The sequence below is a fragment of the Oncorhynchus keta genome, chromosome 15, assembly GCF_023373465.1.
Source record: "Oncorhynchus keta strain PuntledgeMale-10-30-2019 chromosome 15, Oket_V2, whole genome shotgun sequence".
NCBI classification, from domain to species: domain Eukaryota; kingdom Metazoa; phylum Chordata; class Actinopteri; order Salmoniformes; family Salmonidae; genus Oncorhynchus; species Oncorhynchus keta.
In genome coordinates this window covers 29711926-29784014 of record NC_068435.1, presented here as the reverse complement: position 1 = coordinate 29784014, position 72089 = coordinate 29711926, and the positions used below count along the sequence as shown (strand labels likewise).

Sequence of the window (72089 nt, the reverse complement as noted above, 5' to 3'; positions counted from 1 at the left end):
AGCTATTTGGGTTTGCCCTTGCCTTGGGCCTCCAGTGTTCCTCCCTTAGGCGGTGTATGGGGGAAATGGTCTGTGATGGTAGGGTAAACCTTGACCTGCCTGCCAGGAGGCTGCAGCACACCGAATGAAATGAGCACAAACAAAGCAGAAAGGGAGGGACGAATAGAGAGAGGGAGGGGTAGAGAGAAAGCAAGCTGGTAGGGTCATCCACCTAACTACCAGGTGTGAAACAGGGAAGAGACTCAGGGGGTATGTTCATTTGGTATAGAACAGAACAAACCCGCTCTATAAAATTAATGAAAACAGGAGCATTTTATATCTGGTTGTAAATAAAAAAAAGAAATGTATCTCAACAGTGAAAAATGTCCTCATATGTGCTACCTACATCCCCCCCAATAGAATCCCCATACTTTAACGATGACAGCTTCTCCATCCTAGAGGGGGAGATCAACCACTTCTAGGCCCAGGGACATGTACAATTGTGTGGTGACCTAAATGCCAGAACTGGACAAGAAACTGACACTCTCAGCTCACAGGAGGACAAACACCTACCTGGAGGTGACAGCATTCCCTCCCCAATATGCTCACATAGACACAATTACGACAAAAGAAGAAAAAAATGGGTCACAACTCCTGCAGCTCTGTCGCACGTCGGGTCTGTACAAAGTCAATGGTAGGCTTAAAGGGGACTCATACAGTAGGTACACCTACAGCACATTACTTAGCAGTAGTACTGTAGATTACTTTATCACTGACGTCAACCCAGGCCCTCAGAGAGTAACAGTCAGCCCACTGACAACCCTATCAGATCACAGAAAAATCACACTTGAACAGAGCAACACTGCATCAAGAAAAATCAAAGCCAAACCAACTGCAGACTATTAAGACATGCTATAGATGGAAGGAAAGTAGTGTAGAAACCTACCAGAAAACTATTGGGCAACAAATTCTATCCCTTTTATACAACTTCCTGGACAAAACATTTCGCTGCAATAGTGAAGGTGTGAACTTGGCCTAAACAGTCTATTTGACCATTCAGCTTCCCTATCAAATCAAAACATTTCGCTGCAATAGTGAAGGTGTGAACTTGGCCTAAACAGTCTATTTGACCATTCAGCTTCCCTATCAAATCAAAACATTTCGCTGCAATAGTGAAGGTGTGAACTTGGCCTAAACAGTCTATTTGACCATTCAGCTTCCCAATCAAATCAAAACATTTGAAGCAGGCAACCGAAGAAAATCAACAACAATGACAAATGTTTTGATGAAGATTGCAAAAACCGAAGAAATAAATTGAGAAAACTATTCAACCAAAAACACAGAGACCAAGAAAACCGGAGCCTACAGCTTTACTATTGTAAAACACTAAAACAGTACAGTTATACACTAAGGAAAAAGAAGGAACAACACATCAGAAACCAACTCAATGTAATTGAAGAATCCATAGAATATAACCACTTCGGGGAAAATTGGAACACACTAAACAAACAATACCATAAGGAGCTATCTATCCAAAATGGAGATGGATAAACCACTTCTCCAACCTTTTTGGCCCTATAACAAAGAACAAACAGCAAAAACATTTACATGATCAATTACACATCTTAAAACCAGCTATTAAAGACTACCAGAACCCCCTGGATTCTCCAATTACATTGAATTAACTACAGGACAAAATGCAAACCCTCCAACCCAAAAATGCCTGTGGTGTTGATGGTATTCTACATGAAATTATAAAATATACAGACCACAAATTCAAATTGGTTATACTTAAAGTCTTTAACATCATCCTCAGCTCTGGAATCTTCCCCAATATTTGGAACCAAGAACTGATCGCCCCAATTGACGCAAGTTGAGATAAATTCGGGCCCCAATAACAATGCTTCAACAGCAACTTCTGGAAAATCCTCTGCATTATCACTAACAGCAGACTCCTGCACTTCCTCAGTGAAAACAATGTCCTGAACAAATGTCAAATTGTCTTTTTCCCAAATTACCACACCATGGATCACGTATGCACCCTGTACATCCTAAATGGCAAACTAACAAAACAAAAGCAAAGTCTTCTCATACCTTGTTGATTTAAAAAATAGACACTTTTGACTCTATTAGGCATGATGGTCTGCTATATAAACTGATGGAAAGCAGTGTTGGGGGAAAAATTCAATATTTTAAAATACATGTACACAAACAACAAGTATATGGTTAATATATATGTATTTTTTAAACACACATTTCTTTCCTCAGGGTCGAGGGGTCAGACAGGGATGCAACTTGAACCCCACCTTCAACATACAGTACCAATGAAAAGTTTGGACAGGCCTACTCATTCAAGGGTTTTTCTTTATTTTTACTATTTTATAAATTGTCGAATAATAGTGAAGACATCAAAACTATGAAATAACACATATGGAATCATGTAGTAATCCCCCAAAAATATCCTAAATAAAGTGGTGATCCTAACTGACTTAAGACAGGGAATTTTTTACTAGGATTAAATGTCAGGAATTGTGAAAAACTGAGTTTAAATGTATTTGGCTAACTTCCGACTTCAACTGTATGAGTGACATTTTGACACCCGCTCTTTTGAAGATGGAATGTTGTAGCCATTTCCCACATGTTCTGCCAAGCCTTATTTGTAATACAGATGGAAATCCCATTATGTCACATGTTGGAATTGGTTGACTTCCACTGGCTCAGGGCCTGTATTCATTCGTTTCTATATGCTCTACTCAAAATGAACTTAGCATATGAGTTTGAACCGCAATGAGCAGAAAAGTGGTTTGATCTTAAAAAAGGGTTCCAATAAATATTTGCAAGAACATCACATAATTTGCAAGAACAGTGAGGGTTGTCTTGCATCATTCACTTACACAAACGTAGTCTCGTGCTGCCAGACCTAACACTGCGATTCTCGTTTCGGCAGAAACCATCTGCGAAGATAGTTTGTTTCTAGCTTCTTCATTGCTAGTTTATAGGAGCCAGATATAGTAACAGCAAACAGATGGATATAAAAAAAACTCATGAAGGCCTTTAGTGAAATAGTGATATGTACTTCCTGTTCCCTCAACACAATGTGGATAGGGAACTAGGCATATTCATTAGGCACCAAATGGAAGAAAACTGACAGAAACAGGGAGGAACTACCCAAACAATGCTTTGTTACGTTTTACTACAGTGTACCTTTGTGAATACAACCCTGAATGGAGTAAGATGCATCCAATAAGGCAGATTCCTATTGGTCAGTGTCAGGGCCAAGGCAGACATAGAATCTCCCTGAGATGTGTCTCTCTCTCTCTATGCTCTCCCACACCGCTTTACCTGTGAGAGGCCCAGTGAAATCCATTACGCACTTTAGAGTCGACTCACGAATGGAATAATTAGCACAGTGTGGTCTCCGCTCAGTTGGAAGTCAGTCCCGATAATGAACAAAGGGAAGGAAATTAGCTTTTGTCTCATAAAGTCACAACTTCAAAGATCCCCGGCATTGCATTAATACAGCCATAGCCCCCAGCAGCACGAGAGAGAATAAAGTAACCACTCTCCTCTCACTGAGACCCCATTCCACACAAGGTCTTTCTGCAGGACAAATACGAGTGCTAGCATTACACACAAACGCATGCACATACACAGGTTACACACTAACACAGCACAGGTCAATCCAACAATAACTAAATAACTGCATGCGTGGACAGGCCTACCATACTTTTCTCTGTGTTGTGTTTTGTGCACCTCATCTTAAAGAGAGAGTATGGGTTGCATTACCTGAGCCCCCTGTCAAGGTATTACTCTTCCCTACATTATCCATCCATTCAGCTGCATGTGTAGCTACTCAATCATGACAGGTCGACAGACCGCAAGGCCTGGGGTCCTGAGGAGCCCCAGCTGTGGCCTACTGTACCCTACCCTGGGCTGGGCTGGTTGACCCACCAGGGCTGAGGGTCATCCATCTCCCCCCTAACTGCTGTTCTACTTTGCTGCTTTAAATCCCTACTGATGCGTATTAAAGCAGTGAAGCAGTGTAATGCAGGTATACGACTTATGAATTATGTAGTACAATATAGAAATCATGCACAAAGTAGCCTACACAATCACAAAGCACGTAGCCGAATATCATCTGCAGGCAGAAAGAGTTTGCAGCTCTGAGCTGGTTCTGGCATGGAGAACCTCACAGAAGAATGACATCGTTTCAATTTATGACATCTACCAGCAAATGCTAACTAAGGCACCAATGGGTATGCAAACCTGGTATTGAATAAGCTTTGTCCGAAGTGTTGGTTATTAGGCTCTTTGTGACACGCAACTGTCTTCATGCTCTGTTTCCATCAAGGGCATGGGCCTGGGTGGACAGAGGCCCACCCACTCAGACTGATGTGGTGTAAGTATTGTTGTGGACATAGACCATCACATAAAATAAAATAAATGTCATTAAGAAAAGGGTGATTTTAAGAGAGAACATCTGAAAAATCTATAGGAAAACACATTTTTCACACAGGGTGCCTTTCCTTCATTGGGTGGGCAGTTTGGAAACTCTTCTGCAAAATGAGTGTATGCCCACATATCCAGGCACCGCTACACTACTGCATAGGACCGATGGAAAGACAGCAGTCACACACAGCATTATGTTATAGGATAAGCAGTCCATAAACTCGGACATAATAAGCCAGTAGGTCCCAATCCTACTTGATTCCAACCTCTCTTTTAACAAGGAGGTAAATAAAAGGTAACTCAAATCACCAAATTCAAGTTAGCTAATAAAAATGTACTTCAAATCTGATATTCCCCCACTTAACATACTGTTTGACTAGTCGAGTACAAGCTTGCTGTACAACATTAAAACCCATTCAGTCTGTCTACCAATAGGCTCTCAAAGTGCTTGATAGGAAGCCCAATAGCCATCATCACTGTTACATCCTCAGAAAGTATGAGCTCTTGAGTTGGAAAAATCTTGTGTAATACACCGACACATTTAAAAAATAAAATTATTTCACCTTTATTTAACCTGGTAGGCTAGTTGAGAACAAGTTCTCATTTGCAACTGCAACCTGGCCAAGATGAAGCATAGAAATTCGACACATACAACAACACAGAGTTACACATGGAATAAACAAAACATACAGTAGAACAAAAGAAAACAAAAAGTCTATATACAGTGAGTGCAAATGAGGTAAGTTAAGGCAATAAATAGGCCATGGTGGCGAAGTAATTACAATATAACAATTAAATACTGGAATGGTAGATGTGCAGAAGATGAATGTGCAAGTAGAGATACTGGGGTGCAAAGGACCAAGATAAATAAATACAGTATGGGGATGAGATAGGTAGATAGGTGGGCTGTTTACAGATGGGCTATGTACAGGTGCAGTGATCTATGAGCTGCTCTGACAGCTGGTGCTTAAAGCTAGTGAGGGAGATACGAGTCTCCAGCTTCAGAGATTTTTGCAGTTCGTTCCAGTCATTGGCAGCAGAGAACTGGAAGGAAAGACGACCAAAGGAGGAATTGGCTTTGGGGGTGACCAGTGAGATATACCTGCTGGAGCGCATTCTACGAGTGGGTGCTGCTATGTTGACCAGTGAGCTAAGATAAGACAGGGTTTTACCTAGCAGAGACTTGTAGATAACCTGTAGCCAGTGGGTTTGGCAACGAGTATGAAGCGAGGGCCAGCCAACGAGAGCATACAGGTCGCAGTGGTGGGTAGTGTATGGGGCTTTGGTGACAAAACAGATGGCAGTGTGATAGACTGCATCCAATTTGTTGAGTAGAGTGTTGGAGGCTATTTTATAGATGACATCAACGAAGTTGAGGATCGGTAGAATGGTCAGTTTTACGATGGTATGTTTGGCAGCATGAGTGAAGGATGCATTGTTGCGATACAGGAAGCCGATTCTAGATTTAATTTTGGATTGGAGATGCTTAATGTAAGTCTGGAAGGAGAGTTGACAGTCTAACCAGACACCTAGGTATTTGTAGTTGTCCACGTATTCTAAGTCAGAGCTGTCCAGAGTAGTGATGCTGGACGGGCGAGCAGGTGCAGTCAGTGATCGATTGAATAGCATGCATTTAGTTTTACTTGCGTTTAAGTGCAGTTGGAGGCCACGGAAGGAGAGTTGTATGGCATTGAAGCTCGTCTGGATGTTAGTTAACGCAGTGTCCAAAGAGAGGCCAGAAGTATACAGGATGGTGTCGTCTGCGTAGAGGAGGATCAGAGAATCACCAGCAGCAAGAGCAACATCATTGATGTATACAGAGAAGTGAGTCGGCTCGAGAATTGAACCCTGTGGCACCCCCATGGAGACTGCAAGTAGTCCGGACAACAGGCCCTCCGATTTGACACACTGAACTCTATCAGAGAAGTAGTTGGTAAACCAGGCGAGGCAATCATTTGAGAAACCAAGGCTGTCGAGTCTGCCAATAAGAATGTGGTAATTGACAGAGTCGAAAGCCTTGGCCAGGTCGATGAATATGACTGCACAGTAATGTCTCTTATCGATGGTAGTTATCATGTCGTTTAGGACCTTGAGCGTGGCTGAGGTGCACCCATGACCAGCTCTGAAACCAGATTGCATAGCGGAGAAGGTACGGTGGGATTCAAAATGGTCGATAATCTGTTTGTTAACCTGGCTTTCGAAGACCTTAGAAAGACAGGGTAGGATAGATATAGGTCTGTAGCAGTTTGGGTCTAGAGTGTCACCCCCTTTGAAGCGGGGGATGACCACGGCATCTTTCCAATCTTTGGGAATCTCAAACGATACGAAAGAGAGGTTGAACAGATTAGAAATAGGGGTTGCAACAATTTCGGCAGATAATTTTAGAAAGAGAGGGTCCAGATTGTCCTAACTGCCTGTGTATATTTGTTCCTAACTTCCCTGAAAAGTTGCATATCACGGGGATTATTCGATGCTAACGCAGAACGCCACAGGATGTTTTTGTTGGTCAAGGGCAGACAGGTCTGGAGTGAACCAAGGACTATATCTATTCCTAGTTGTACATTTTTTGAATGGGGCATGCTTATTTAAGATGGTGAGGAAGGCACTTTTAAAGAATAGCCAGGCATCATCTACTGATGGGATGAGGTCAATGTCATTCCAGGATACCCCAGCCAGGTCGATTAAAAAGGCCTGCTCGCAGAAGTGTTTTAGGGAGCGTTTGACAGTGATGAGGGTTGGTCGTTTGGTCGCAGACCCATTACGGATGCAGGCAATGAGGCTGTGATCGCTGAGATCTTGATTGAAAACAGCAGAGGTGTATTTGGAGGGTGAGTTAGTTAGGATGATATCCATGAGGGTGCCCGTGTTTACGGATTTGGGGTTGTACCTGGTAGGTTCATTGATAATTTGTGTGAGATTAAGGGCATCAAACTTAGATTGTAGGATGGCCGGGGTGTTAAGGCATATTGAGCAGGGCTAGAGGCTCTACAGTGAAATAAGACAGTAATCACTAAGCAGGACAGTAATGGACGAGACATATTGATATTGGAGAGAGGCATGCATAGCCAAGTGAACATATGGTTCCAGTGAGTGGCTGGGCTGACTGGAGACATGGCGATTCAGACAGTTAGCAGGCCGATGCTAACAAGCTAACAGTTAGTAGGCCGGGGCTAAACAAGCTAGCAGTTAGCAGACCGGGGATAGCAAGCTAGCAGTTAGCAGACTGGGTTAGCAAGCAAGCAGTTAGCAGACCGGGACAAGCAAGCTAGCAGTTAAAAGACCGGGACAACAAGCTAGCAGTTAGCAGACCGGGGCTAGCAAGTTAGCAGAAGGGCCTTTGGGGGACGTCGCGATGGGGGCAACTCTGCTTTTGCCTCTTCGTGCGATGACATCGATAGACCAGTCGTGGATTAGTAGTTAGGGTTCCAAGTAGCTGTAGTAAGTTCCAAGTAGCTCTAATACATGTCTTGTATTCAAGATCCTAAATGGCATGCCACCCCCCTCCCCACATGGCAGCAGATCCACAAGGTCTGCCGTAAGAGGTGACTGTATAGTTCCCGAAGGAAAAGCACCTTTAGTCAAAATGCTTTTTCTGTGAGAGCTTCCCATGCCTAGAACACACTGCTATCTGACACATACAACTGCACCACCTATCACACCTTCACAAAAAACATGAACACATGGCTAAAGGCCAATCAGACTTGTGAACATAATCCCTAGCTGTGTATTGCCCCTTTACATGTTGTCTGTAGCTTGTGAGGTGTGGAAACACTTCATTGCTTTTATGTATTTGGTTGTGTTGCTTTTTGTGCTATTGCTCTGTCTGCATGCTATGTGTTGCTTGTCCTATGTTGCTCTGCATCTGCTCACTGCTCATTGTTTGTCTGTATTGTTGTTGGAATTTGTTTTTAATAACCTGCCCAGGGACTGTGGTTGAATATTAGCCGGCTGGCTAAAACCAGCACTTTTACTGAAACGTTGATTAATGTGCACTGTCCCTGTAAAAATAAAAAAATAACTCAAACTCAAATCATTAAGCATTTCCCAATCAAAATGTACAACTATTACTTCCCATTGAAGAAAAAACTTTGATGTTTAGCACACAAAGTAACCAGTGACCTAAAGTTTAAAGTGGAACTGACAGCGTTTTAACTACTTTGCAGATATGAAACAAACAGACAATCATAATATCAGTAAAAAATATATACAATTCCCAGTTTATGCTGCAAAACCAATTTTATAATCGGTTTTAAAAATAGTTTTTTTTTAACTTAACATTCCATAACGTACACTAAGGCATTAATTCACCAATACATTTCTTGGTAGTCCAAAATATATTGCTATCTGGTTGTAAATCACAGCTGGCCTGGTACATCGTTTGCTGCCTCCATTCAGGATGCACTGTTTCAGTTTCAATGACTCAATATTCAGGACAAAAACGCACAAATGTAACTAAGGCTTGGAAAGTCAATACAATCAAACTAGCAAGGGCAATGATCACAAGTCAGTCATAACGTGGCTAATAGGCTAGTGTATCCATTTATGTAGCAAGCTAAAAACACAGAGCCTAACGTTAGCTAGATAGCTAGCTAGCTGCAAGGAGGATGTCATTAGAGGAGTGAGTGAGTAATGACTTTTTCCCCTCATATCGTTTTTCGGTGGCTATACACAGCTAGAGATGCAGGTGTCATTTGGTTAGCTAGCAAGAACTTGAAGGACAGTTAGCATATATCTTGCATGAGCAAATTCACTCTGGCTAACTACTCTGATTTCAGAGCACTCTCGTCTGAGCATGCCAGAGTGCAGAACAACTGATGAATTGACAAACGTGCAGCGCCTACTGGTGTTGACCGGTGTCAGTAAACGTAGGCAAAAAAAAGTAATAGTAAGTAAAGAACTAGATTAACAGCCTAACCAGCTCTGCTACGGCGAGTAAAATGGTCAGAGTGAGATGTTCTTTCATTTGTGTCTGGAAGTAGCTAGCTAGCAATCTTGCCAACTTTAGCCAGTTAGCTTGGGTGCTTGGTTGGGACAAGCATGTTCTGCAGCTGGCGTGCCAATGCGACAAGGAAGCTACAATTCCCCATTGTTTATCAGTCCTATTTGGACGGCCAACCAACTGAAAACGTTAGAGAGGGTTTATCTAATCTTCCTTCGTTAGATTTTAGCTCATCATGCTCTGGCTAGCATTAGCTGATCCTGTGGTGTTTTTTTTCTTCATATTTGAAGAATCCATTCAGGTGTATTTTGTGGCTTATGGCGAATGAGTTCTAATGACCTAAAATTGAGCTGTTGCAAGTGCCTATAAACACACAGTCCAGTTGAAAGTGAATGATGATAGGCCCGTGTGGCAAATGGCTTGTTTGCATAAAGGTCTACTGTAGCTCTGATTGGCTATAGCACACCGGTCTCTGTAGACTCCGGTCCTGAATAAGACAGATGGTTTTATTCGGTTTTATTTATGGCCGTGTCTATTAATTGTCCAAATGCACTGCCACTTTCTCCACTCTATATTGCTATAGAATTTTCACAAATGCCTCAGTATAAGTCATTCCCAAACATTCTAAGAGTTGATGAAAACGTTAAAATGACCATATCTAAATGGTCTCTTGTCATATATACTTTTTAAGTGTCATATTCTTCCTGGGTGTGTACATTAACTGATTTGAATAAGACTTCATGTTTCTAAAATGCTGTCAGTTCCACTTTAAACACAACAATGTTTCACACACATAAATTATTTTCAAAGAGATGGCAAACAACAGCAAGCGTGCTGTAAAAACTTAACTTCTTGTTGAAAGTTATTTTTGAAAAGGGAGAAGCAAACAAATTAGCAACAACATCCTCTTTGATAACACCTGCTGTGGCCGCGGCAAACTAGCCAACAACACATGTTTGCTAGCTAGCTAGACCGTGGGAAAAACTACTAGTGACCTGTTGGCATTCAAGAAGGCAGACGTTTCCATACTGTACATTTTTGGAAAAACAGTCCCACTCATTAAGTCAAAATGTGACTTAATACAGTTGAATGGCACATGCCTTTATCTAGCTTCTGAAGGCCTAGCCAATGGCTGACTAGCTAAATTGATCTCCCCAGAGACCAGCAAAGAAAAATCCTGATAATATATTTTATTGTTCATCCTTTCACTCCAACAAAAACTGAAGAGATGAAATGAGAACATCATTAAAAAGAATAATATAATTATCATGATTATTTTATTATAATCATTATTTTATAAATCCTTAACCCTTCTCTGAAGGCGTAGAGGGCCCATTGTTCCCTACTGTGTTTGGGTTAGTAATAATTCGTAGAGTGGCTCTATTTTCTCTCAGCCTGCATTTATTCACTCTTCTGAATGTCTAAAGAATCCATGTGTTTTTCTGAAATATGAACACAGAAATATTGGACATTTTGAACTCATATTATGGTGGTGATTTGATAAAATTACAATCATGGTCTTGAATTGGACTTGCATTTCTTGGTCTTGATCTTAACTCAGTGTCTGACCCCTTGTCCCTCTCCCGGTCTCAAGCTTGACTTTGCCTCGCCCCCCTAACCACATAATAACCACACAATAGCACAATTGGTTAGGAGACCGTAAAACGGCCGCCATCTCCTCCGGCGCCATCTTGACTGTGGACTGGAGGCTGTGCATGAAAGGGATAACGAATCCAGTTGTTTGTCTCATCCGTTTTGGGAAAGTACCTGCGTAATTGCACACCCAGCTCACTCAGGTGCTTCGCTATATCACATTTGACATTGTCCGTAAGTTTGCACACAAAAAAAAATCATACAATGATGGAAAGACGTGTGTTTTCCTTGTTAATGCAGACAGAGAAGAGCTCCAACTTCTTAATCATAGCCTCAGTTTTTTCCCCGCATATTGAATATAGTTGCGGAGAGTCCCTGTAATCCTAGATTCAGATCATTCATGTGAGAAAAAACATTACCCAGAAAGGCCAGTCGAGTGCGTTCATCCACCTCTGGCCTGCTCGCCTCCCTACCACTGAGGAAGTACAGTTCCCTCTCAGCCCAGTCAAAACTGTTCGCTGCTCTGGCTCCCCAATGGTGGAACACACTCCCTCACGACGCCAGGACAGCGGAGTCAATCACCACCTTCCGGAGACACCTGAAACCCCACCTCTTTAAGGAATACCTAGGATAGGATAAGTAATCCTTCTCACCCCCCTTAAAAGGTTTAGATGCACTATTGTAAAGTGGCTGTTCTACTGGATGTCATAAGGTGAATGCACCAATTTGTAAGTCGCTCTGAATAAGAGCTTCTGCTAAATGACTTAAATGTAAATGAGTGAGAAACTCGTCATCATGCAAAGCGGTCAGACAAGTGAAAATTATGGTCAGTAAAGAAAACTTTAAGGTTGTCTCTCAATTTAAAAAAACATGTCAATACTTTGCCCCTTGATAACCAGCGCACTTCTTTCTGTATGTTGTAAAAGCGCTACATGGTCGCTGCCTATGTCCTTGCATGCTGCAGAAAATACATGAGAGTTCAGGGGCCTTGCTTTAACAAAGTTAACCATTTTCACTGTAGTGTCCAAAACGTCTTTCAAGCTGTCAGGCATTACCTTGGTAGCAAGAGCCTCTCGGAGGATGCTGCAGTGTACCCAAGTGGCATCTGGAGCAACTGCTTGCACGAGCGTTACCTCTCCACTATGTCTCCCTGTCACAGCTTTTGCGCCATCAGTACAGATACCAACACATCTTGACCTCCAAAGTCCATTTGATGTCACAAAGCTATCCAGTACTTAAAAAATATAATCTCCTATTGTCCTGGTTTCTAGTGGTTTGCAGAAGAGGATGTCTTCCTTAATTGATCCCCCATAAACATAACGGACTTAAACCAGGAGCTGTTGACTCATCCAGCTGTAACGCATATAAATCATTGGCTTGTATGAGAAGCAGTAATTGTTTCAAAACATCTCTTGCCATGTCACTGATGCTTCTTAAAACAGTGTTGTTTAATGAAGGTATTGTCTGTATAGTTTTTTGGGGCCGTTTCCCCCCAGCATTGTCCCAGCCATATCCGTGGCAGCAGGAAGAATGAACTCCTACAAAATAGAATGGATCTTGCCTGTCCTAGCCACTCGGTAGCTCATCATATACGACGCTTCTAGCCCCTTCTTATTAATGGTATCTGTTGCTTTTAAACATGTCTAACTACCCAAAAGTCATCTTAATTCTCGCTCAAAAACTCCCGTTGCTTATTTTTCAAATGAGCTTGTTTCATTTCTAAATGTCTGCGCAAGAGTGAAGGTTTCATCGAGTTGTGAGATAGTACTTTTGCACATATAACACTCTGTGGCTGAGGAAAGGCACTACTTCCAATATAAGTGAACCCCAAATCAATGTAGTTCTCATCATATTTGCGCCTCTTCGATGGTTCAACGTCCTTGTCTGTTGTTCTGTGCTTTCCCGGTTAACGGGGCAGTAGCTTTTCGGCTGCATCAGATTCACAACTGTCAATGTCTATGCTAGCTGGGCTAGCAACAAATGTAGAATTACTGATGCGGGCATTGAATGTGCTCGTGGAAGCAGAACAACGTGTGTCATCGACAGGTGCAGGTGTAGTACTGCTGGTATCTGTCTCTATGGACGTGGGCCTTCATTTTTTAAACAATTTTTAAACAATGTATCAATATTCAAGCAAACGGAATGAGCAGCAGCTACATTTGGCTACATACGGGAGGACCGTTAGTGGAATTCCCACGAGAGAGTAACATTTAATGTGATTGGATGTTAATTAGTTGACTAGGCTACCTGTATTTGACATTGTGTTGTTATTTCGCTGAACACTAGATGGTTTGATTTTATTTTTGGCAGTGAAACGAGGCTACTCAGGAAAGAGAAAAACACCCACATTTATAGCCCCGTTGGAAAATCTAAATGGACTGTTTGAAAATGTGAATCACATTTTTTTGGGCATAACCGCCCACAGCATTGTGTGTACCCTGGGGGTACGCGTACCCCAGTTTGGGAATAGCTGTGTGAGAAGATACTTCAGAGCATATTTGAAAGACAAAGTTGCAATACTTGCTATTTACATGTGTATCATTATTATTACTAGCATCAGTAGTGTTATTACCAGGGGCAGTCATAGCACCGTTGAAGACACACAGAAGGCAGAGAAGGTTGCCTTTTGGCTGAGTTATCACTTCCTCTCCTCCTATCTCCTTCTTTATCAACCAGGATCAGTTCTTAGCCCTGCTAAGTTTCTCCTCCTGCCTGCCCGTGTCCTCTGGAGAGAGGTGGCTCTCAGCTGGGGAGAGGCGCCAGGGGCTACGCACTTTTCTCCATTGTGTGGAGAGACACATAGGACATGGGAGACTAGATCTGTGCTGGTGGAGAGAGAGAGAGAGAGAGAGAGAGAGCATCTCGGTGTTATTCTTTATTTTATTTACTTTTTTTGTTATCTCATTTGATAGGTGAAAGCATCACGATGAAAATCTAATTTGAACCCTATCCAAATCTGTTATATCACTGAAATCAAGTGGAACAATACTGAACTAAAATGTAAAGTGTTGGTCCCATGTTTCATGAGCCGAAATAAAAGATCCCAGAAATGTTCCATATGCACAAAAAGCTTATTTCTATTATTTTGTGCACAAATCTGTATACATCCCTGTTAGTGAGCATTTCTCCTTTTCCAAGATAATCCATCCAGCTGACAGGTGTGACATATCAAGAAGCTGATTAAACAGCATGATGATTACACCGGTGCACCTTGTTTTGTCACACAATATAATGCCACAGATGTCTCAAGCATTTGGCATGCTGACTGCACGAATGTCCGCCAGAGAATGTACCTCCAACGTTGTTTTAGAGAATTTGGTAGTACGTCCAACTGCCCTCACAACTGCAGACCACGTGTAGTCACGCCAGCCCAGAACCTCCACATCCGTCTTCTTCACCTGCGGAATCGTCTGAGACCAGCCACCGGGACGGGACAGCTGATGAAACTGAGGTGTATTCCTGCAATAAAGCCTTTTTATGGGGGAAAACTACTTCTGATTACCCACCCATGGCTGCGCCCCTGTCCCTGTCATGTGTTATCCATAGATTAGGGCCTAATGAATTTAAAAAAATTCAAACTGATTTCCTTATATGAACTGTAACTCAGTAAAATCATTGAAATTGTCGCATGTTGCGTTTATGTTTTTGTTCAGTATATATGTAAGTGGACATGAATAAGTAGACAAAAAACGTATCAAAAAGTCTTTCTTACCTACTACTAAAAGTAGATACTGTGTACTAATAGTACTGCATACTATTTAGAAGGCACTTTTGAGTAAAATCGAATGCAGTAAGCAACAACTATCTACATACACGGCTTGTCCATACTGACAATGTATCATCAAATGCAGAATTGCTTTTATTCCAGCCCAGCCATTCATAATTTTGGAACAGTAGGTCGGTCACCTTATGTCATTATTAACTGCTGTCAAACACGTGGGTCTCGAAAGACGATTCTCTTTCTCAACAGCGTGCAACGAATTGCACTAGCTGGAAAGCCACAATGAGTACGAAATCCTGGAATTTAAAGCATACTGTCAGGTATACTCCCTCTCTGGCCTCTAGGTCATCAGGCTGCTGATTATCCCGCACATCTGTCACCATTGTCAAGCTCACCAGCACCTCCTGACACTCATCTGGACTCCATCACCTCCTTGATTATCTTCCCTATATCTGTCACTCCCCTTGTTTCTCTCTTCAGGTGTTATTGACTCTGTTTCATGTCAGTGTGTGTTTTGCGTTTCTTGTTACGGTGCTTTATTGACACACCCTCCCTGTACTTGCTTCCCCACTCGTTATAACATTGCTAAATGTCACATACTATAAAATGTTCTATTTTCGCATACCCAAAATGTCTATTATTTAGAACCCAAGTATGGGTATTCAGACACGGTCAGTGTTGTTCAAAATTATTATGGACACTGAATGAACAAGATCATACAATTAGCATTTTTTTTTTTTACATTAATACGGATACTGAAGGCAATCAGATTCCTGTGATAACATTGCTGAAGACAGGAGAAATGCTCATTCTACTTGTGAGGCCATATTTGTATCTTTCTGCTTCATTGGCAGGATACATCTTCCCACACCCTCACAGGTGTGAGTTGAGGGCTTGTGACTGAGGCAAGCTAATGAGTCTCAGTGACACTGCCTATTCATCTCACAGAGTGTCAGAGAGAGGGAGAGAAAGGTGAAAAAGAGATACCATAGGTGAGATTGTTCATTGAAATCCATTCTAGGGGTATTGTCACAATCTATTCAATAGTTCAAGCTGATATCTTTGGCTTTGAATCGTCTATAGAAGGTCCCAGTTGTAATTGGAGAATTCACTCAGTCAGATAATGAATGGATGCTGATGTTTTCATCACAGCACAGCAGTATAACCCTGATTTGAATTATACACCTCACTCAGCAGATTCTTTCCCTCCATTCGGCTAATTTAGATTGAGATCCTTCCAGGCTTCCCCCCCATCTTTCATTCCCTCCCTCCCTCCTTTCCTCCCTACCCTCTCCTCTCTGCCTCCCATCAGCCCTCTCTCTTTGTGAGAAAAAAAGGAGGAAGCCGAAGAAGAAGAAGAAGAAGAAAAAACTAATGTCTGTGACTTTCTTGCCCTCCAGCACATGAAGCCCTCTTTTATTTTGATCATCGCAGCACAATGGATTCATGCCATTCTGGCAACTTTATTCAGTATCAGCCTAAATTTACATACTGCTTAACAAGTTGCTGTGGATGCCTCTGATCAAAGTGCTTTTGGAAATCTTTCTCTCATCACATTTTCTTTTCTGATTGCATACTGAAGACAGGCATGTTTGACTTCGGGGGGCATAAAGGTAACCTCAGCGCTGCACAAGCCCAAATGTCATCCAGGAAGGAGGGTGCATGTCCAGAGGACAAGTATAATGTAATCTAAGCAGTATACAGCATGTGTTGGGGGGGTCATGTGTCATTTTTGGTGCTGAAGGGCTAAGATCTGCCTTCAGGCTTGTCCTCCCTGTCAGAGGTACTCAGCTATCTGCACACGCGCACACACACACACACACAATAACACACACACTCTGACAAACATAATATTACACACGTTTCCATATGATACCGTAATGATAGACCTCCCAAAAAGAACATGACAGTTAAAAACACAACATGTACTTATTTCAACTGTCCAATTCAATTAATTGTTATTAAAGGCCTCAAGTGACTCACATCATGACTGGGAGGGAAAGAATATGTCCGACAAGTAATAGAATGATAGGCATTTTGTGTGGTGAAGACAATATGAGAGTGAGACTAAGGGAGAGCATGAACAGAAAGCAGCAGGTCCTGAATCAAGCCATCCAACAGTCAGGTCAGGGGAGCCTTTAAACCAATAGCCCTGAACATTTCCATGGGGAATGGCGACAGGCGGTAGAGGATACTGCAGTCAATTCTCATGGAAATACACTAGCCACACATTTACCATGTTATATTCATGAGTATGCTTGGCTACTAGAGTGCACAGTACAATTGAAAACATTAAATAATGGAGCAGAGAGAGAGAGATAAAATTGATTTAAAAATACAATGAAAAGAGGGTGTGTGGGTGGAAAGAGAGGATTCGTGGGAATGTGAGATTGCAACCCCCTCAGGCCATCGAATTATCCTATGGGTCGATGGTTCCTCCTTATGCGTTGGCTGACATTTTGCTGTAACCTCATTCCGTGTAATTCTATGTGATGTGTGTGACTGACTTCTGCCACGGCCCTGAGAGGCCAAGCACCCCCGGGCTACTGCTTCCTGCCCCACGGCATCATGGGAATTGTTTACTTAGCCCTGTCTGCTCCTTTTTGCCAATCTCTCCTTCCTTTATTTTTTTTACCCCCTCTCTCTAGTTTTCCATGCCTTCTCTCTCCCTGTGTATCTGATGGTATCATCTTTCAATTAGAAGAGGATGTACTCATATTCTTCACCAGTGAGACAAAACCATTGTATGTTGACTCTTGAGGGGTAACAGTAAACCAGCCCTTTAGTCTGTTAACACTGAACTGTTAGTGTTCTAAAACCCATTCAACACACACACACAGGCCAAGGCTATCAATGCAGCTTGTTGTATCATTTACGTCACTGTGTATGTTCACAACTGTGGTGACATTGACAGAGGGTGTGTTCACGAGGCGAAGATAGCAACTTTGCAGACCTATGAATGAAATATGTGGAAATGACTCTAGTCAATATCCCCGGAACTATAGTAGGGGATCACACATGTGATTACACATCTGTCTTAGGACTACACACTTACTTCCAATTTGTCCACCCTTTATTTCGTGGTGTAACCATAAACCCTGTAGGGGATGAGTGAAGGCTAGCGGTTCAGATCGCTAGCCTTCACGGATAATGGTGTATATATCTGTCAACAAGTGACAAGCAGAAAAGGGACAGTGTTGAGAGTGTAGCCTTTCATGACCCAACACACTATGACAGCTTGGCCATGGCTGCAGGACATTAGCCTTGTTGTTTTTTTCTTCTGACAGTTTTAAGCAAACACAACTCTCCCTCTCTCTCTTTACATATATATATATATATATCCCTCTCTCTTTCTCTCTCTCTCTCTCTCTATGGATTCAATTGTTCTTAGAGCCTTTGAGGCTCTATGTTAAAGCGCAGAGCGACAAAAACATGTCAGAGGCCAGTATATTCAGCTAGATGTTAGCTAGACTCATACTGTAAGCTTTAATGACAAAAGTGAGATGAAAGTGTAACTGATAGGAACGTGCTGCTTTTATGCAACACTGCACCCGGCTGGTGACGAGTGGTACTGGCTCCATTTGATTTCAGCGGAACGGAAGCACTCTGTAAGAGAGGAGGACTGATATAACCTTAGCTCCCAGGGGTTGTGTGTCTGTGTGTGTGTCTCTCTGTCTGTGTGTGTGTGTTTTGCCCTTGAAGCAGTTATCTTATTTGGACCTGGGGACATTCCACACTGATAATTTCAAACATCCCAAGAGGGGCCTGCTTTGAAATACAGCTAAGGGGGTAACACATTAGAATGACAAAATGTAGATCCCCAACCTGCGCTGCCTGCAATATGCACTGTATAGGAATTGAAATCAACATGACAGGAAGCTACATTGATTTGGTTAATATTAGGCAAATGCAGCAGACTCATACTACAGGCAGTTTCCATCTATTTTGTATGCATTCAAGTAACATAAAAGTCTATTAATTCAAACGCATAAATACACTGTGTTGAGAGTATGTGTGGTGAGCTCTGTGGCCTGTGTGTGTGTTGATGTACATTTCTATTTAGTTTGCAATGTCTTCTAAGTGTAGTCCGCAATATAAGAATGCTATTGGTTTGTGAGGTGTGTGTACATCTCATACGGTTTAGGCTACTGTGTTGTCAGTAGTCTAAAAAACACTATGTTTGCACAATTGGTTTGTGAGGTACATTAAGAGAGAGAGAGAGAGTGTGTGTGTGTGTGTGTGTGTGTGTGTGTGTGTGTGTGTGTGTGTGTGTGTGTGTGTGTGTGTGTGTACAATGTAATGCACTCAGTCTACAGCCTTGGGCACTGTGCATTCTTGCTTTGAGAGCACATGTCCCCGGGCCTTGTTCCTCCGTCAATGACCTCTGGTGGAGCCATTATTTTCTGCATTAATGACGAACAGCAGTCAGCCAGTGATGGGCTTTGTCCCCAGGCAAAGTAGCTCGTTCTGATTATGGGCAACAACAACGGTAGGCAGTGAAAAACAAAGAGAAAGAAGAAGTTGAAACAGAACTAGGAGCAGCAGCCAGCTTTGGCATTAGAAACATAAGCTGTTCTCGGTCTATTGACAAGATGGATCTAGATAACCTCTGTGTCTGAAGGGATTACCCTTAGTGAACTTGGAGAAAGTTAAGGAAGTAGCTTATTTTGTTGCTCCTTTGTAATTTGTCTTCCCTTTCAATCACTACCACAAGAATCAGAAAAGCAGTGTTTGTCTGTTTCTGTCAGAATAAGAATTTTGCAAGCGCTTCTGACATACTGAGAGCTGATCTTCAACATACCACTGATTGAAATACAAAATGTGTGTGGTGTTTGGATTTTTTTTAAATGGAAAGCTCATTCTTGATTAGCACACATCTGCACTACCATTGTCCTTAAAACATTGAAGAACTGAGTTTGATAAATAATTGAACAACCTATACATTTATAGTAGGGTTATAAAGGGTTCTCCTGAAATTAACGGATTCATACCCACACATCTATAACCCACACAAACAAGACAAATTGCAGACAAATAGCAGTTTCTCTTGCCATGGCAGTCATGGCACCCACTCAGGAAATCCTGTCTGGGGGAGATGACTCTAAATGAAGGACTTTACCATTCACCATTATGTCTTTGGTAAGAGTCACAGGGACCCCCCGGGGCTCCTCAGCAACGCTCGGCAGCACAACTTTTCAAAGGACTCCAGATTAAAGTCACTGAAGTTTCCCACTGGGGTCTGAGGCCAGGATCCCATTAAGCAGGCCTACTACACCGGCGGCCATAATTGTGTCTTTGAGAATTCAGAGCAGCGGTTACTTGATAAGCAAATTTAGGGTGAAATAAAAGAAGGGGGTGAGGCAAGAAAGGAGGGAAGAGGCATACGGACACTTCCCTTGGTCCATCACTAATTTGTTGTAAAGCCCTCATGCAGTCGTTTGTAATTTTATTTTAAAATCATCACTATATGTCTAATACACCAATGTGTGTGTTTATTTAATGAAAATAACTACAAAATAAAAACATGTATTTATTTCCCTGGGCCTCCTTTGACCCTTGAAATGCTGTCTTGATCTTGTGGGCGTTAGGAAACAAATGTGAATATATTTACGTACACAGCCCTGATTGGCTGATAGGATGGTCTAGAGTCCACCCCCTTGCCCAGATGAAAAGTAATCTGTCTATTATAATTAGATCACATTGTGACGTCATGATGTGGGCTAAAAGTTCCATCCCACCTGAACAGGCTGAAATTCCAGGAATGTCTATCAAACAGCTTTTACACAAAAAAAAAATCATAATTTTCACAATTTCAGAGTGTTATACTCCAAGTCTATATTTACGTCATAAAAAGGAATTCTCCTCAACCACACCCACAAATTGGGAAAAACAAAAAATGAATTATTTCCCATTGACAATGGGAAGCTGTAGATTTTTTGTTACAGAAATAAAAAAAAGCAGAAAAGCTGCTGTGTTGTTCAATGTACATGCTCCCATGTAGGGAAATAAAGGCCGCGAAAACAGCCCTGTGGCTTCAGGCTATTTGGAGTGGGAAATGTGGCAACCCGGGGTCCAAGTAGGCTACGTCTAGCTAGCTATATTTGTGGAAAATATTTATCACAGGTAAGACATTTAACTTGTTACTTTAGACCATTTTTAACTCCACTCACTACTTGTAGCTGTATAGCCTGTTAACTACACTCACTACTTGTAGCTGTATAGTCTGTTAGTAACTCCACTCACTACTTGTAGCTGTATAGTCTGTTGGTAACTCCACTCACTACTTGTAGCTGTATAGCTTGTTAACTCCACTCACTACTTGTAGCTGTATAGTCTGTTGGTAACTCCACTCACTCACTACTTGTAGTTGTATAGTCTGTTAGTAACTCCACTCACTACTTGTAGCTGTATAGTCTGTTAGTAACTCCACTCACTACTTGTAGCTGTATAGTCTGTTAGTAACTCCACTCACTACTTGTAGCTGTATAGTCTGTTAGTAACTCCACTCACTACTTGTAGTTGTATAGTCTGTTAGTAACTCCACTCACTACTTGTATAGTCTGTTAGTAACTCCACTCACTACTTGTAGCTGTATAGTCTGTTAGTAACTCCACTCACTACTTGTAGCTGTATAGTCTTGTTAACTCCACTCACTACTTGTAGTTGTATAGTCTGTTGGTAACTCCACTCACTACTTGTAGTTGTATAGTCTGTTAGTAACTCCACTCACTACTTGTATAGTCTGTTAGTAACTCCACTCACTACTTGTATAGTCTGTTAGTAACTCCACTCACTACTTGTAGCTGTAGTCTGTTAGTAACTCCACTCACTACTTGTAGCTGTAGTCTGTTAGTAACTCCACTCACTACTTGTAGCTGTATAGCCTGTTTGTTTGTGCTGTTGGTCTTCTTCTAGGCACAACGTTCCAATACAGACAGACTATTTTAACGTCATAGCAGGAAAATCACATGTACAGTTGAAGTCGAAAGTTTACATACACCTTAGCCAAATACATTTAAACTCAGTTTTTCACAATTGAAATTTAATCCGAGTAATACTTCCCTGTCTTAGGTCAGTTAGGATAACCACTTTATTTTAAGAATGTGAAATGTCAGAATAATAGTAGAGAGAATGATATATTTAGGCCTCATTCCTCCTGACAGAGCTGGTGTAACTGAGTCAGGTTTGTAGGCCTCCTTGCTCGAACATGTTTTTTCAATTCTGCCCACAAATGTTCCATGGGATTGAGGTCAGGGCTTTGTGATGGACATTCCAATACCTTGACTTTGTTGTCCTTAAGCCATTTTGTCACAACTTTGGCTGTATGCTTGCGGTCATTATCCATTTGGAAGACCCATTTCTGACCAAGAATGATGTCTTGAGATGTTGCTTTTATATATCCACATAACTTTCCCCTCCTCATGATGCCATCTATTTGGTGAAGTGCACCAGTCTCTCCTGCAGCAAAGCACCCCCACAACATGATGCTGCCACCCCTGTGCTTCACGGTTGGTGAAGGAAAAAGCCTCCCCCTTTTTCCTCCAAACATAACGATGGTCATTATGGCCAAAAAGTTATAATTTTGTTTCATCAGACCAGAGGACATTTCTCCAAAAGGTACAATCTTTGTCCCCATGTGCAGTTGCAAACTGTAGTCTCTTTTTTTTAATGGCGCTTTTGGAGCATTGGCTTCTTCCTTGCTGAGCGACCTTTCAGGTCATGTCGATATAGGGGACTCGTTTTACTGTGGAAATAGATACTTTTGTACCGGTTTCCTCCAGCATCTTCACAAGGTCCTTTGCTGTTGTTGCGGGATTGATTTGCACTTTCCACACCAAAGTAGGTTAATCACTAGAAGACAGAACGCATCTCCTTCCTGAATAGTATGATGGTTGCGGGGTCCCTTGGTGTTTATACTTACGTACTATTGTTTGTACAGATGAACATGGTTGTATGAACCAGACTTGTGGAGGTCTACAATTTTTGAGATCTTGGTTAATTTCTTTGGATCTTCCCATGTCAAGCAAAGAAGCACTGAGTTTGAAGGTAGGCCTTGAAATACATTCATAGGTACACCACCAATTGACTCAAATGATGTCAATTAGCCTATCAGAAGCTTCTAAAGCCATGACATCATTTTCTGGAATTTTCCAAGCTGTTTAATGGCAGTCAACTTAGTGTATGTAAACTTTTGACCCACTGGAATTGTGATACAATGAATTATAAGTGAAATAATCTGTCTAAACAATTTTTAGAAAAAAATTACTTGCGTCATGCACAAAGTAGATGTCCTAACCGACTGATATTTACTGTTTCGTTGTTGATTCTTGACATAGTTGGTATAATGCTGTGCTGATTCCATTTTACTACAGTATTTTTAAAAATTATTAGCTGGGATTGGGTGCTCGACTTCACTACAGACATATTTTAGCATCAACACACACAACAAAGATAACATGAACGAAAATAAACTCTCCCTATAACCAGATGAATGAATAAAAACTAAGGTACATAAACAAGTTGACTTTATTAAGCATGTCGGTCTATTAACATTCACTTCAAATAAAAATATCATACTGTTCTTAAAAGAGGGCAGATCTCCAAGTTCAGAATCCTAACTTGAGATCCACACAGCTCAACTTCCACATAAACCATGCATTGATGGCAATGCCGGTGGGATATTTGTGAAAATTCAACATACGAACCTTAGTGTGTGACATGAAAGCTATATTTGGGCCTATAAACCTTAAAACTTTTCTATATTTACCGACCAAATACACTGCCTTTACCCAAGGGCTAAATGAAAGCCAGTGGTTGAGTAACGACTTCAAGTAGATTTCTTCTGTTTTTTCTTCTCTGCCTCATCTTCTTTCTCTTTCTCGATCTCAGCCACCAGGGTCTCAATTTCTTTGGACTCCAATAACTACATGGAGCAACAACAAAAGAAATAAGCATTTAACTCATAGACAAGGACATGTGTAAAGCAACAAATACTGGGATCAGACCACAACTCTTTGCTGAGGTTACCTTCAGTGGCTGGTTTCTTCTGATCACAGCGAGATCAATGTTCTTCCCACCAGACTGAACCACCTGTAAATATAGTTCAAAAGGTCAAATGTACACAATGGATTTAATATGCTAACAGCCACATTTTTGGCCATATTGAATACCCAAATATAACTGTCTCAGACCTACGGAAGTGCCTAGGGGAGTAGGAAGTAGGCGTCGGTTTGTAGTTTAGCATAAAAATGACAGTGGTTGACCTCACCTCAAGCAAGGCTTTGATTGCCAGCTTAATCGCCTCGTTGTCAGTGGCGATGGCTTCATCTGTGTAATTCTTCTCCAGGAATTCCCTCACTGTCTTAGCACTGCGGCCAATTGCATTTGCCTGAATAAAGAGATGGGTAACAAATCAGTAACTGAGTATTTTTAAAACATTAAAATACCAATAGTGTGGTTTAAATCCAGCTCAATACCTAATGTTTATTTTCAAAAACAGACCGCACAATTAAGACAAGAAAATCAAACTTTTGCAATGATACACTTCAGATAATCATTATGGCTATGAAAAACATGGCTGACCTTCCATGCATGGTATGTTCCTGAGGGGTCAGTCTGATAAAGCCTGGGGGTCCCATCGTAGTCAAAACCCACGATCAACGCCGAGATGCCAAACGGTCTTCGTCCATTACTCTGAGTGTAACGCTATAGAAAAAGATAAAAAGCTGGCTTCATATGAAAATAAACAAACAGTCAAGTATCATATGGACTCTAGTTTACTCTACCAAACTGGGTACAAGGTAGCCTTTCATGCAGGCTTGGGGAGTAACGGATTACAAGACAACTAACCGTAGTCCATGACCAGCAAAAATGTTGTAATCAGATTCGATATACTTTTGAAAAACTGGATGATTACTTCTAGGGTTACTTTAAAAAAAAATGTTTGGGGGGGGGGGTACATTTATTTTCCTAATGACATTCAAAATCAGCATTGAAAAAAGGCGCAAGTTTAAGTTTGTCATGTCTGAAAGACCACAAATCAGAGACTAATATGATGACACACCAAATGTGTCTGATGGATAGAGTGGCGCAGCGGTCTAAGGCACTGCATCTCAGTGCTAGAGGCATCACAACAGACCCTGGTTAAATTCCAGGCTGTATCACAACCGGCTGTGATTGGGAGTCCCATAGGGCGGAGCACAATTGGGTCAGCATTGTCCGGGTTTGGCCAGGGTAGACTGTCATTGTAAATAAGAATTTGTTCTTAACTGACTACTAGCCTAGTTAAATAACAAAAAATGGAATGTAATCAGATTACGTTATTTCGTTTGGGTAATCCAAAAGTTACATTTGTGATTACAATTTCGGACAGGTAACTACACTGAAGAGAAATATAATAAGCCATGTTTCATGAGCTGAAATTAAATATCCCACATTTTACACACGCACAAAAAGCTCCCCTTAAATTTTGTGCACAAATTTGTTTACATCCCTGTTAGTGAGTATTTCTCCTTTGCCAAGATAATCCATCCACCTGACAGGTGTGGCATATCAAGAAGCTGATGAAACAGCATGATCTTTACACAGGTGCAACTCATGCTGGGGACAAAAAGCCACTAAAATGTGCAGTTTTGTCACAACACCACAGATGTCTCAAGTTGAGGGAGGGGGCAATTAGCATGCTGACTGTAGGGATGTCCACCAGAGTTGTTGCTATGGAATTTAATGATAATTTCACGACCATAACCCACCTCCAACGTCGTTTTAGAGAATTTGGCAGTACATCCAACCGGCCTCACAACCGCAAACCACGAGTATGGTGTCGTGTGGACGAGCGGTGTGCAACTTTGTAAACAGAGTGCCCCATGGTATCAGTGGGGTTATGGTTCTGTCAGGCATTAGCTAAATTGTTGCATTTACATTTTTGTTCAGTATAGTGGTTAGATTCTGGGTTAAAATCAGAACAGTATTATACTAGAGACATGACACATTAGAAGTAATAATATAGTATCTGAGGAGCGAGAGACTGATTTTTACACCATAAGTTAATTGTTATCTGTAGGAGTCAGATTAAACTATAAAATGAAAGAGAAACACTGTGTCTTTTCTATTTTACCATTGCTTAATGAGATACTATTATTTTCTTACGGAGTTATCAAGAGTTGTAATTCTAAGTTGATTGGTTATTTGCATTTTTGATTTGACATATTTTTGAATCACAATGTGAATCATGTGTTAGAAGGGAAAATACAGGAGTATGAACTCATTTTGAAAATGGTTTCATCAGTAACAGTATGTTATTATGCTCTTTCCTCTCTTGAGGTTACCATGGAACATGAAATCGGATCGTGTCCTAAGACATGGTAGGAATAATTTGACCAAACAGTGTGTGTGAACCACAAAACGCTCCCTAACCGGCTGAAGAAAGAGCGACTAAGGCGTTCAGTGACTTTTAACACTTCTGAGTCCGAGCCAAACCTGGGTATCAGCGGCAGGAGTGCTGTGGAGAGAGATAACGGCTCAGGTGAGAGACTCGTGTTCGTGGTAGAAACGGATGTATCCATTTGGATATTGAAAATCGGGACATGATCAAGGGCCATCAAATGTGACAGGCACGAGTTACATGTGCCATTGGGAAGATGAACTGTAACGCTATCTGAAGAAGACACGCTAGAATGATAAGTGCCGGGAGAGGGGGGTGTCTACACTGTGAACAATTTCGACTAAGTATGCATTGAGATATCGTTCTTTCATTACCAGGCGACAGGAAAACAGGGACAAATGGGGGCTGTAATGAGAAGAGCTTTTACCGGCAATAAAAAGGTTCAGTTAACAAACATACATTCTAACAGGGATGATGTGTGCTAGGTTGAGAGACTTGAATTCGAGTCGTAGACTAAGGACTGTCATTCTGAATTTGAGTTGGATAATTTATTAAATGTTTTAGTTATGATTCAGAGAGAGGGGGGCTCTAAAACAGTGAGGGCACTGCAAAAATGTATTAGGCCTAGGGAGGTTCTAGAAACCTTCTCTAAGTATCCTCCGACAGGGAGGTTGTTAGAGAACTCACTGGATGATAGCTTGGGCCAACCATGAAGGCTTTTTTTGGTTTTACCAGGTCATCAGAATTTTTATGTTAAATCACAATACATATAGATGGCTGGAAGATACAGCACAATTAATTGCATAAAAGGCTCATAGTCTGTGTTTTGCAATAACACCCAAGGATGAAAGGGCATGGAGACCAGCATCATATGGGTATAGAACGTTACGGATGGACGGTTCTTTCCACAGTTTTAGTCGCATCAAGGGTGGTGTGAAGTTACTAAACATGTACTTTTCTTCCCTTTCCTAGTCAATATGTTTTTAGGTTTCGTGGAACATAAGAGTGATCCTTGTTCCAGAGGGGCTGATGTATATTGACTAATTGATTTGAGAATGTTTTAGTATGTTTATGACTGTAGAAGTGCATTAGGAGTAGTGACTAGTGTTTTATGGGTTAGATGGAATGATATTTGCAAATGTATCTGCAGCAGGAGGTGAAGTACACGAGGCCTGTGTTTGAGACAGAATGTTTATATAGGGCTGTTAAGTGGGATGGAATGTGACTGCGGGGGAGATCTGTGGGGGCTCATAAATTAAGGTTATGGTGATAGAGGGGTATCATTCCCAGAGACTATGTATATTGTTACAGGAGATAGCTCGTAGGAGAGGGAGGACCGCTAACTGTGCACAATATAGGGACTATTATGAAGTTAAATTCAACATTACACAAACCCAGATCATGGTGTTAGGTTGGATATTCTTCCAACTCATTAATCTCGTTCCCAATTTCTAACCGCCGGAAAACACTTGACAGATTACATGCAGTAGTTATTCTCACAGCAGTCGCCTGTACCCCTGCACACTGACTCGGCACCAGTGCCCTCTGTATATAGCCTTGTTATTGCTTTTCTTATTGCGTTACTTTTTATTATAGCCTACTTGGTAAATACTTTCTTCTTCTTGAACTGCACTGTTGGTTAAGGGCTTGTAAGTAAGCATTTCACAGTAAAGCCTACACTTGTTGAATTCGGCACATGTCGCAAATAAAGTCTGATTTGATTTGTAGGGACAGTAATTGAAGGAGGCTATAGTCGTGGGCCATGTTAGGAGTAGCAGGGGTTACTTTAGTAGCATTGTTGGGTTATCAGTTTGAGGACTCATGCCAAATGGCTGGGTAGCTGGGAGACTGATGGGAGTGCTGGGGGCTGTTATTCAAATGCCACAAATTAGTGATCTGCCCATAAGGGGGGAGTGTATGTTGTCAGGAAATGACCCATGCGTTGCAGTGTGTATATCCTCAGGTGAAAGCAGCACATGAGGAGCAGGAGATAACCTAGGCTCGGGCTGAATTCTGGAGATTGAGTGTACATCAAGATACACCAGGCAGGGATGTTGGGACAGCAATGTTCTGGTCTACACACAGTACTCCTTACAGCACCTGCAGCGGTGAAGATCGGCATGTCTCTCCTCGATGGGCGCATAGTTCTCACAGGAAGTGAGGTCCAGCTGCATAATGGGTGAGCTTGAAGACGTCATGACAAAGGAAGTGGAGCTAAAGAGAGGGAGACTAGATTACACCGTAGACATGCAAATTGGTTGGGTCTGGGAGCTACTTTAAACATAGTTGGGTTAGCTGCTTTATTGGTTAACTTCACTAGGGTAGGGGGCAGCATTTGTAATTTTGGTTGAAAAGTGTGCCCAAATTAAACTGCCTGCTACTCAGGCCCATAAGCTAGTCTATGCATATAATTAGTAGATTTGGATAGAAAACACTCAAAAGTTTACAAAACTGTTAAAATAATGTCTGAGTATAACAGAACTGATATGGCAGGCGAAAACCCGAGGAAAATCCAAACCAGGAAGTACTATTATTTTGAAAGGCTGTTTTTCCATTGAAAGCCTATCCACCATACAAAGACTTAGGACCCAGTTCACGATCTCTATGGCTTCCTCAACATGTGATCAGTCTTTAGGCATTGTTTCAGGCTTTTACTCTGACAAATGAGGGAGATACACCGCTTTCAATGAGAGGACAGTGGAAATTTCCAGACATGAACCAAGCACATGATCGGGAGAGCACATTTCTTGTTTACCTTTTCCATTGACGAAGCTTTTGTCCGGTTGAAATAATATTGATTATTTATGACAAAAACAACCTGAGGATTGATTTTAAACATCATTTGACATGTTTCTACTATCTTTATTTGTACTAAAAATAAAAAATAAACTTTTCGTCTTCGTGTTGAGCGCGCATGGTGCCTTTGGATTTCTGAATTAAACTCACCAACAAAATGTAGGTATTTGGACATAAAGATTAACTTTATCGAACAAAACGAACATTTGTTGTCTAACATAGAGACCTGGGAGTGCCACCAGATGAAGAGCAAAGGTAAGTGATTAATTTGAATGCTATTTCTGACACTCTCCTTGGTTGGAAAATGGCTGTATGGGTTTCTGTGTATAGGCGCTGACCTAACATAATCGCAAAGTGGGCTTTCGCCATAAAGCCTTTTTGAAATCTGACACAGCGGTTGCATTAAGGAGAACTTTAGCTGTATTTGCATGTTTAACACTTGTATCTTTTATCAATGTTTATGATGAGTATTACTGTTATTTGATGTGTCTGCACTTTCACAGGATGTTTGTTTGAGACAATGCATTTCTGAACATAACACACCAATTTCAAATTAGGTTTTTGGACATAAAGATGAACTTTATCGAACAAAACACACATTGTGTAACATGAAGTCCTGTGAGTGCCATCTGATGAAGATCAAAGGTTAGTGATTCATTTTATCGCTATTTCTAACTTTTGTGAGCCCTCTCTGTGGCTGGAAAATGGCTGTAAGGTCAGCACCTAGTCACAGAAAACCAAACATAATTGTTTGGTGTGCTTTCGCCGTAAGGCCTATTTGAAATCGGCCACTGTGGCTGGATTTAAAAGAAGTTTATCTTTAAAATGGTGGATAATACTTCTCTGTTTGAGGAATTTTAATTATGGGATTTCTGTTTTGAATTTGGCCCCCTGCAATTTCACTGGCTGTTGTTGAAGTGGGACGCTAGCAAATCCTATTTGTTGTCATGTTTCCAGTGTGTCCATCTGTGTTGAAGTGACTGCATGGGAGAGAGGGCAGTGGGTAGAATTTCCCATAGGGGTGGAAGGAGGAAGGGGGAAAGAGAGAGGGACAGTAAACCCAGTGTTCCAGGCAGGTTAATGCATCATATAAAAGGATAGATGTGGGATAATTGTACTCTAAACAACATTTTGGAGGCATTGATATGAAAGTCTATACATTGCTGAGTTACCTCAAGAAGATGTAGCGTTGATTAGGGATACGCACTTGCCTATCAGGTGAGGTGCCCATCAGGTGGCAATGGAGGAGAATTGGGAACAAAGTGAAAATGACATGGCTTGGGAACACCTCTCAGAACCTGGGGCCGGAATGGGGAAGACTGGGCGAAAGCATTAAGAGGCTTTTAGGGCTTTCATTTATGTGGAATCCAGCAAAAAGTATCCTGGAGGCAGAGTCAGGCAAAGAGAGTGGGAAGTGTCATGGTCTCAGACTTTGGTTTTCATGAATATATAATTATGCATAGCTTACCACATTAATACTGTTATGTTTAGTGTTTCTCGTTGCTTTGCAAGTTTTGCGCTATCACTCTTGGGAACCAGAAGGAGAACGTTGAACTGGGAGAAGTCAACAGACCCAGGGGACACGTTATAATCAGTGTTCTATGAGGAATGGAAATAAGATTGTGTATGGTGTGATCATAGAACAGAGGCCATAAGTCTGAGTTTGTAACCCTCACTGTGAATGTTAATTATGTTTATTTTTTGTTCATGTTTTACTAATGATTGTTTGTCCATTGAAAAGTAATTTCCAAGTGTATGTAATGTTGGACAGTATGGAGTTAAATGTTCAAAACAGGGGACTGTTAGATTCTGGGTTAAAGTTGGAACATTATTATACTAGAGACAAGACACATCAGAAGTAATAGTATAGTATCGGAGGAGTGATAGAGACTGGTTTTTACTTCAGAAGTTAATGGTTATCTGTAGGAGCCAGATGGCTTTGGAATGTGCTGGGTAGAGGGGAGGCAGTCACATGATTGCTATAGGTGATACGGGTGGAGAGCTTTGGATTGGGAATCAAGGGGGTTAACGTCAGGTGACCTTAAGGGAGAAGGAACGGTTTATTATACCATCACTTCGTCTTCCTGTAGAACCATAAAAGATGTAAGGGTTGGAGAGAAGGAGGAGTGCATCTAAATTGGAGTATATATACTTGTGGTGGTGGAAACATGTTTTGTCCAATGCAGCTGTATTGATCCTCTGGGAAGAATTAAACTTGGTTCAGCTTTCATAGTGTCCTTAGAGGTTTTTAGAACCTAACAATAGTAACTAAAGGATTACATTCTGAATGTAACCTACCCAAACCTGGTAGTATGCGCCGATGCTGTCACTCTTGGACAACATCACCACGTTGACCCAACACAAAAAGTCCCCTCTGTGTCACTAATGTTGAATAAACTTGAACTTCCACTGACAGTTGTCCAGGTGGTTGGTCTTTATGACGTTGACAAAATAAACACAGGGAAGTCTTATTAAACAGACTTTTTAAACGTGAGTCTGCTACAGGTTCCTGACAAATTGCTTCCCCTCACATTAAAATAAAAGTCTTACACAAGCAATCTCTTGAGAGAGACTATTGGAGAGCTGTGACTTCCTGTTTTAGTGAAATCTAATTGCTGAGTGGTGTCTGTCACGGATGGCAATAGCAAGTCGTTAGGGGCTGTTAGTTGGAGGTGGTGTGTATTGTACCTGTTTCAGGGTGGCGATGTGCCGTGTGATGTACTCAACGGTAACTGGGTCCTCCACTGTGAGCCTGTGACTCTGGCACTCCACCCGAGCTCTGTTGATCACAATGCGGGCATCTGCTGTCAGACCTGACAGAGGCAGACAACTGGTTAAATAAGAGACAATAAGAGCAAAACGTTCAGCTGGTTTGGTTATGAGCCACAGCAAACCAAACAATATTGAAACCAGACGGGAAAAAAACTCCCTAGACAAAGTTTTACCTCTGGAAACAGCCATTACACGAATTGTTCTTGCTAGGCAATGTTAGCTACAGTTGAAGTCAGAAGTTTACATACACTTAGGTTGGAGTCATAACAACTCGTTTTTCAACCACTCCACAAATATCTTGTTAACAAACTGTAGTTTTGGCAAGTTGGTTAGGACATCTACTTTGTGCCTGACAAGTACTATTTTCAACAATTGTTTACAGACAGATTACGTCAATTATAATTAATTGTGTCACAATTCCAGTGGGTCAGAAGTTTACATACACTAAGTTGACTGCCATTAAACAGCTTGGAAAATTCCAGAAAATTATATCATGGCTTTCGAAGCTTCTGATAGGCTAATTGACATCATTTGAGTCAATTGGAGGTGTACCTGTAGATGTATTGCAAGGCCTACCTTCAAACTCAGTGCCTCATTGCTTGACATCATGAGAAAAATCTAAAGAATTTAGCCAAAACCTCAGAAAGCAAATTGTAGACATCCACAAGTCTGGTTCATCCTTGGGAGAAATGTCCAAATGCCTGACGGTAGCACGCTCATCTATACAAACGACAGTATGCAAGAATAAACACCATGGGACCACGCAGCCATCATACCGCTCAGGAAGGAGGTGCATTCTGTCTCCTAGAGATGAACGTACTTTTGTGCAAAAGTGCAAATCAATCCCAGAACAAAAGCAAAGGACCTTGTGAAGATGCTTCAGGAAACAGGTACAAAAGTATCTATCCACAGTAAAACGAGTCCTATATCGACATAACCTGAAAGGCTGCTCAGCAAGGAAGAAGCCACTGCTCCAAAAGTGCCATAATAATATAATAATAATATAATAAATGCCATTTAGCTGACGCTTTTATCCAAAGCGACTTACAGTCATGTGTGCATACATTCTACGTATGGGTGGTCCCGGGAATCGAACCCACTACCCTGGCGTTACAAGCGCCATGCTCTACCAACTGAGCCACAGAAGGACCATAAAAAAGCAAGACTACGGTTTGCAACTGCACATGGGGACAACGATTGTACTTTTTGGAAAAATGTCCTCTGGTCTGATGAAACAAAAATATAACTTTTTGGCCATAATGACCATCATTATGTTTGGAGGAAAAAGGGGAAGGCTTGTAAGCCGAAGAACACCATCCCAACCTTGAAGCACGGGGGTGGTAGCATCATGTTGTGGGGATGCTTTGCTTCAGGAGGGACTGGTGCACTTCACAAAATAGATGGCATCATGAGGGAGGAAAATTGTGGATATATTGAAGCAACATCTCAAGACATCAGTCAGGAAGTTAAAGCTTTGTCATCGCAAATTTGTCTTCCAAATGGACAATGACACCAAGCATACTTCCAAAGTTGTGGTAAACTGGCTTAAGGAAAACAAAGTCAAGTTATTGGAGTGGCCATCACAAAGCCCTGACCTCAATCCTATAGAAAATTTGTGGGCAGAACTGAAAAAGCATGTGCGAGCAAGGAGGCCTACAAACCTGACTCAGTTACACCAGCTCTGTCTGGAGGAATGGGCCAAAATTCACCCAATTTCTTGTGGGAAGCCGTTGGAAGGTTACCCGAAGGCAATGCTACCAAATACTAATTGAGTGTATGTAAACTTCTTACCCACTAGGAATGTGACGAAATAAATAAAAGCTGAAATAATTCTCTACTATTATTCTGACATTTCACATTCTTAAAGTAAAGTGTTGATCCTAACTGACCTAAAACAGGGAAAACTGAGTTTACATACACATTAGCCAAATACATTTAAACTTCCGACTTCAACGGTACTTTGGCATGTCGTCTGATGATCAAGATAACATACAAATTAATGAATATGTAGTTAGCTGGTTAGATACCTGCGAATGCCATGCAAACATGTTCGTCTAGGGCGCAGATCTTGCGGACTGTTCTTTCCTCCTGTAGTTTGGCGACAGACTTCTTCTCAACTCCAAGGACAACAATGTCTTTGCCCCTGATGCCCACCTAAATTAGGAATGGGGAAATGAAACAGTTTTGTAGTTCGACACTAGCTAAGTAATTTCACCGAAATTCAAGTAAATATTGCGTTCAACAACAGAACATGATAGCTAGCTAAATTGAGTTAGCTAGCAATTTTCTCAAACAGCATCACAATGTTACGTTAGCTAGCTAGCTAGATATATTTTCTTACATTTATAGCTACATATTAGCTAAATGACACAGCTTACGTTAGCTTAGCTTCATAAACTTACAGCAGTGGAGCCTTTCTTCACAGCCTCTTGTGCATATTCCACCTGAAAAAGGTGACCGTCGGGAGAAAACACAGTGATCGCCCTGTCATATCTTGCTGCCATTGTGTTTCTCGAAACTGATGTACTGAAATGTTTAAAACGTGTAGCTAGCTACTCCGCTAGCGAATGTTTGCCAGCTAGTTTTGAGTGAGAGTAATCACAGGGCGCATGCGCTTGAACTCTTTAAATTTTGAGCATAAATTCACAGATGCCTCTGCAACATTTTATTTTACTCTTTATAAACTCAACAGCATTTCATTGTTATCATAAGTGGTTCCGGGACTATAATAAGGGTTTAATACAGACGTTTTCAGTGCTGTTTGGACCCTTTCCGGGGGATACTATTTTCCATTCCCCTGTGGCCTTTGGGTTGAGTTTGGATTATTCCACCTTTCGACAGGGGTTGAAAACATTGTTTTGTTTTTATAAAAGTCTTAATTGTACCCCACAAAACAACAATACAATGCATTGACATGTTTTTATAATGTTGATATATATATCATGAAGATATATTACATTTCAAGGGCATTATCGTTCAGCCCTTTAGTTGGCCGTGTTCGAGAGCATCAGAACGACTGCAGGCCACTGCCGATTTACTGATCTACAAATCAAGGTGGATCATAAATAATGACTCATTGTTATTTGTAGATCAGTCAATCAGTCACAATTTACCCATGATACATTGCGGATTTGATCCTCTCGAACACGGCCATGGACTACATCACAGAATTAACATCAGATGTTGCTAATCTAAACTGTCTGTTTTGAGTTCTACAGATTTGTTAGTTGTATGTTTTAGTTTATTTAGCTTTATATGAAAACACCATGTCGGTGGCGTTTGCACCTCATAGACAACGTGGAAAGGGTGATATAACACCCGCTGGAATTCAAAAGGTAGCTAATTCATTTTTTATCACGCACCGCAACGGAATGGAGGCGGATACAGCACCAGCTGCTGTTGCTAGCTAACTAGCCTAGCCAGCGGCCAGGTCGAGCTGTAAAGAGGGAAATAGATGGTAACAATGTTGCTAGGGTAAAGCGCGGTCAATATGAACTTCGCGGTAGTGGGCAAATAATCAGAAAAATAACAAACATGTTTAGTCGATTCGATGGACTAACATTGCATTAGTTTCTGATATAAATGGAAGCATATGCTAAGGCTTTTTTAGCTAGTTGGATTGTTAGCGTCTTTTGTTAGCCAGGCACGCACAGAACAGGACTACTAGTATAAATGACATTGATTATAGCTAGCTAACGTTTGGAGAAAAAGGCCGGTTGACCAGCTAACTACGATGTTGCCATCAACGTACTGTACTACAAAAGAACATGTGATTTCATGAGTAGTCTGCATTGGAATGGGACAGCAGTTTGTCCTGCTGAAGTTCAACCAGTCAATACAAGCAACATTGTTTTCATGCATGTTTCCAATCCCCTTAAAATTGTATTTAGGCTACTGTATTCTCTCATAGGTCCGAATGCGAACATTACTGGATAGGAAGATGCAGTTGTCTTCTACAGGCCTATCCACATTTTTTTTTCAGTTTTCTTTCCTTTTTGCTCTGTCATGTTTCAGTTACTGGATGAGAACAATCAGCTGATTCAATGTATAATGGATTTCCAGAGCAAAGGAAAGACTGCAGAATGTTCACAGTAAGTTATCAGTTATGTACCATACAAAAGCTCCATCCATACCTGATGTGCTTTCAGGTTCCACACTGTCATGCATGTACGTTTTTGCAGTGTATTGACAGCCCATCTCCCTGTCTTTTAAATGTTAAAATGTGTTTTATGTTCATTCTGTCAAAAGGTACCAACAAATGCTCCACAGAAATTTGGTTTACCTGGCCACGATAGCAGACTCCAATCAGAACATGCAGTCTCTGCTCCCTGCTGTGAGTATGGGTCCAGGGCGAAGGGCAGTGACGTAGGTGCTGATTCACTCTGACACATTTCTGCCAGAGAGAAAACATAAAGCGTACTAGAATTCATGAAGTTGTACAGATATTGTACAATTTCAAATAAGGTGTTGTTCTTGGCTAGTAGCCTAGTATATTTTTTTTATTCCCCCAAACAAGGTAATAAAAAAATACCCTCCATAATATTCCCTTCACCAACTGATATAATATATAGGCCTAGATCACAACTTGACTTTTTTTTTTATTCAACTAGGCAAGTCAGTTAAGAACAAATTCTTATTTACAATGACCTAGGACAGTGGGTTAACTGCCTTGTTCAGGGGTAGAAAGACAGATTTTTACCTTGTCAGCTCGGGATTCGATTTAGCAACCTTTCGGTTACTGGCCAAACACTCTAACCACTAGGCTTCCTTGCCGCTCCAAATATAAGGGCATAGACAGGCAACCACAGAGCTATTGTGCAATTAAAGAATACCCTCTACATATACAGTACCAGTCAAAGTATGGGATTTTCTTTATTTTTACTATTTTCTAGAATAATAGTGAATACATTAAAACTATGAAATAACACATAGGGAATAATGTATTAAGACAAGTGTTAAGCAAATCAAAATATATTTTATATTTAAGAATTCAATGTAGCAGTGACAGCTTTGTACACTCTTGGCATTCTCTCAACCAGCTGCATGAGGTAATGTATTTAAATTAACAGGTGTGCCTTAAGTTAATTTGTGGAATTTCGTCCCTTAATGGGTTTGAATCAATCAGTTGTGTTGTGACAATGTAGGGGCGGTATACAGAATATAGCCCTATTTGGTAAAAGGCCAAGTTCATATTATGGCAAGAATAGCTCAAAAAATAAAATTGAAACGACAGTCCGTCATTACTTTAAGACATGAAGGTCAGTCAATCTGGGAAATTTCAAGGACTTCAAGTGCAGTCGCAAAAACCATCCAGCTCTGTGATGAAACTGTCTCATGAGGACCACCACAGGAAAGGAAGACCCGGAGTTACCGCTGCTGCAGAGAATAAGTTCATCAGAGTTACCAGCCTCAGAAATTGCAGCAAAAAAAATGCTTCACGGAGTTCAAGTAACAGACACATCTCAACTGGTCAGAGGAGACTGCGTGAATCAGGCCTTCATGGTCGACTTGCTGCAAAGAAACCACTACTCAAGGACACCAATGAGAAGAAGAGACATGCTTGGGCCAAGAAACATGAGCAATGGACCTAAGACCGGTGAAAATCTGTCCTTTGGTCTGATGAGTCCCAATTTCTTTTTTTCTTTTTTTTTTGTCTAACCGCTGTGTCTTTGTGAGACAGAGTAGGTGAATGGACAATCTCTGCATGTGTGTTTCCCACTGTGATGCATGGAGGAGGTGGTGTGGGGATGCTTTGCTGGTGATAATGTTGTTAACTTATTTAGGATTCAAGGCACACTTCACCACCGTGGCTACCACAGCATTCTGCAGCGATACACCATCCCATCTGGTTTGCGCTTAGTGGGACTATCGTTTGTTTTTCAACAGGACAATGACCCAACATACCTACAGGCTGTGTAAGGACTATTTGACCAAGAAGGAGAGTGATGTAGTGCTGCATCAGATGACCTGGCCTCCACAATCACCTGACCTCCACAATCACCTGACCTCAACCCAATTGAGATGGTTTGGGATGATTTGGACCGCAGAGTGAAGGAATAGCAGCCAATGTGGGGATTCCTTCAAGACTGTTGGAATAGCATTCCAGGTGAAGCTGATTGAGAGAATGCCAAGAGTGTTTAAAGCTGTCAAAGCAAGGGTGGCTACTATAAAGAATCTTTTTTTTTTTTGACATAACACTTTTTTGGGGTTACGACATGATTCCATATGTGTTATTATCACTATTCTACAATGTAGAAAATAGTCAAACGGAAGAAAAAACTTTGAATGAGTAGGTGTGTCCAAACGTTTGACTGGTACTGTACATTACACTGCTGGTCAGAAATTCCACTAGATTCGTCAAGTACAGGAAATGAGGCCATAATACGTGTTACCCCTTCCCTTTTGCTTGTATATCTACCGCTGTCAAGCTCTGACAATAGATTTTGTGGTGCATGTGAGATTGAAAGCAATCATTTGATATGCCTCATATGCCACCCAAATGCAAGCTTGCTCGGTCTCCCCTGTTGTTGGACAAAGGGGAGGTGTATAATGTTCACCTAGATGCTCTGTACTTGATTTCAGAAGTGTGACTCCCCTACTCCTCCAGAGGTAAAGCTTGAAGTGAGTATGGATGGAGAAATGGTGTTTGAATTGTGATAGGGTGTCTAAGGTGTCTTGGTTCACACAATATTCATACTGTGTATTGCAGGCTTTTCCCCATAGATATTCAAACAGGGTATTTTATTGTGATACGTCACACCTCTGATACACACTGCTGGTGATAGGCCAGTTGATGGCTTTTACAATAGTATGAGATAATGTAATGGTATACTCTGTTGATAGGCCATCCTTTATTATATAAGCTTGCTTGTTGCTTCAATCTGGCGCTGTGAAATAGAGGATAGAATAACAAAAATCCAGAGATTATACAGTGCATTCGGAAAGTATTCAGACCCCTTCAATTTTCCAAATTCTGTTACGTTACAGCCTTATTCTGAATTTGATTAAATTGTTATTTTTCATCATGATTGTACACACAATACTCCACAATGACAAAGCAAAAACAGGTTTTTAGAAATGTTTGCAAATGTATATTAAAAAATAAATGAAATATAACCTTTACATAAGTATTCAGACCCTTTACTTAATATTTTTTTGAAGCACCTTTCACAGCGATAACATCCTAGAGTCTTCTTGGGTATTACGCTACAAGCTTTGCACGCCTGTATTTGGGGAGTTTCTCCCATTCTTCTAGGAAGAGTCTTGGTGGTTCCAAACTTAAGAATGATGGAGGCCACTGTGTTCTTGGGGACTTTCAATGCTGCAAACATTTTTTTGGTACCCTTTCCCAGATTTGTGCCTTGACACAATCCTGTCTCGGAGCTCTATGGACAATTCCTTCGACATCATGGCTTGGTTTTTGCTCTGACATGCACTGTCAACTGTGGGACCTTCATATAGCCTTTCCAAATAATTTCCAATCAATTGAATTTACCACAGGTGGATTCCAAGTTGTAGGAACATCTCAAGGATGGTCAATGGAAATAGGATGCACCTGTGCTCAATTTCAAGTGTCATAGCAAGGTGTCTGAATACTTGTGTAAATATGTTGGGTTTTTTTTAATACATTTTCAAACATTTCTAAAAAAATAAAAAAAAATGGATCTTGCTTTGTCATTATGGGGTATTGTGTGTAGATTGACGAGGGGGAAAAAACAACATAATCAATTTTAGAATAAGACTAACTTAACAAAATGTTGAAAGGGTGAAGGGGTCTGAATACTTTACTAATGCACTGTATATCCAGAGATTTATGTGTTAGATGAAGCCTTTTTAATTCTGTACCTTCAACATCATTTGCTTTCTTTCTTATACGTGGCTCAGATATGTACCTTAACACAGATGGTGTTTCTCTCCCTGTGTCTCTGTGTTGTCTGTCTAGCCACCCACTCAGAACATGCCCATGGGCCCTGGTGGGATGAACCCGAGTGGAGCGCCTGGCCCCCAGCCCCCCCACGGACACAACATGCCCCCGGAGGGCATGGTCAGCGGCGGCCCCACTGCCCCACACATGCAGAACCAGATGAACGGACAGATGCCTGGTAAGTGACCTCTCCGTCACCACCACCTCCCTCTGTCCCTTTCTCACTCACGAGGGTTGCCTAGCAACACCACAGATCTGGGATGGGAGGGGATGGTGCTCTGCTAAATGATGATGTCACTCGTCGGTCTGTGAGCTCTGGTGGTCTTCTAAGAGAAGGAACAGTCAGATGTGTCATGGTGCCACCGGAACTAGCCACACTGGAACCCAAATTTGAAACGCAATTACCAAAACAATGGAGCTGGGTGAAAAATGATCTTATTAAAACATGATTTAAATGTATTTTTGGGAGGCCTGTGGTCACCATTCATGTAATACATAAAATATTAACATCAAACAGTATTGGGGAGCTATTTCATATATTTTTTTCCCCGGTTACATTATTTTCCCGGTTCAATCATATAGCAACCCTATATGCTTAGCAGCCCTGGTGTGACTGAGAGGAAGGGCAGAGCAGACCGTCATATGCCCCTAAATATTTTGTTCAGTGCTTCTAGAGTGACATAAATCTCACATCTCTGCTGTTTGCAAGCGAGGTTGTTTGGCTACATTGTATCGTTATTTACTCTTCAGAGCGTACTGGTCTAAAATTGATACATTGTATAATTTCGCTTGACCATGAGAAGGACAAGTTTGGCACTGTTTTTTCTGAAGGTTTGTATAAAAATAAAGTGTTGGGGTAGCCTATAGGCCTACTATAGGGATTGGGTCCCCCTCTCTAAAACTCTCCCTTCTGAACTAACGCGCTATCCAGCACATAACCTGCCACCTGATGTACAGCCCATTTGGGCTACAAATTAATGTGACCTCACAAGTGTCATGGAACTCGTCTGAAGGTAACCCGTACCGTTTTTTTTTTATTCTTATGAAAGGACGAAGGTAGTTTTGCCTACCCTAAAAAGGGTTAAATATGTGTACAAAAAAAAAAATATATATATATATATATATATATATATATAATATATATATATATACATACACACACACACACACAAACCAGTCAAAGGTTTGGACACCTACTAGTTCCAGGGTTTTACATTGTAGAATAATAGTGAAGACATCAAAACTATGAAATAACACATATGGAACTATGAAATAACAGACATGGAATTATGTAGTAACCAAAAAACAAATGTTAATATATTTGAGATTCTTCAAAGTAGCCACCCTTTGCTTTGATGACAGCTTTGCACACTCTAAACCAGCTTCATGAGGAATGCTTTTCCAACAGTCTTGAAGTAGTTCCCACATATGCTGAGAACTTGTTGGCTGCTTTTCCTTCACCCTACGGTCCAACTCATCCCAAACCCTCTCAATTGGGTTGAGGTCTGGCGATTGTGGAGGCCAGGTCATCTGATGCATCTTTGCAAAACAAATGGCCACTTGGATTGATGCAAATAATCATATCATTCTGCCAGGTAGGCATAGGCTAACTTTGTAGTTAATGTTTAACCCCTTACAGTCAACATAAAAAAAATCCTCATCAAGATCTGTCTTAAGCTATAGATATGTTTTGCTGTGTCTGAATTCACCGCATCTGCCAATGGCGGCTTTCCACATCTGAGGTGGAAGGTGGCCAAGTTACAACGTTGTTTTGTCAGACCATGAGACATCCTGAAAATCGGTCTTTCCACATCTGAGGTGGAAGGTGGCCAAGTTACAACGTTGTTTTGTCAGACCATGAGACATCCTGAAAATCGGTCTTTCCACAAACATCTGTAGCGTCCGAATGATTTGGCTTTCAACGTGACAACATGTTTTAAGTTTGTTTGCCAATTTATTGACAACACCCCTGAGTCAATACATCTAATAGCTAAATGATCATGGTGTGACCATCTTAAAATGATTACGGGTGAATTGAGAAGGTTTTTGGGAAATCGTTTCCATCTCTACAAGAAGCTGGTTATCGTTTAGCATCATTGCTAATGGCTACACAAAGTGTACGCGCGCACGGCACACACACACAGGCATTTGTTCATGTCTTATGATTAACTTTGGAAAATTAGAAAATGATTTAAGTTTATTCTCTACTAAGTACACCTTATTGGGGGAATGTTGTTGAATTCTGTTTTAATGTCTGGATTCGGTGATTCCGTCTGTGTTCTCCACAACACATATTTTATAGGGCCTTACTATTCTGAACAACTCCCCATATGGGCAGGTGTGGGACAGAAAGGTTGGTAAGATATTTGTCTGACTTTTTCTGTTTGTTTCCTGCTGTGTCTTCTATATGTTTTGTGAGCTGTGCTAAGATTCCCTCTTAGGTCAATAAATGTGAATCGGAATTGTATTTAGCTTTTCCTTCATATCACCGTCATGATTCAAATGCACTGCTATAGTTTAATTCAATCAATGAATCAAAGTTTAAAGGGCAACTGAAGGCAAACATCTTCTCTGGTAGAAAACATCCTATGTGGCGTTGACGTTAGTCAAACATTTATTCTAGTGTTAAAATTGACTACGAAGTGTAAATATGATACCCATGGTCATAAAGTCCGTCTCATCCAAATCTGAGATTTGCGAGTTAATTAGGAAAAAATAGAATGTCACGGGATGAAAGATACCAAAACAGTTTTCCTTGGGTTTAATTCAATCATGCTCACAGCTGGCAGCAATTTGGAGCGCAGCTGCACGCCACCGGATCGTAATGTCCATGGTCAATTTGGTTTGACATTCGATATCCCCACGGGAATAGTGACGGACCATCGGTAAATTACACAATGTACATGGGGCAATATTTCAAAATGTTAATGGCTCCAAATTTCAACGACTTAACCTCAAACCAAATATAAATTGTAGAAATTCATAAACCGATATTGAAACCATTTTAATGAGACAACTAAAATTGCAATTGTTATTTGGTTTACAACATGAAAATATTGTCCCATTTACATTTGTGTAATTATCATTTGCATGTTTTACACTTTTTATCAAGATGTTGCTGATTGCTTCTATTTATGCCAAATCATTTGACAGCTGTAGGTTGAGATTAAGGTTTCCTAACGTTACTCCTTTGCAATTTTCTGTAGTGAATAGAGAAGACTATATACCCATCACATCCCACATTATGAAAATTAATTCCTTGTGTGTGTTACATACCCATCACATCCAACATTATGAAAATGAATTCCTCGTGTGTGCTTGGTTCTGGATTGGAAAGGTGTGAAACATATCGATGAGAGAAAGAAGCCAATTCAATTTTATTGTAGAAGCTCTCTCTAGTTTATGAGCTTTCGCACTCTGCATGCCATGAAGGAGAAAATAATAGCATCATTAAACAGGGCCTGAACTCGATTTAGCCTCGGTTTTAATTCTCCTTATTAGGAAATTCAACAGAACGAAATTTGGGTCTTGGAGGCGTGCTTTGATGTGGGGTGTGTGTGTGTGTTCGAACGTGGGAAGCGCTTGTACTTTCACTCTGCCAAAACAATACACAGTTAGTCACTCACCCTTCTAGGTAACTTGAATAATGATAGTAAAAAGCTTTGGTGCACCTTCAATTAAATGTTGGAGAAAAAAGGCAAACTCAGCTCCATTCATTCTAAAACAACTGAAATTGGCAACAACTTTAATTACTTTTTCATTGGCAAGATTAGCAAACGTAGGCATGACATGCCAGCAACAAGCACTGACACTACACATCCAAGTATATCTGACCAAATTGTGAAAGGCAAGAATTAAAAAGTAAGTGTGGAAGAGGTGAAAAATAATTATCTATCAACATTTACATTTTACATTTACATTTAAGTCATTTAGCAGACGCTCTTATCCAGAGCGACTTACAAATTGGTGCATTCACCTTATGACATCCAGTGGAACAGCCACTTTACAATAGTGCATCTAAATCTTTTAGGGGGGGGGGGGTGAGAAGGATTACTTATCCTATCCTAGGTATTCCTTAAAGAGGTGGGGTTTCAGGTGTCTCCGGAAGGTGGTGATTGACTCCGCTGTCCTGGCGTCTTGAGGGAGTTTGTTCCACCATTGGGGGGCCAGAGCAGCGAACAGTTTTGACTGGGCTGAGCGGGAACTGTACTTCCTCAGTGGTAGGGAGGCGAGCAGGCCAGAGGTGGATGAACGCAGTGCCCTTGTTTGGGTGTAGGGCCTGATCAGAGCCTGGAGGTACTGAGGTGCCGTTCCCCTCACAGCTCCGTAGGCAAGCACCATGGTCTTGTAGCGGATGCGAGCTTCAACTGGAAGCCAGTGGAGAGAGCGGAGGAGCGGGGTGACGTGAGGAACTTGGGAAGGTTGAACACCAGACGGGCTGCGGCGTTCTGGATGAGTTGTAGGGGTTTAATGGCACAGGCAGGGAGCCCAGCCAACAGCGAGTTGCAGTAATCCAGACGGGAGATGACAAGTGCCTGGATTAGGACCTGCGCCGCTTCCTGTGTGAGGCAGGGTCGTACTCTGCGGACGTTGTAGAGCATGAACCTACAGGAACGGGCCACCGCCTTGATGTTAGTTGAGAACGACAGGGTGTTGTCCAGGATCACGCCAAGGTTCTTAGCGCTCTGGGAGGAGGACACAATGGAGTTGTCAACCGTGATGGCGAGATCATGGAACGGGCAGTCCTTCCCCGGGAGGAAGAGCAGCTCCGTCTTGCCGAGGTTCAGCTTGAGGTGGTGATCCGTCATCCACACTGATATGTCTGCCAGACATGCAGAGATGCGATTCGCCACCTGGCTTGTCAACAATGACAAGCCACCGAGGTCTGACAACTTGGATGGAAAATGACTGAGGATAATAGTGGACGATATTGCCGCTCCTATTTGCCACATCTTCAATCAATTTAAGCTTACAAGAAAGTGTGTTCCCTCAGGGGGTGTTTCAGTGCAGCTTTTGACATCGATCATAGTCTGCTGCTGGAAAAACTTGTTATGGCTTTACATCCCCTGCTATATTGTGGATAGTTACCTGTCTAACAGAACATAGGGCAGCTGTTTAGGCCCCTTACTTTTAAAAATCTTTACTAACGACATGCCACTGGCTTTGAGTGTATGTATGCGGATGACTCAACACTACTTGTATTTGTGAGAGGTATTTACATGTTGAAACTAAGCACTGAGCTATATGTTTAAATGACTAGCACACAGCTCGGACCCCCATGCATACCCCACAAGACATGCCACCAGAGGTCTCTTTAGTCCCCAAGTCCAGAACAGACTATGGGAGGCACACAGTACTACATAGAGCCATGACTACATGGAACTATATTCCACATCAGGTAACTGATGCAAGCAGTAGAATCAGATTTTCTTTTCTTTTTTAAGATTAAAAAATATATAAAAATACACCTTATGGAACAGTGGGGACTGTGAAGCAACACAGGCACAAACACATAACATATGAACTATACACACACATAGACAAGGATTTTGTGTTGTAGATATATTTTCACTGATGCCCACTCACTAACATATTCTCCCTCACTTCTAAACCGGCATTGGCCAGTTTCTGGACTGTCATGGTCCTGATGCTGTGATTTGTGTATGTAGTTGTTCCCGCTGCCCTGCAGATCTTGGGTAGAAGTGCTGCCAGATAGTTCACGCCCATCGGCTCTGATGTGTACCAGATCGAGTCCCCGATACACACTCCTCTCCTTGGGCGGAGATCAAATTGAAGGGCTTTCTTTGGGCATTTCCATAGATATTTTTCCAGTGAGGCCACTGGGCATAGTTGGTTCCCTGGCTGCTCCAACATGAATCCCGTCTTGGACTCCCTGCCCCTCTCCCTTGGGTCCAGTGGATTCTTTGTTGCCTCGTTATATGTGAGAGTGGCGTATCTGAGAATGCGTTGTTATAATATTATTTTCCAATAGCCTAATTACGAGTGCAACTTAGAAATAACACAAACAGGCTATGCATAACATACCTTAGACGGTTCACGTCTGTTTTTACGAGGAATGAGTTGGGCTTTAGTTGTCTGTTCCTCTCTTTTCCTCTTCGACCCAGATGTAACTGGAGGTTGAACCACACTTTCTGGACCAGACCCCTTGGTGTACCGGGATTCAGAGCCTGGGAGTTTTGGAGCTGGGCCATGTCCTTATTGGTGATGGGAGGGTGTCTGTTTGTGAAAGATTTTCCTTGCGGTTTAATGTTTCCCAGAAATACATGATTCTGGGTGGTAAATCTGGTGTCCTTCATAAGGCACCAGCTGCGACTGATGGGTGGGTCATTTAGAAACCAGTTGAGCCCACCCCGGAGTGCCAGGTATCTACTTATGCTGTTGTGCTCCCCCTTCCCATTTTGTACATCTCCATAAAACTATAGGTGAAGGATGTTAAACTCTTAGTGACAGGTTTGAAGTCAACAACCTTTTCTTCTTCTCTGCTAGCCAACCCTAAGCAACACACAGCCCAGTTTGTATTCTTAACTGTGTTTTCTTTCATCGCTGCTTTTCTCGTAAGTCATTCAATGCAGTATCCTCCAAATCTGCATGCCTGGGTATTATATCCATAGTCATGCTGCCGAAAAAAATCTTAAGAAATATTCCACTCATCCGTTTTAGTTTTGGCAACAAAGTATCGATTTAGCCAGTCAACTTGATGTTGCTATGACAACCAGCTCAATTTGCTGTAAGGCTCATTCGGACATGGTCACTTTATATGGGACGATGGAGATCGCAATTCCATATTGAAACACAATTGAAAAGGTCGGAGAGACAGACAGCAAGGTTTATACAAGTCTCTGCTGTTAAACTACATGTTAGTCTAAAAAGAAATGTGAGGTAATGTCTATCTGCTTTTTATAGTGGAGATCAAGTTTATAATTGCCTGGCTGGGCTGATGAGACTGGATTGCACAGTCAGATGGAACAAAGAAAATGGGCATTTCAACGTGAGCCGCTGGTAACTTGTGGAATAGACACTGGCTGGAATGCGGTTTTAACCAATCAGCATTCAGGACTAGACTCGCCCGTTGTATAATGTACATTTAATCACCCCCTTCACCACAAACATCATCATTGAAAAATGTGTGGATGCTAAACCTGAAGATCTTCTGGTTCTCTCTGCGAAGTAAAAGTATGTTGTTTCTCACTAGAGCGCTCGGAAGAAGAAGCAACGATACAATGTAGCCTAACAACATCGCTCGCAAACGGCACAGATGTGAGATTTATTTCACTATAGAAGCACTGGTCCTCTTACATTTTCATTCCAGGTTGCACTTCAAAATATTTAATAGCTTATCATATGGTCTGCCCTGCCCATAAGTCATGAAAAGCTGTAAGTTGGAGTTGCTGTAAGATTCAAATGGGGGGAAACAATGTACCTGTGATGACTATGAAATGGTTCCCCAATGATGTATATATTTAATGGATTACATGAATGGGGACCACATACATTTTTGTAGTGTTTTCTTTGTAATTCCATTTCAAATGTGGCTCCCAGTGCAGCTAGTTCAGGGGTATAATTGTGCATCTGACTGTTTCTTCGCTTTATGTTCCTAGGTTGTCTTGGACTCCACTTCACTGTGGATGTGTGTTATATACGTGTTCGTTTGAGTGAGGGAGACTGTGAGCTTTTAGTCTACTTTGTTATGCCAATTATTACCAGTTGTCAAGGCTCTATACAGCACACATGGTTGTAAATATTAGTATTGGGAGAAAATACTTTCTCGGGAGAGAATATTTTAATTTAACAGTTCCATCTTAATCTCTGTACTGTATGGTAATATACAGTGGCTTGCGAACATATTCACCCCCCTTGGCATTTTTCTTATTTTGTTGCTTTACAACCTGGAATTAAAATAGATTTTGGGGGGTTTGGATCATCTGATTTACACAACATGCATACCACTTTGAAGATGCAAAATATGTTTTATTGTGAAACGAGAAATAAGACACACAAAAAACAACTTGAGTGTGCATAACTAAATCAAACCAAACGTTGTCACATGTGCCGAATACAACAAGTGTTGACTTGACCGTGAAATGCTTACTTACAAGCCCTTAACCAACAGTGCAGTTCAAGACTATTCACCCCCCTAAGTCAATACTTTGTAGAGGCACCTTTTGCAGCATTTACAGCTGCAAGTCGCTTGGGGTATGTGTCTATAAGCTTGGGCACATCTAGCCACTGGGATTTTTGCCCATTCAAGGCAAAACTGCTCCAGCTCCTTAAAGTTGGATGGGTTCTGCTGGTGTACAGCAATCTTTAAGTCATACCACAGATTCTAAATTGGATTGAGGTCTGGGCTTTGACTAGGCCATTCCAAGTCATTTAAATGTTTCCCCTTAAACCAATCAAGTGTTGCTTTCGCAGTATGCTTAGGGTCATTGTCCTGCTGGAAGGTGAACCTCCATCCCAGTCTCAAATCTCTGGAAGACTGAAACAGGTTTCCCTCAAGAATTTCCCTGTATTTAGCATCATCCTTCAATTCTGACCAGTTTCCCAGTCCCTGAAGATGAAAAACATCCCACAGCATGATGCTGCCACCACCATGCTTCACTGTGGGGATGGTGTTCTCGGGGTGATGAGAGGTGTTGGGTTTGCGCCAGACATAGCGTTTTCCTTTATGGCCAAAAAAGATCAATTTTAGTCTCATCTGACCAGAGTACCTTCTTCCATATGTTTGGGGAGTCTCCCACATGCCGTTTGGCGAACACCAAATGTGTTCGCTTATTTTTTTATTTTAGCGATTGCTTCTTTCTGGCCACTCTTCCGTAAAGCCCAGCTCTGTGGAGTGTACGGCTTAACCTCTTAAGCCCACCCGACACGCAGGCGTCCCATCTAGCCATCAGGAAATGCAAATTCGCCACGCCAAATGCTAATAGCACTCATTAAAACACACATGCAGGGTACTGAATTAAAGCTACACTCGTTGTGAATCCAGCCAACAAGTCAGATTTTTAAAATGCTTTTCGGCGAAAGCATGAGAAGCTATTATCTGATAGCATGCAACACCCCGAAATACCTGAAGGGCATAACGTAAAACAAAATAATTAGCCTTCTTTGTTGGCAATTAAATCACTACTTTTTTTTCGATTAAATCGTCCATATATACCCAAAATATCGATCTATGAAGTGTGTGATCCAGAAAAAAACACAGTTTTAAAACGCAACGTCATTTAAAAAAAATTAAAGTCGACGATAAACTTTCACAAAACACTTCGAAATACTTTTGTAATCCAACTTTAGGTATTAGTAAACGTTAATAATCTATCAAATTGATCACGGGGCGATGTGTATTCAATAGCTCCACGTCTTCAAATCATGGTTGAAAATCTCTCTTCCAAAACATCCTGTCGGAGACCGGAAGGAATGGGGTCTGTCTTCCTCGTTTGACCATGGAACAACTCCCAGGCAATTGCCAAGACTGGCGACATCGTGTGGAAGCTGTAGGACTTGTAATCTCGGCCCCATCTAATTTGCTGTGCCATAGACAATACATGCAAGTGGCGCATTGATATTTTTTCCACTTTTTGGTGATCCGTTTTCCTTGGGCTTTTCGACAAAACGCACGTTCTGTTATAGTCACAGCTGTGATTTAACCAGTTTTTGAAACGTCAGAGTGTTTTCTATCCACACATACTAATCATATGCATATACTATATTCCTGGCATGAGTAGCAGGACGCTGAAATGTTGCCCTAAGCTTAAGTGGTTTTAAGGTGGTCCTATGGACAGATACGTTGGAGCTTTGCAGCTCCTTCACGGTTATCTTTGGTCTCTTTGTTGCCTCTGATTTAATGGTGCTCTGAGGGATGTTCAAAGTTTCAGATTTTTTTATAACCCAACCCTGATTTTATTTTTATTTGAACTTTTATTTAACTAGGCAAGTCAGTTAAGAACAAATTCTTATTTTCAATGATGGCCTAGGAACAGTGGGTTATTTATATATTGCACACAAGTGGACTTTATTTAACTAATTATGTGACTTCTGAAGGTAATTGGTCGCACCAGATCTTATTTCGGGGCTTCATAGCAAAGGGGATGAATACATATGCACACATCACTTTTCCGTTTTTGAATAAAAAAAAAACATTTTTAAACAAGTAATTGTTTTTCATTTCACTATTTTGTGTATGTCCATTACATGAAATCCAGATAAAAATCCATTTAAATTACAGGTTGTCACCTCCCGAGTGGTGCAGTGGTCTAAGGCACTGCATCGCAGTGCTAGCTGTGACACTAGAGATTCTGGGTTTGAGCCCAAGCTCTGTCACAGCAAGCCGCGACTGGGAGGCTCATGGGGCGGCGCACAATTGGCCCAGCGCTGTTCGGGTTAGGGAGGGTTTGGCCGGCAGAGATATCCTTGTCTCATCGCACACTAGCGACTCCTGTGGCGGGCCGGGCGCAGTGCACGCTGACACGGTCGCCAGGTGTACGGTGTTTCCTCCGACACTGGTGCGGCTGGCTTCCGGGTTGGATGGGCATTGTTTCAAGAAGCAGTGCGGCTTGGTTGGGTTGTGTTCCGGAGTGAGGGAGACTGGCTCTCAACCTTCGCCTCTCCCGAGTCCGTACGGGAGTTGCAGCGACGAGACAAGACTGTAACTACTACCAATTAGATACCATGAAATGAGAAAAATACAAACAAAAAAAATGTACAGGTTGTCATGCAACAAAATAGTAAAAATGCCAGGGTGGTGAATACTTTTGCAAGGCACTGTATCATCCTGAAGGTTAAATGGTCTGTCCTTTTTTCCCAGGGCCCAATCACATGCCCATGCAGGGCCCCGGGCCTGGCCCCAACCAGCCTCCCAACATGCCCGGAAGTGGCGCCATGAACATGCCCCCCAGCAGCCACGGTTCCATGGGTGGCTACAACCACGCTGTGCCCTCGTCTCAGGGCATGCCTGCCCAGGGCCAGATGAACATGACCCAGGGACAGGGACCCATGGGCAACTACGGCCCCCGGCCCAACATGAACATGCAGCCTAACCAAGGTACAGGAAAGGGGGGGGGGGGTGTGTATAATTGATAGGCCTTATCACCTCTCACACTGGACCTTCAGTTGTCCTTCTATTGATGATGACATCCACCCATGGAGCATTTTATTATTATTATTTTTCTAATTGGGTTCTGTAATTAAATATTGTGTGTATTTGTGTTGTTCCCACCCCAGGCCCAATGATGCACCAGCAGCCTCCCTCCCAGCAGTACAACATGCCCTGGGGGTGGCGGGCAGCACTACCAGGGCCAGCAGAATCCCATGGGCATGATGGGTCAGGTCAACCCGGGCAACCATGTCATGGGGCAGAGGCCCATGCCCCCTTACAGACCCCCACAGCAAGGTATGCTCCGCTCCACAGAGTGGACCACTGGGCCAAGAGCAAGGCGCTTGGTTTGACTTTACACAGGGCTGCCACCTCTCCTCTTCGTCTTTAAGTGGAGCTATCTTTCACTTCCACTGTCGTGGCTCACAGACGCAGGTAGTCCCATAACCATAGAAGGAACACTCACCCAGGCGCCCTGAAGGTTGTCAGTCCCAGCACTACTAAACTGTAGTTTGGTGACCAACGAGACTCGCACAGGAGCTCTCTAGCAAATAAGCGACCAAAATTACAACTTCCTCGCCGAAATTACCCCCCAACAACACCTTGAATCTACCTGTGTGTGTGTTGTTTGCCGTGTGTGTATGTGTGTGTAGGACCCCCTCAGCAGTACCCAGGGCAGGAAGACTACTATGGGGACCAGTACAGTCACGCAGGACAGGGAGCTTCAGAAGGTAGGAGATCCAACCAACCGCTTGCTCGCTCGTAGAACCAACCAAACCTCTGCCTGTCTAAGGTTCACTTAGAGGAGCTGTGTTGAGGCACGGAGAAGGACAGAGGATGGAGAGCGTAACAAAGCAAAACAACATTGTGTGACAGATGGTGACCCTGTCCATCAGCTAAGGGAGTGGATCGTTCAGCACCACCTCACACCCAAGCCTTATACTGAGCGTCAACGGTGTATTTCGGTTCCTACGCGGTTATCTAGAACATTTGTGGAAGTAGAGAATGAAAGTCATCTAACTTCAGTTGGACATTAGTCACTGTGCTCTGTAAGTCTGGCCTGAAGGAAGCTCTGATGTTCGGTTTTCCCACCCACCGTCCCATTTAGGACTGTGCGTCGTCGATAAACAAATAGCTAGTCGGCTAGTTATTCTGTCGAACCCTGATCTTGTCATGGTGGGACTCCAAATGCATACAGCGATTCAATCCTGGAAGTTGATCTCCGGTTGTGCTTTTAGCGGAAGCAGAGGTCCTACTTTAGCAGAAGCCCCCCCCACACACACACACACACACACGAGTTAGCAGACTTGACAGATGTTGTGTTAAAGTCTCATGGCGGAAAATGAGATTAGTTGGACTGGGATGATTTCCCCAGTGATTTCCAACCCCTTCATAGTGATTTTGTGTCATAGCATCAACATAAACAAGTATTCTCAAATGAATAATTTTCTCTTGCATGTGTCAATCACCTTTTTACACCTTTTTCTACATTCTACTCCCTCTGAAACATTGACACAGCAGTCTCCAATAGCTAGGTTGTAGTCTGGGTATTACAGGATTTTAAATATTGTTTTGGAAAAATATGTATATTCTCAAAAGAAAGTTTATTTTCTCCCATGATTACTTTAAACTTTTGCAAAACTATATTTCTGAACATTTCAATGCACAGAGACACGGTGTGAAGCCCAATAAATGTTTATGCGTATATAACAATATCTTAATCCCCCAAATTTTCCCCTCATTGACTTCTACCTCCTCCAAAATGGACATGAAATAACATGTCTCCTATCTCCCTGTGAAGTAATGCTATAGGTGATGGTGAGTACGGTTTGCTTTAGCCACCGTTTCCTGATCAACACTTTGATTTCTCAGAACAATACTACCATGGAGGTATCGTTGTAGTTTCACAGAAATGTACGTAGGGAAAAAGGAAGTTAAGCTAAAGCCATATAACTAATGCAACTTTTTTTGTTGCTAAGGCTATTTTGTTAAATAACTGCAGTAGCCTAAATGCTAGTTTTTTTTTTTTACAATTAACATGCCTAAAATACACTTTCTACACCGGTATTATTTCTCCCAATTCGCCTTCCCTGGCCAGCTCAGTTCAGGTTAAGGGAGGTTGAGTTGAGCGGCTGAAGCTTCCCGAGCCTGCTGTGTTCAGGTTAAGGGAGGTTGAGTTGAGCGGCTGAAGCTTCCCGAGCCTGCTGTGTTCAGGTTAAGGGAGGTTGAGTTGAGCGGCTGAAGCTTCCCGAGCCTGCTCTGTTCAGGTTAAGGGAGGTTGAGTTGAGCGGCTGAAGCTTCCCGAGCCTGCTCTGTTTTCTGCCTTCCTTAAAACCTTTTTATCATCCTTGATTTCTCACTCACAAATATTTCATTTCTCATAAATGTTGTCGTTCAAGCTTTTATTTTATTTTACGGCTCATAGCAGGTGTCAGGTAAGGATGCTGAAAAGGTGTCACTATAACAATTCTGTATATTAAAAACAAAACTTAATGTTTCAATGGGCGTGCTCACAGTGTTGGTTCTTTTTCTCCTGTGGTTCTTGTCTTGTCTGCCAGAGCGAGACCCAGCAGCCAACCAACAGTCCCCCTATGAAAAAGATCATGGTTTGTTAACTTTGTTTGTTAACAGCCTAAATCAGTGTTTTCAAAACATTCGGATCAGGGTCGGGGTCAATTTCCTGTTCAGTTTAGTCAACTCAGGAAGTAAACTGAAATTCCAAACAACATTTTGAATTGGAATTTCTGTTTACCTCCGGAGTTGACTGAATCGAAATGGAATGGACCCCAACCCTGATTCTGACCACACTAAGCACTGCTGTGCTGTCTGCTGTTATGTCGTCGAGCCTGGTTCAGATACTGTAATGTCACAGGTACTGTAATGTCTCTGTTGTCCCCCCTATAGGAAACGCCCAGTATGGCCAGCAGCAGGAGGCCTACCAGCAAGGTCCTCAACAGCAGGGCTACCCCCCACAGCAGCAGTATCCCGGACAGCAGGGCTATCCTGGACAGCAACAGGGTTATGGTGGGTGGAAATACTCAGTCTCCCTTTGACTTCCTCTTTCTCTGTCAGTCCATACTCATCCTGTAGGAGGCACCATTTGCTTTTGATTTAGTTGTCTTGAAACATCAGTCCTTGATTCCAAATGGCACCAACCCAGCGCCTCCTGTATGTTTACTGTACCACGCCACTGTTTTCCTAATTGACATTGTGTACTTTCAATGTCGCAGCAGCACAGTCAAGGCTACAGACACTGGCACGTTGATCAGAAGAGGGAGCTGGCAGACAATGTGCTGTGTTAGGTGTCCCTCTAGTACTACAGTGGGTTACTGTACAGGCCTAGTCACTGTGTTACAGAAAGTGAGAGAGTGAGTGAGTGAAAGAGAAGGGAAAGGTCAGGCTTATGGGTAATCGCCCATGGCAGTGTGTGCGAGTGGGCCTTCTCCCCTTCGTTTTTAAAATCGTGTCAGCTCTTCTTCTCCTGCTTTCGCTCTCTCTCTCTCTGAGCCAGAGGCATTTCTCTCATGTCAGTAATGAGCTGGTGGAGAGAGGCAGAAGCTGTGAGGTAGGCTCCATCTGCCACACGCTCGTTCACACTCGCAGGCGGGCCCCCTCTAAGTTAAGCTTTGCGGCGTTGGCATTACGAGCGCCCTAACGATGTTGCGTGGCTCTCTTTTGACTCTCTTTTGGCCCCAGTCAGTCAGGCATCCTATCACTGATCAGCCGTTGGAATGCCTGATAGCACGGCGCTATGCGGCGGTACGGTAACACCAGTGCAACGGTAGTATTCAGAGGCTGTCCGATGAAATGGGTTTTAATGAGGCTCTGCTTCTCTAATGAAGGCCCACGGAATCTCCTTGATGTCTCCTTGCATTAGATGACTTAACACCCAGCCCCGTCCCTGGTGCTGGCTACAGCTCTGGCTGCAGTTAGTCAGACTCTCTGACTCTCATTACAGAGAAGAGTAGGCCAGTGTTAGTGTGGAGCCAAACTTCAACGAATGGCCCAGGGCCCAACTAATACGACCCACTAGTCTCTCTCTCTGCCATGCCTCTGTCGGTCTTCCTGTCAGTGGATCTGTGTTCATGGGTAGATAGAGGTGGATTGACTCTAAGTGAGTTCCCCTGAAGCGCTCAATTGTGCAAGAATACGACGTGTCATAATGATTGACATCGAACAGCAAAATCTGGGAATCTAGCATGCTGTTTACACTCCCAGACACTGTACGCTTGATGATTGAACAGACAATGTCTATAATAATGTCGTTGTGAAGAACAGCATCTTCATGTACATGTAATATTTCAGTCAGACGTACCTTTGATCTCTGTGTGTCCACCAGGTCCATCCCAGGGAGCTCCAGGCCAGTACCCTCAGGGTTACCCCCAGGGCCAGGGGCAGCAGTACGGGGCCTACCGGGGCCCCCAGCCCGGCCCACCTCAGGCCCAGCAACAACGCCCATACCCAGGCTACGACCAGGTGAGCATGAGCCCATGAGTAGGCAGGTCTTACTGTGTCCTTGTATGTTGGCTAAAGATGGATAGAAGTTAAAGATGAGATAACATTTAGTTTATTCAGGGTTCAGGGAGTGTCCATAAGCAAGAGACCAGGGAGGAGTGGGTGTCTTGTGCATGCTGACGTTGTATGGGGAGGTTAATATATAATTCCTTAAACGGTTTGATGTGTTTAGCCAGCTTACAGCTTAGTATGGTTCTCCTCTGTTAAGAGAAACCTGCCTTCACAGTTGAGTTGTGAGTGGAAAAGAGTTTATGATATATTGCCTTGAATAATACAGCAAGTCAGAGCAGAGCAGGGTAATGTAGAATCTCTCCTCCCCAAATGTAACATAGACCTTTGGTAGTGTTGACAGGGAGGGGAGAGCTACGTGTTGCCCTGTATTTTCTGTGGTCCTTTGCGGAGGCCACAGCTACACTTTGATTCTTTATCTTTGAATATTCAGGGACACATGAGGAAATAAAGACCCGGGGATTTGAACCCCTGACTAGCTCTGTAAGAAGCAAAGGTAATGGTTGCTGTGAAGACGTCACCTCAACGTCAAATCTGGACGTTTGACCTGTTCGCCTAGCCTTGATCTGCATTTGTTATGTTTCTCCTCCTGTCTTCTGTTTAAACATCTGATTTCTTTACGTCTTTTTGTAACCAGGGGTCGAACTTTATGCTTGAGGTCTTCAAATATAACAAGCACAATCTGTAGGGGAACTTCAGAAAATGTAGATGTTTTTGGAATTGACAAAATCAAAAATACAACTCGCCATACTTTGGTTAATATTCATATTTTTTTCATGCAATTAACTGCATTTAAATGTTATGTGTCATTTATTAATAATTATGCACTGTGTAGAAATAGTATCTGATCAAAGTAATAGTCAAATTGAAACTGAAAATCTTAAATATGTGACTAATGACAATTGTTCCTAAAGAGCAGCCACTTTCGACCCCTGTTTAGAAATTAACCTTTGAAATACCAACAAACAAAAAACATCCCTCCTATCATATTAAATGCACAAGTAACAGAGCAGCATTTTGCTTAATGCTGCAGAATACTAATAAGAAGTTGCGTCCCTCCTTTCATGAGCTTTTCTGAGGCCATGCTGCCACCTGATGGTTAAATCCAGCCAATGCAGCCAGACAGGAATAGTCTGCATCTGTGACATAAGGTTGATAGCTACCACAGATGTGCTTGTTTGCATCCTATTTAGATATATAAATATGAGCTTTTCTCAAGTAAATGCCTGTTTGTTCAGAATGAGAAGTCATTAAGATGTGTCCATTTAGAGTACTTTCTTCCTTCCTCCACAGGGTCAATATGGAAATTACCAGCAATGAGAGATGGTCATGGCAGTCAACAAGAGCCCTGCTCTGACCTCTAACCTCTAAACTCGGCTGCAGTTCACTGAGACACCCTCTCTCTCACACACGCACACACACGCACACACTTTGTGGTCCTTATGTGAAAAGTGTAATTTTTGTTAATGTCGATAATGAGATGATTTTGTCCACTTCCATCACTTCGCTTCTGGTCTGTGTTAGTCTCAAAGCAGCGATGCCTTAAAAGGAAACAGAGCTGCCTTATACAGAGCCTTGCAGATGGTGAAATGGGCAAAAATAAGTTACATTCATTTTTGGGATATAACAGGACAGAATTGTACAGAACTGAACTTCACACACATGTAGTGCAATGTTTCTCCATCCAATAGCCCCCCGTTCATAAGAAGCAATAATGCCAATGGGAGGGGGTGGGACAGAGGCGGCGTGAGGAGATCTTGCATCTGAAACAAAATTCTATTAGGCCATGGTACATGTCAAGGTCAACATGTGTGATGTAAAAAATATATTTTATGCTTTTTAGATTAAGCTAACTTTGTATAAGAATTTGGAGACTATCGTTGAATATTGTTTTTTTTCTTGAACTCTGTCTATTGGTGTCATTTTTTGTTGTGATGACATTGTATTCATCCCCCATTTTGTTTGTTCTTTTATTTGTTCCCCCTGAATTCTCTTTGCTTCTTCAGTGACTTGTACAAACAATATGTGCTTGGGGTGAACAAATCAGATGCCTTGGTTTTATGAATGGATTGTACATAGAAAGCCATCAAAAACAAACAGAGAACATCCATCTGCATTGAAGCATCAGTGCTGAAACATGTCTTTGGGCAGCAGAAGCAGAACATGACCTGTGAGTGGGGCTGAATTCTGACTTGAGATATTCAGTGCATTCAGGGAAGTTATCAGACCCCTTGACTTTTCCCACATCTTGTTACATTACAGCCTTATTCTAAAACATAAATCGTTTTTTCCCCCTCATCAATCTACACAATGGAGATATCACATTACCATAAGTATTCAGACCCTTTACTCAGTACTTTGAAGCGTCTTTGGCAGCGATTACAGCCTCTAGTCTTCTTGGGTATGTACAGTGGGGCAAAAAAGTATTTAGTCAGCCACCAATTGCGCAAGTTCTCCCACTTAAAAAGATGAGAGAGGCCTTTAATTTTCATCATATGTACACTTCAACTATGACAGACAAAATGAGAAGAAAAAAAATCCAACAATCACATTGTAGGATTTTTAATGAATTTATTTGCAAATGATGGTGGAAAATAAGTATTTGGTCACCTACAAACAAGCAAGATTTCTGGCTCTCACAGACCTGTAACTTCTTCTTTAAGAGGCTCCTCTGTCCTCCACTCGTTACCTGTATTAAAGACACCTGTCCACAACCTCAAACAGTCACACTCCAAACTCCACTATGGCCAAGACCAAAGAGCTGTCAAAGGACACCAGAAACAAAATTGTAGACTTGCACCAGGCTGGGAGGACTGAATCTGCAATAGGTAAGCAGCTTGGTTTGAAGAAATCAAATGTGGGAGCAATTATTAGGAAATGGAAGACATACAAGATCACTGATAATCTCCCTCGATCTGGGGCTCCACGCAAGATCTCACCCCGTGGGGTCAAACTGATCTCAAGAACGGTGAGCAAAAATCCCAGAACTGCACGGGGGGACCTAGTGAATGACCTGCAGAGAGCTGGGACCAAAGTAACAAAGCCTACCATCAGTGTAACACTACGCCGCCAGGGACTCAAATCCTGCAGTGCCAGACGTGTCTCCCTGCTTAAGCCAGTACATGTCCAGGCCCGTCTGAAGTTTGCTAGAGAGCATTTGGATGATCCAGAAGAAGATTGGGAGAATGTCATATGGTCAGAAACCAAAATATAACTTTTTGGTAAAAACTCAACTCGTCATGTTTGGAGGACAAAGAATGCTGAGTTGCATCCAAAGAACACCATACCTACTGTGAAGCATGGGGGTGGAACGTCATGCTTTGGGGCTGTTTTTCTGCAAAGGGACCAGGACGACTGATCCGTGTAAAGGAAAGAATGAATGGGGCCATATATCGTGAGATTTTGAGTGAAAACCTTCTTCCATCAGCAAGGGCATTGAAGATGAAACGTGGCTGGGTCTTTCAGCATGACAATGATCTCAAACACACCACCCGGGCAACAAAGGAGTGGCTTCGTAAGAAGCATTTCAAGGTCCTGGAGTGGCCTAGCCAGTCTCCAGATCTCAACCCTATAGAAAATCTTTGGAGGGAGTTGAAAGTCTGTGTTGCCCAGCAACAGCCCCAAAACATCACTGCTCTAGAGGAGATCTGCATTGAGGAGTGGGCCAAAATACCAGCAACAGTATGTGAAAACCTTGTGAAGACTTACAGAAAACGTTTGACCTCTGTCATTGCCAACAAAGGGTATATAACAAAGTATTGAGAAACTGTTGTTATTGACCAAATACTTATTTTCCACTATAATTTGCAAATAAATTCATTGTAGGATTGTTAATGTGATTTTCTGGAGAGAAAAAATTCTAATTTTGTCATAGTTGAAGTGTACAGGCCTCTCATCTTTTTAAGTGGGAGAACTTGCACAATTGGTGGCTGACTAAATACTTTTTTGCCCCACTGTATTTGGGGAGTTTATCCGGTTCTTCTTTGCAGATCCTCTCATGCTCGGTCAGGTTTGATGGGGAGCGTCGTTGCACAGCTATTTTCAGGTCTCTCCAGAGATGTTCGATCGGGTTCAACTCCAGTCTCTGGCTGAGCCACTCAATGACTTTGAGACCTGTCCAGAATCCACTCCTGTCTTGTGCTTAGGGTCGTTGTCCTGTTGGAAGGTGAACCTTCGCCCCAGTATTGAGGTCCTGAGCGCTCTGGAGCAGGTTTTCATCAAGGATCTCTGTACTTTGTTCCATTCATCTTTCCCTTGATCCTGATTAAGTCTACCAGTCCCTGCTGCTGAAAAACATCCCAACATGATGTTGCCAGGTTTCCTCCAGACGTGACGCAAGGCAAACTCCAAACGGGCTGCCATGCCTTTTACTGAGGAGTGGCTTCCTTCTGACCACTACCATAAAGAACTGCTCGGTGGAGAGCTACAGAGATGGTTGTCCTCCTGGAACATTCTCCCATCTCCACAGAGGAACTCTGTAGCTCTGTCAGAATGACCATTGGGTTCTTCTCCCTGACCAAGGTCCTTCTCTCCCGATTGCTCAGCTCTATGAAGAGTCTTGGTGGTTCCAAGCTTCCATTTAAGAATGGAGGCCACTGTGGTCTTGGAGACCTTCAATGATGCAGAAATGTCTCAGAGCTCTACGGACAATTGCTTCTACCTTATGGCTTTGTTTTTGCTCTGACATGCACTGTCAACTGTGGGACCTTATATAGACAGGTGTGTGCCTTTCCAAATCATGTCCAATCAATTGAATATACCACAGGTGGACTCCAAGTTGCAGAAACATCTCAATGATGATCAATGGAAACAGGATGCACCTGTGCTCAATTTCGAGTCAGGTAGCAAAGGGTCTCAGTAGTTATGTAACTAGGGTATTTCTGTAAAAAGAAAATATATCAATTTGCAAATGTTTATTAAAAACCTGTTTTCTCTTTTTAATTATGGGGTATTGTGTGTAGATTGAGTTTTTATTTTATTAAATCCATTTCAGAATAAGGATGTAACGTTACAAAATGTGGAAAAAGTGAAGGTGTGTAAATACTTTCCTAATGCACTGTATGTGTGTAAAACCATACTCCTAAAGTGTCTGATCAGGATAGCTGATTTGCGATCAGTTTTTCCTTGGCGATCACAATGTGAAGGACTACATGGACCCAAGATCAGCACTCCTACTCTGAGACGCTTTATGAATAGGGCACCTGAATGCTTGCAATGCCCCCTGCTGCTCCTAAAGTTTAACGTTAGTAGCATCTACACTATCTGTTGTCAGAATATGGCCTTGGTGCTTCAGTGTGCTCTGTTATTGGACAGCTGGTTAAGAGCTTTATTCAGTTGGGCGAAATTCCAAACATATGTCTTAATGTACATCCGACACAGATCTCTGTTCCATGTGATGAAGAATAGTGTCTGCTCGATACATAACATTTTTTATTTGCATCTTTATGAACATTATGTCCATACTGAATATTCCCATTATGGGTCTGGGGGAGTGCTTTGACCACAGACTGTCCAATCAGACTCACTCGTACATTCAGTATAATCCGTCCCACATAAGCTTCTTTCAGTCTGATGGAGTCTTCTTTACAATGACGTAAGTCATTTTCCCCACCAGAATAAACATGTAATTCAAAGTGTCATATTGTACGTTACCACCAACTGAATGTGAGTTAGGTACAATATTACATAAAACACTCAAGAGGGAGTGTGTTGTGAGGCTTTGAGATACATTTCCATTAATGTCATGCAGCATCTTACGCTTGTACAGACTAGTTGTGTTATTCTATTAAACCTTGGGCTTGATACACTATTACTAGATGGACACACCATTCACATGTTACAGAGAAGAGAAGTATATCATTGATTTCCAGTCAGCCTCAAAGATACTAACCTTGGTATACGGTAGTACATATCTTGTAATTAATGTTTTGTTTTTCATTCAGCACCCTGTAGCCAATATGATGGGGTCGCTACTGTAAGTGTCACTGTGATGTTAAATGGTACAGTATGTCACTGTGGAAAAACTGCAACAATAAATTGCTAGAATTTTTATACAGTGTCTTTCTTTCAATTGTCTTCTCCAAATGTATGGATATAGCCAGATAATATTGTAAGATTGCTTTGTGAGTTCCCTGTTCTGAATATCTGTGTATTTACTGTATTGGCAGTATAGGTTCAATACGCTCCCACCACACCCTGCATACCCGGTCTGTCTGGTCCAGATGTGTCTGGAAAGGTCCAGGGCATATTTACACCCAAAATGACCTCCCCTCCCCCTTCTTCTCCCTCTCAGCTCACGTAGGGGGGAGAGATACAGATGGTGCACCAGATGTGTGGCCAGAACACGTGACCAGAGTGTGGAGATGATGGCCCTGTCTTGCCCTGCTGCTGATGATGATAATGTGTTTGTGTTTTAGATAACCTAGCTGTTAAAAGCGTTGGGCCAGTAACTGAAAGGTTGCTGGTTCGAATCACCGACTGACTCGGTGAAAAATCCACCTATGTGCCCTTGAGCAATGCACTTAACCCCATGTGCTCCTGTGAGTTGTTTTGGATGAGTGTCTACTAAAATGTAAATGTTTATGGATGTTTAAAAAACTAAGAGAAAATAGAGAAATCCTGTTTGTGTTAGTTTGCACTCCTTTATAACGATCTGCATGTAACCTATGTGTCTTTATGTATGTGCAGTGCTCAGGGTCTGGTGGCATCTCCCAGTCACCCCAGCACCATCCTGCTGCTCCACAGCTGGCTGCCCCACCCTTCCCAGCTGCCACTGGGGCTCCCCCTGGCCCCTTGGCTTGGCAGACACACCGTTTTGGGCGCTCCCCCACCAGCCCTCCCTGGCAGCTGCCACCCTCGCAGACGGGAATGGGGTCGGACAAAGTCACTCCTCCTGTGACTGTCTGGTGCCACGGGGTGCACAGGGATGAGGGGGTGAAGGGATGGGAGGAGAAGGGTTATGTGGATGGAGGAAGACTCTTCCCTTATACTCCGGTACTGTGGGATCTCTTTTGGGTACTCATCAATTCAGCAAGATGGAGACGTCACTGTGCTAATTGTTGAGCGTAATAGGATAGTGGGTAAAAGCAACCCCTCACTAGTCCACATTTGATTTACATTGTGTTTTTGATGAGTATGACCCCGTTACTCTTTATGTAACAGGGTGGGATTGTTGGATGTTTTGAATGCGGACTCTTTTTCAGCACCAGGTGTAGGGATTTGGAATTGAGGGTGATGTTATCAATGGAGCTGTCTATAAAAGTCCTTGTGTTTGAGTCATTCTGCAGATTTCACAACCATGAGAAGGGTGGACAGGAGCGAGTGGTGATAGTGGTTCAAGTCCAAATTTGAAAGAAACAAATACTCAAACTACCGATCGGTCATTTTGACCCCAGGGGCATATTTTTGATCATAGTCCAAAGGTGGTTCACTCAATTCTTCCAATTTCTCATGACTTTGTCACTCAACTTGTTCTTAATACATCTAAATAATTATTGAGTGTTTTTGTATCAATATGATCATTTTGACCAAAAACGCCTAATTCCGACTATAGTAATTTGATAAGGCCTTTATTTGAAACGTGTTTTTTTTGGAGACATACACTAAGTGTACAAAACATTAAGAACACCTGCTCTTTCCATGATATAGACTGACCAGGTGAAAGCTATGATCCCTTATTGATGTCTCTTTATAACACTTCAATCAGTGTAGATTGGGGGGAGGAGACGGGTTAAAGAAAGATTTTTAAGCTTTGAGACAATTGAGACTTGGATTGTGTATGTGTGCCATTCAGAGGGTGAATGGGCAAGACAACATATTTAAGTGCCTTTGAATTGGGTATGGTAGTAGGTGCCAGGTGCATCGATTTGAGTGTGTCAAGAACTGCAACGCTGCTGGGTTTTTCACCACCAACAGTTTCCCGTGTGTATCAACAATGGTCCTCCACCCAAAGGGTATCCAGCCAACTTGACACAACTGTGACGCATTGTAGTCAACATGGGCCAGCATCCTTGCGAAACGCTTTCGACAACTTGTCCATTCCCCGACAAATTGAGGCTGTTCTGAAGGCAAAAGGGGGTGCAACTCAAAATTAGGTGTGTAAACTATTTATCCATACCACCAGAGGGTGTATGGGGATCTGTATCAGTAGTTTTGAACAGATAGATCATGTGCAGAGATATAGCTCCCAATGATTGTACTTTTCCATATCGTAGGACTGCACAGAACCAAAAATAAAACATTTGCCAATGGTGGACATACTTGATACAACTGCAATACAAAACTCAAATATGATCTGAATACACAGAGAGGTGTATTGGTTATTTTAGGGCAAATCTAAAAAAGTATTTATTTGAGTCAAAGTTGCTCAGAAGACAAAATATTTAGTTAAACATAATCTGAGGTTGGATTTTTGCTCAATGTCTCTCAGGATTCATGGATGAATCACTTTTCGACAATACAATTAAGTACAGTTGAAGTCAGAGTCATTAGATCATTTATTTTGGTATTGTCCATATGTAGCTCGTTTTTGGTCACAGGTCCAGGAATGGCTGAAGAATTGCAACATTTGCCTAGAACTAACACTACAGATACCAATACTGGGTGATTTGAAAAGCCATAGTCAATCAATCAATAATATAATAATTATTTTAGCAAAAATGTTTATTTTTAATTTACAATCTGTAGAATCTATGCGAATAGGTTCAATTATTTTGTGAAGCATCACAGCACAGTTGAAAAAGATATGGCAAAAAGAAATCCGAAATGGATGTTGTTGAAAGATAGATGGGAGGGGTTGAGTGGAGCTGAAGGGTGGGACTAATAACAAGATAAACAATGTAAAACATACGGGATCTGTAAAATGTATATAGGTTCGGAACTTCTGTGAAATAGCATAGTTACAAATAGAAATCAAACTGGATGGACATCAGAAATAGAGGAAGGACTGAGAACAAACAAGAGTATTGTAAAGTAGACTGTGTCTGTAAAATGTGTATAAGATGTATAAATTGAAGGTAAAAGCAGAAGTGTTTATTAGTTTGCTCCAATTGGGGGGATCGGCGGTAGGGTTTCCGGGGAATAATAATAAAGGTGTATTATTTTTTTAAAGTATGTATGTCTATATAGGTATGTGTATGTATATGTATGTGTATATGTATGCATGTGTGTATGGATATATATACAGTATTTACCCAAAACATATGGGGGATTGGAAATGATGCAGACAATTACATTGGAAGCAACATTCTTTCCGCAATATTAAGCTGATCCACCCTCAATAAAAAAATTAAAACGTACAGTTGAAGTCGGAAGTTTACATACACCTAAGCCAAATACATTTTAACTCAGTTTTTCACAATTCCTGACATTTAATCCTAGTAAAAATCCCCTGTCTTAGGTCAGTTAGGATCATCAATAAATTTTAAGCAGGTGAAATGTCAGAATAATAGTAGAGGGAATTATTTATTTCAGCTTTTATTTCTTTCATCACATTCCAGGTGGGTCAGAAGTTTACATACACTCAATTAGTATTTGGTAGCATTGCCCTTAAATTGTTTAACTTGGGTCAAACGTTTCGGGTAGCCCTCCGCAAGCTTCCCACAATAAGTTGGGCGAATTTGGCCCATTCCTCCTGACAAAGCTGGTGTAACTGAGTCAGGATTGTAAAGGCCTACTTCCTCGCACATGCTTTTTCAGTTCTGCCCACAAAGTTTCTATAGGATTGAGGTCAGGGTGATGCCATCTACAGTATTTTGTGAAGTGCACCAGTTCCTCCTGCAGCAAAGCACCCCCACAACATGATGCTGCCACCCTCATGCTTCACGTTTGGGATGGCATTCTTCGGCTTGCAAGCCTCCCCCCCTTTTCCTCCAAACATAACAATGGTCATTATGGCCAAACAGTTGTTTTTTTAAATCATCAGACCAGAGGACATTTCTCCAAAAAGTATGATATTTTTCCCCATGTGCATTTGCAAACTGTAGTCTGGCTTTTTTATGGCAGTTTTGGAGCAGTGGCTTCTTCCTTGCTCAGCAGCCTTTCAGCTTATGTCGATATAGGACTAGTTTTACTGTGGATATAAATACCTTTGTACCTGTTTCCTCCAGCGTCTTCACAAGGTCCTTTGCTGTTATTCTTGGATTGATTTGCACTTTTCGCGCCAAGGTAAGTTCATCTCTAGGAGACAGAACGAGTCTCCTTCCTGAGCGGTATGATGGCTGCATGCTCCCATGGTGTTATTACTTGCATACTATTGTTTGAACAGATGAACGTGGTACCTTGAGGCATTTGGAAATTGCTCCCAAGGATGAACCAGACTTGTAAAGTCCTACAATTATAGGTCTTGGCTGATTTATTTAGATTTTCCCATGATGTCAAGCAACGGGGCACTGAGTTTGAAGGTAGGCCTTGAAATACATCCATAGGTACAACTCCAATTGACTCAAATTATGTCAATTAGCCTATCAGAAGCTTTTAAAGCCATGACATAATTTTCTTGAATTTTCCAAGCTGTTTAAAGGCACAGTCAACTTAGCGTATGTAAACTTTTGACCCACTGGAATTGTGATACAGTGAAATAATCTGTCTGTAAACAATTGTTGGCAAAATGACTTGTGTCATGCACAAAGTAGATGTCCTAACCGACCAACCAAAATTATAGTTTGTTGAGTGGCTCCAACCTAAGTATATGTAAACTTCCGACTTCAACTGTGCATTTCAAATTTTGTGAACTGGCTCTTTAAATGGCAGTCGCTTTTACCACATAAATATGAAGAAAAAAATACTAAATGATACTACAATCAAATTATGGTAAATCTGCCTTTTGTTGCGAATGGGGATTGTACTTTGGAAAAAAGCTGCACATTATATAAGGGAAAATATAGCATATATTTTCTTTTGACAGAATATGCAAATGATCTGAACATTTTTGGTCTGGGCACCCATGACTATATTTATTTCTCAACTTTCCTAATATTAAGCACATTGCTTCTCTTTACAACAGCTTACCTGGCTGGCATGAAAATGAACCACTGAAAAGTATTTTTCATTTAAGTGCATATATGATATATATTTCCGTTGCCCCTGTTTCGAGACAGGTGCATGATAATGGTCTATTTTAAACCAAACAAATGTCACACATATATTATTTAGTATATGTAAAGACAAGATTAAATAAAGAATAATGTGATGGGTGACAATATTAGCCTATCACTTGTGAATGATGCCCAGTTTAAGCCAAACAGCGCATGACTTTTCTTTGTGTGACCTTTTCAAATCATAGCTGAACACCTCATGTAGCCCATAGGCCTATATGTTTCACTACTAATTTGCCAAATAACTTCTTAAAATTAAGCACTTTAATCCACTTTACATCGTGTGTAGAGCCTAACTGGCATACATATGAAGCGCGTGAGTTTCAAGTTTTGGGGAAGATAATTTTCACCATAAAAATGCAGCTTTATAATGAGAGCATTATGTGCATAATCGCATTTATGGCAACTTTTGACAATGGCGTTTTCCTGCTAATAGAACACTCATGTCTATAGCCTACTGTCGTGTCCACAATGCTGCGTATATAATGTAAAAAAAAAATAGCCTTATAGTTTATCAACATTTTAAGCTAAACGTTCTCATCTGTTGCGTCAGGCTCGTTGCTTAAAACTGTTTTTTGATGCTAGTGGTTGTATTAATTTGGGATCTATCGCATCCCACAAATGTCCCAGACTATGTTTGGAATATTTATTTATCGCACAGAATAGAATAGGCCAACTTTTGTACTATGGGGATAGTAGAGTGACATAGGCTAGTGCTTTTGCTGTTGGTTAGGCCTACTCATTTTGTTGGCTGAGGAAAAGTAAATGTGGACATTTCTTCCAATATCTTCACTATGCGCCTCTGAATTGGATAAGGACACACACAGATGCATCCCGGATGTGTCTGTCTTCACTTGTAGAAAGACCCAATCACGTGACTGAGAGCCATGTGCATGAGAGGAGCTTTAGCAGCCGGGAAATTTGAGGCATTGTCAAGTGCTTGTCAAATTGTGAATGAGAGACTGATAAAGTGTGTACAACCTGCACAAATAAAACAGAGTGCTCATGCCTTCCATGCAACTTTTTTCAAATCATCATTAGAGTCGCATCATGCAGCCTTAGAATGTAAAATATATAGCCCAACATTTGTATCACAACTAAAGTTACATAAATAACTTTAAATTAAGCATATAGGAGCTCCTGTTTCTTTGTTAACCGCTCACCACAGAATAGCAGCATGTGTTCACTCCCTCAAATCGTTTGGAGAAAATATAATTTCTATTTTATTCAGCTTTGTTCAATTGTATTCTTCATACTATAAAATAATGCCATGGAATTCTAAGCAAATCTTGTCTGCTAAATGAACTAGTGTAGCACAGCCATATGGCATGGCCAGATCAGGACCACCAATATGCTATCCTGTTCTTCTGAAATAGACTACATTTTCTTCATGTCATATTTCTTTAGACCTGTCTAAAATAAATCATGGATTTATTGTGATGGTGTAGGTAATATTTCATAGATTTATTACACGTTTTAAAATGTAGATGTTCCAAAGGTCTGCATCAGTGGCATGTAGGCTGTGTGTGGAAGCCAGGAGATGCTAAATGTTCTTATGTTAATTAATGGTCAATTACCGTGAGACTGGCAGTTATTTGCTTGACAATCACCGGCTGACAAAATTGCATGACCACAACAGCCCTAATCCAGAGCATCCCAAACATGCTCAATGGGTGACGTGTGTGGTAAGTATGCAGGCCATGGAAGAACTGGGACATTTTAAGCTTCCAGGAATTGTGTACAGATCATTGAGACATGTGGCCGTGCATTAATAATGCTGAATGCTGTGCATAAAAATTGCCATCAATAAAATGCAATTGTGTTCGTTGTCCGTAGCTTATATCTACCCATATCATAACTCGACCGGCACCATGGGGCTCTCTGTTCACAATGTTGACATTAGCAAACCGCTCGCTCACACAATGCCATACATGTGGTCTGCGGTTGTTAGACAGGTAGGATGTACTGCCAAATTCCCTAAAACAATGTTGGAGGTGGCTTATGGTAGAGAATTGAACATTAAATTATCTGGCAATAGCTTTGATGGACATTCCTGCAGTCAGCATGCCAGCTTATTGATATGCCACACCTGTTGGGTGGATGGATTATCTTGGCAAAGGATAAATGCTAACAAGGATGTAAACAAATTTGTGCTCAAAATTTGAGAGAAATAGGCTTTTGTACGTATGGACATTTTCTGCTGTTTCAGCTCTTGAAACATGGAACCAACACTTTATATGTTGTGTTTATTTTGTTGTTCAGTGTATATGCAGTGTCTTCTCAGGTGTCATGTTGACAGTATTATTTCAGAAGATTATCTTGTTCAATATTTTGATAATTATAATTCAAGGCACCTTTCAGGCGAGGCTTCTAACCACTGAGGGGAAAATTACTATTTGATCATATAGCTGGCAGGCAAGATGTGATCTCTCTCTCTCCATCCCCCTCTCTCTCCATCTCTCTCTCTCTCTCTCTCTCCCACCTTCCATCCCTCTCTCAGTGTGACAGAAAGTCTATGGGGAGGAATAAGAGGTAGTTATGGAGGAAATGCAGCAGCCTCCACAGTTTAATTGGAGATGTGTCACACTAAATAAATGGTGCAAAAACAAGCGTTGACTGGAGGCTTGAGGGAGGGGCCCTGGGGAGGCAGCCTGCTTTATTGGGCCGGAGCTCTGCACCACTTCAGGGTGAGATGGCACTAGGTTGTGCCCGGCTAAGGTAGAGTCCACCCACCCAACGACGAGCAGCTATCACAAACCAAACAGCACGACGAGGAGAGAGAAACATTGATTGATTTGTTGGCTAGGTATTGTTATGATAGTTTAGTGGATTTTGCTGTTAGACTCTGAATATCAGGTGTTGGTGAACTTGGTGACCTGGAAGCACATCTAGTGATTGTTCTGACAATTAGGAGGAAATTGGTTGCCTGATCTGCCATAAATTGAAATACCTACATGCCAACACAAAATCGATAAACATAACACATTTTGCTCAAACAATTTCGATCTCTCTAACCAGTATAGCTCCTCGAAATCGTCTAAGTCAATTTATCTTTAAAAAAAAGCACGGCCAATCCAGTCTGCCTGTCCAATCCATACATGACCTGGGAGCACCTCAGGAGAATGTACTCTATCAATGTTAATATCTGTTGTCCTCTACAACCTGGCCTTGGTGAGAGTGCACGTGTGCTTGTGTGCATGTGTGTAGCGTAGATTGTAGCCTCTTGACATGAGTTGTGATTCATCTTTATAGTGTAGCCAGATAATTGGACATGACATTGTCCTCTGTGGTCTCTCAGGGGAACAGAAGAGGATTTAGACTATTATGGTCTGTGTCATGAATATGGCACACATACAGCCCACAACAAAACGCCCATCATGTGGAAATGCATTCTGTATGAACAGATGAATATTACAATGATAGATCTGTCACATTTTCTGGGAAGCATGTTAGGGTGTTTCATTGGTGATCAGTTGGCACTGCCTGGGAAAAGATAGGAATTGCGGTAATAAATAAAGTATCTATATACATCATTATTCCTGGAAAATGATCAGAAAACATATCCAATATACCGAAATGCATGGCGGCATAACAATGATGTTTACCAGTCAATCAACTGAAATGTGTGTTAGTGAGTTGAAGTTCATGTGCACAACCGTGTGATCTCCAAAAAACGAATGATTCATTTCAATACATATGACGTGTGGGGCTTCACTTAGTTCAAACCGACCACAATGTTTATTGCAGTTTAGCCGTCAAATCAAATGAACAGTGTGCTGTTTTTGTTTGTGTTCTATTCTCATAAAAGTTGTGTCTCTGGGAGGAATAGCAGGTACGTTGATATCAGTATTCCCACAGCCTGCATAATTGCAGTAATTTGCTTTCCCTTTGGGTAATCTGTAAACATGGCTGTTTTGATGTTTTTGGCATCCTCCATTGGCTGGGCTCTCTCCTCCTCCAGCAGAGACCCCATCTCAGCCCAGGGTGACACAAATAGATCCTTCCCCAGAAGGCGCACGTATTTCCAGTGTGGCATGATCGATATGGCCCAGTCCTCACTGGGACACACTGGGACGCTGGCGATATTAAAAGCGCCCTGTGAGTCACCTCTCGCCATGCCGGTGTTTTAGGGAAATAAAGCTATCGATCCTCCAGGGCCTCTGGCTGAGCATTAACCTGGCTAAGAAATTAGAACGTACTCATCTGGACACATCTGCCCACAATGTTCCCAAAAAGGCCTGCCTGGGGAGAAGGAAGGGGGGTTGAGGAGGGTAGAGGGGGCCCGCTGGTCAGGATGATGAGTAGAGCCCTACTTGATGCCCCCGTTAGGGCGAGAGGGACGGGGAGAGGCATCTGGATGCCCAGGACTTCCATTAGAGGGCCGGGTTGGTAGCATGGGTCGATGTGGCCAGGTCTGGTCGGGGTACTCTGTCTGGTTGGGGGTACTCCATCTCGGCACAGTGTGTTCAGCTCCCTGTGATGAGGAGAGAGAGCGGCTGCTGACCCACTGACAACGTGCTCCTGAGAGGGGGAAGGGGGAGGGGGAAAGGGAGTGAGGAGGAGGGAGAACACGGTGTCCATGGCTGGGCTGGGCCCTTTAGAATTAAAGCACCTCTGTACCATTGGATCTTGTTTCTCTTTTTTCAGTGTAGTGTCTATTTGAAATGTCATCAAATTGGCCTCTCTCTTCATACTGGGATGAAGAGAATTGCTTATGAAGAGCACTTACGATGACCACCTGGATTGAAGTAAAGAAAACCATCCAGAACAGAGATCGCAGGAGATGCACCTTTGAGGCCCTTTGGTCAACTAAAAAGTCAAAGTAATAGGTCAAGTAAGTCTTCATACAGGGAGAATATTCTAGAGGCGTGCATGACTTCTTCAACTGGTGTAATATGTGTTCTGGAAGGTTGCCATGAATCCTGGACTCGAGAGAAAAATCGAACTTCTTAAAGCCATGGAAGTACACAAACATGTTAGTGCGTTACAAAACACTCATGTTTTTGGAAGTTGTCGAGTTGTGAAAACCATAGTCATGCATTGGCTAAGAAGTAAGTAAAACATTAAGCTGTAATTTACATTTTCAGATGATATTCTTATTTGTCTGTAAAAGACATGGAAAGCAGGAATAAACAAGATGAGAAATTGATCCCAAACTAAACCACTCATTGGGATATTATACAACAAATGCGTTATTAGATATGACTGAGTTCAGAGCCTGGTTAAATACACACAGGTAAGCAAGCGCACACACACACACACACACACACACACACACAGCTTTGTGTCTAGACGACATAATAATAAGAAATTAGGGGACTATTGTATGGTCTATAAGGCAAAATTAGATTCAAGACATTTATTTCATCAAGTGTCATTAAACCTCTTAGGGCTAGGAAGCAGTGTTCGGAAGTTCGGATAACTGACGTGCCCAAAGTAAACTGTCTGTTACTCAGGCCCAGAAGCTAGGATATACATATAATCTGTAGCATTGGATTTAAAACACTTTGACGTTTCTAAAACTGTTTAAATAATGTCTGTGAGTATAACAGAACTGATATGGCAGGCAAAAACCTGAGGAAAATCCATCCGGAAATTTCTTTTGGAGGTAATTTCAATGCTAGCCTATGGGATATACAAATAAACAGGACCCAGATTGCAGTTCCTATGGCTTCCACTAGATGTCAACAGTCTTTAGACAGTTGTCAACAGTCTTTAGGCTCGTTACTTAAACTACAACTACTTGTTCGTTTTTCATCTTTTTATGGCTGCAGGGGCAGTATTGAGTAGCTTGGAGGAAAAGGTGCCC

At 41.9% G+C, this 72089-nt stretch overlaps 2 protein-coding genes across 2 annotated transcripts; one reads left to right on the top strand and one right to left on the bottom strand.

Moving 5' to 3' along the window:
• Positions 1 to 23189: 23189 nt before the first annotated feature.
• LOC118394754 (proteasome subunit alpha type-7) lies at positions 23190 to 34341 on the bottom strand. The gene is made up of 7 exons (XM_035788282.2): positions 34035 to 34341; positions 33660 to 33786; positions 31549 to 31673; positions 24264 to 24386; positions 23950 to 24069; positions 23709 to 23771; positions 23190 to 23604 (listed from the first exon to the last, which is right to left on the bottom strand). The coding sequence occupies exons 1-7, from the start codon at positions 34134 to 34136 to the stop codon at positions 23509 to 23511; spliced, it is 756 nt and encodes a 251-aa protein (XP_035644175.1). The 5' UTR covers positions 34137 to 34341; the 3' UTR covers positions 23190 to 23508.
• A 416-nt stretch (positions 34342 to 34757) lies between these two features.
• On the top strand, positions 34758 to 61236 carry LOC118394752 (protein SSXT-like). The gene is given in 12 exon segments (XM_035788276.2): positions 34758 to 34967; positions 35647 to 35723; positions 35881 to 35965; positions 39575 to 39734; positions 50376 to 50612; positions 50792 to 50837; positions 50839 to 50960; positions 51317 to 51394; positions 53222 to 53269; positions 53568 to 53687; positions 55003 to 55139; positions 56481 to 61236. Coding segments are annotated over 12 exon segments (1206 nt in total). The 5' UTR covers positions 34758 to 34898; the 3' UTR covers positions 56508 to 61236.
• Positions 61237 to 72089: the final 10853 nt, after the last annotated feature.

Excerpts from the sequence above, each read along its gene's own strand:
- LOC118394754 (XM_035788282.2), bottom strand. The coding sequence starts at position 34,136 with ATGGCAGCAAGATATGACAGGGCGATCACTGTGTTTTCTCCCGACGGT. Across the intron at positions 31,674-33,659 it reads TGTTTGCATGGCATTCGCAG|GTCTGACAGCAGATGCCCGC; the intron begins GTATCTAACCAG and ends TGCCTCTGTCAG. Across the intron at positions 23,772-23,949 it reads CAATCAAAGCCTTGCTTGAG|GTGGTTCAGTCTGGTGGGAA; the intron begins GTGAGGTCAACC and ends CTATATTTACAG.